At 36.0% G+C, this 72,089-nt stretch overlaps 1 protein-coding gene across 7 annotated transcripts; it reads left to right on the plus strand.

Moving 5' to 3' along the window:
• The first annotated feature begins 22,036 nt into the window (after positions 1–22,036).
• Positions 22,037–50,769, plus strand: MUM1L1 (MUM1 like 1). 7 transcript variants are annotated; one of them, XM_025372519.1, is made up of 5 exons: positions 22,037–22,156; positions 24,715–24,842; positions 30,686–30,821; positions 45,805–45,990; positions 47,042–50,769. In XM_025372519.1, exon 5 carries the CDS (start codon positions 47,255–47,257, stop codon positions 49,334–49,336), a length of 2,082 nt encoding a protein of 693 aa, XP_025228304.1. In that variant the 5' UTR covers positions 22,037–22,156; positions 24,715–24,842; positions 30,686–30,821; positions 45,805–45,990; positions 47,042–47,254; the 3' UTR covers positions 49,337–50,769. The 7 variants fall into 7 exon arrangements, with proteins under 7 accessions (XP_025228304.1, XP_025228303.1, XP_025228308.1 ...); XM_025372518.1 differs by lacking the exon at positions 30,686–30,821; XM_025372523.1 differs by lacking the exon at positions 30,686–30,821 and having other exon boundaries at positions 22,037–22,097; positions 45,810–45,990.
• Positions 50,770–72,089: the final 21,320 nt, after the last annotated feature.

Consider the following 72,089-nt stretch of genomic DNA (forward strand, 5'->3'; position numbering starts at 1 on the left):
CTATACAACAAACCCCTATGACACAAGTTTACCAAACCGGCACATGTATCCCTGAACTTAAAATAAAAGTTAATACAATAATAAAAAAAAAGACAAATTCATCAGCAAATGGAAATAGACTAATATGTATTGAGCACCCTGTAAATACCAGGAATTTTACATCCATTAGTTTGTTTGAACCTAAACATAACATTTGGGAGCTTATTATCACATTCATTTTGCAGAGGAGGAAACTGAAGGCTGAGAGTGTTAGTAAATCTTCCAAGTTTATAAATGAATAAATGTTAGCACTTGCATTCAAACTCAGGTGGAACTGACTTCACAGTCATGGCTTTTCCCCACAGAACTGTGCTGCCTTAAGATCATTTATGTTTTATAATGGTGATTGTATATGAAAACATAACATTAATTTTTTACTTACCAAATATTTAGTTGGTAAATAAAATGTGACCAGCAAAAAACCTAAACAAACTTACAAGCAAAAACTAAACAACCCATTAAAAAGTGGGCAAAAGACATGAACACTTTCAAAAGAAGACAGACATGCAGCCAACAAGCCTATAAAGAAAAGCTCAACATCTCCAGTCATTAGAGAAATGCACATCAAAACCATGAGACACCATCTCACACAAGTCAGCATGGCTATTGTTAAAAAGTCAAAAAATAACAGATGCTGGCACAGTTTTGGAGAAAAAGAAATTATACACTGCTGATGGGAGCATAAATTAGTTCAACCATTGTGGAAAGTAATATAATTATTCTTCAAGGAGCTAAAAACAGAATTGCCATTCAACCCAGCAATCTCACTTTTGGGTACATAACCAAAGGAATATAAATCATTCTGTCATAAAGACACATGCACATGTATGTTGATTACAGCACTATTCATACTAGCAAAGACATAGAATCAATCTAAATGCCCATTAATGGTAGACTGGATAAAGAAAATGTGGTACATATGCACCGTGCAATACTATGCAGACATCAAAAAATCATGTCCTTTGCAGGAACATGGATGGAGCTAGAGGACAATTACTAAGGATAATGGAGGTTATTATCCTTAGTAAACTAATGAAGGAACAGAAAACCAAGGAACACATGTTCTCGCTTGTAAGTGGGTGCTAAATGATGAGAACACATGGACACATAGCGGGGAACAACAAACACCAGGACCTACCAGAAAGTGAAGGTTGAGAGGGGGGAGAAAATCAAGAAAAATAGCTAATGGATACTAGGCTTAATACCTGGGTGATGAAATAATTGGTACAACAAACCTCTATGACACAAGTTTACCTATATGACAAACGTACACATGTATCCCTAAACTTAAAAGTTAAAAAAAAAAAAAGAAAATAAAGGCTGTGTATTTTAAATTTCAATAAAATAGGGTTAAATGATACAAGAAAAAGAAATATCTAAGCCAAGCTGGATAATTTAATCAAACATTTAATGAAGAATTAAAACCAATATTACACAATATTTTCTCAAAAAAGAAAAGGAGGAAAATACGTTCTAGTTGGTTTTATATAACTAGTATTACCCTACTATAAAAACTAAACACAGTAGACACAGAAAACACAAACCAATATTTCTCATGAACTTAGGTGCAAAAATTCTCAATACAATATTAGCAAACTGAATCCAACAATACGTTAAAAAGCTTCATTAAAAATGATCAAGTGGAATTTATTCAAATTATACAGGGCTCATTCAACATTTGAAAATTAATCAATATAATTTACCATATCAATAAACAAAAGAAGAAAAATCATATGATTATATCAATCAATGCAAAAATGCATTTGATAAAACCCATCTTAATAAATTCAGCAAATTGTAATACAAGGAAATTACTCTAATTTGATAAAGAGATCTATAAAAAAAACTTATAACTAACATCATATTTGGTGGTGAAAGACAATGCTTTTGCTCCAAGATTAGGGACAAGCCAAGGGTGTCTGTTCTCACCATTCTTATTCAACATAGTATTGGAAATTCTAGCCACTGCAATGAAGTAAGGAAAAGATACAAAAGACATACATATTGCAAAGGAAGAAATAAAACTGGCCTTGTTTGCGGATAGCATAATTATCTAAGTAGAAATTTCCAATTAGTCTACTAAAACTCCTAGAACTAATCAGTGAGTTTGGCAATGTTTCAAGATAAAAGATCAACATGCAAAACATAATAATATTTCTACATGCTAACAACAAACATGCAGAGACCAAAAATTTTAAAAGCCAACATCATTTACAACCCCTCCAAAGTAAATGAAATATAAAAATATATAGGTATGTATTTAACAGAACATGTGTAGATTCCGTATGCTGAGGATTACAAAATGCTGTTTAAAGAAATCAAAGAAGACTTGAAAGCTTAGAAAGTATTGGAAATTTGTGTTCATGGATTGAAAGTCTCAATAAAGATATCAGTTATCCCAAAATGGATCTTAGATTTAATTGATTTCCTATCAAAATCCCAGCATGTTTTTGCAGGCATAGACAAGCTTATTTTTAAATTTGTATGGAAAGGCAAGGAAACTAAAGTAGCTGAATTACTCTGCTGACATTAGTGCTTAATATACAGCACAGTAATCAAAACAATCAAAATGTGGTATTTGCAATGACATAGACACAAAGATCAATGGGACAGAATGGAGAACCCAGAAATAGTCCCAAACAAATATGCTCAATCAAGTTTTGATAAGCAAAAGCAATTTAAGTGGAGAAGGATAATCTTTTTCAACAAAGGGTCCTGGAGCTATTGGACATCCATAGGCAAAGAAGCAAAATCCACCTTAAACTTCACACCTTATATAAAAATTAACTCAAAGTGCATCATGATCTTAAGTCTGACATGTAAATCTATACAACTTTTAGGAAAAAATCTTCAGTATTTAGCGCTAAGCAATTGTTAGACTTGAAACCAATGCCACTATCCATGAAAACAAAGAACAAAAAATTCGAACTTGTCAAAATTAAACACTTTGATTCTGACAAAGACATGTTAAGAGGGTGAAAGAGGCCGGGCGCGGTGGCTCAAGCCTGTAATCCCAGCACTTTGGGAGGCCGAGATGGGCGGATCACGAGGTCAGGAGATCGAGACCATGCTGGCTAACACGGTGAAACCCCGTCTCTAATAAGAAATACAAAAAATTAGCCGGGCGAGGTGGCGGGCGCCTGTGGTCCCAGCTACTCGGGAGGCTGAGGCGGGAGAATGGCGTGAACCCGGGAGGCGGAGCTTGCAGTGAGCTGAGATCCGGCCACTGCACTCCAGCCTGGGCGACAGAGCGAGACTCCGTCTCAAAAAAAATAAATAAATAAATAAAAATAAAAAAATTAAAAAAAAAAAGAGGGTGAAAGAATAAACTATATACTACAAGAATATATTTGCACACACCCATATGATAGTGGACTAATATTTAGAATATATTAAGGACTCTCAAAGTTTAATAGTAACAAACAAGCAATCCAATTAGAAAATAAGCAGGTATTTCACTGAATAGGATTTGAAATGGCAAATAAGCATATGAAAATATTGATCACTGGAGAAATGCAAATTAAAACCACAATGTGATATCATTATCTGTATATCAGAATGGCTAATTTTTTTAAGCAATAGTAGCAAATGCTGGTGAGGATGCAGAGAAACTAGATATATTGCTACCAGGAATGTAAAATGGTATTGCCACTCTGGAAAAGTTTGGCAGTTTTTATAACACTAAATATTCAACTAACATAACCCGTCAATTATACTCCTGGGAATTTGTCTCAGAGAAGACTTATATTAACAAAATCATCTGTACATGCTTTATAGCACCTTTACTTAACGAATTAACATGCCAAATATATAACATACCAAAAATTGAAAATAACCCAGATACCCATCAATGGGCAAATGTTTAACAAATGTAGCATACCCCCACTATGAAATATTACTTGCCAATAAAAAAGAAATAACTATTGATATACACAAAATCTTGGATGAATCTCCAGGGAACTGTACTGACTGAAAAAGAAGCCAATCCTAAAATATTATAAACTGTATAATTCCATTTACATAACATTCTTGAAATGACCAAATTAGGAAAAATTGAGAACAATTTCATGATTGCCCATGGTCAGGGAGTCGGGAATGGGATGGGAGAGCAAGTTAGGCATAGCTATAAAAGGGACATCATGAGGGATCTTTGTACTGATGGAACTGATATCTATTTTGGCGGTATCAAATGTCAATATCATGATTGCAATATTGTACTATATTTTTGTAAGATGTTGCCATTTGGAAAACTGGGTAGCGGGTGCATAAGATTTCTTACAACTGCAGGTGAACCTACCATTATCTTGAAATCAATAAGTTTACTTAGAAAAAGTATGTGACAACTTACATTTTGGATAAGAATTGAATAATAGTGACTTGCTGTACCCTTTCTCCTGAAACACTTATAAAAACTGAAAAAATATGAATAAATGCTTTTTAAGACATCAATCCTTGAGATATAGGAAATAAATTATGTGAGCCCTAAGATTACTCCAACTTACAGTCTGGAAAGTTTTCAGGCCTGTATGGCAGGCAGGTACCCAAGTAGATCCTAGTAATCTCCCCGAGTCAAGAAGACAGTATCAGATGTGAAAGGCTAGAGTTGGGAGAGCAGAGTTTTGGGGAAGAGCTAATTGCAAAGAGACAATTCCACACATCTGCCATAGTCTTATTATAATCTTTAGCTGAGTAATGATCAGCAAGTGTGTGTGAGCATGTTCCCCCTGGCAGAAGAAAGAATCACATAGGCCCAGGCACAGTGGCTCATGCCTGTAATTCCAGCACTTTGGATATGGAGGTGGGCAGATCACTTGAGCCCATGAGCTTGAGACCAGCCTGGGAAACATGGTGAAACTCTGCCTCTAAAAAGAAAAAAAAAAGGAAAGAGAAAGAAAAAAAGAAAAGAAAAATTACTCAGCCTTGGTGGTGTGCGCCTGTAGTCCCAGCTATTCAGGAGATTGAGGCTGGAGGATCGCTTGAGCCCGGGAAGTTGAGGCTGTAGTGAGCCATGATCTCGTGACTGTAGTCCAGACTGGAAAACAGAGTAAGACAAAAAAAAAAAAGAAGGAGGGAAAGAAGGAAGGAAGGAAGGAAGGAAGGAAGGAAGGAAGGAAGGAAGGAAGGAAGGAAAAAAAAGAAAGAAAGAAAGGAGGGAGGGAGGGAGGGAGGGAAGGAGGAAGGAAAGAAGGAAGGAAGGAAGGAAGGAAGGAAGGAAGGAAGGAAGGAAGGGAGGGAGGGAGGGAGGGAGGGAGGGAGGGAGGGAGGGAAGGAAAATATCTGTTCCCACAGCTCAAACAGAACAAGGAATATTTCTGTTCCCATGAGTTAGAGTGGGAAACCTCATAATTTACAGGCATCCAGTAAGAATACTCAGAAAGTTTTGCAAGTGTAGGGCAAGTTAGTTCTAGATTAAAGCCTGCTTTGGTTTCAATTTTAAAGAAGAGTTTAAAAATAGGATCTGAGAGGATCAAACTCTTTTAAAAAAACCATAACCACATTTCAGAACAAACCACAAGAATATTTATAGCAATTCAATATTGAGCACCTAAAAAGGTCACTTTAAGTCGAGAAAGAGAGACCTAAGTGACCCTGTTAGCATGCTTAGTATGTGATGCTCTGTACCAACTTGGGACTGTGAAGAGTCCCTACCAAGAAGGAAGCTTTCGCCAGATGCAGCCTCTCAACCTTGTACTTCTCAGCCTCTAGAACTGCAAGAAATAAATTTCTTTCCTTTATAAATTATCCAGTTTCAGCTATTCTGTTGTAAGTTCTGGAAAATGGATTAAGATGTGCCAAAAACTAGAGAAACAATTGGATCTGTCAAGGATACCCATGGATGATATAAAAAGGTCCAAATCCAACTTCAGTAGAAGAAAACTACAGTTTGTGGGATTGAAGATACATTAGATTGGATTAACAGCAGATTATGAAGTACAGATAAAAAGATTAGTGACCTTGACAGCAGAGCAATAGAACTATCTATCCAAAATGATCAAAGAGAGAAAAAAAGAAGAAAAGAATGATTAATAGATTGAGGGAAAATTTAGCAAGTTATGTCATAATCAAATTGCTCAAAACTAGTGATGAAGTAAATTTCAAAAGCAAGAAAACAAAGCACATTGTGTGCAGAGTACCAAGGAAAGATGATCTCCAATTTCTCATTGGAAACAATGCAAGTTAAATGACATTGTAACTACATCTTTAAGAAAAAATTAACCTGAATACCTAACTCAGTGAAAATAGCTTTCAAAATGAAATGGGAAATACATAGGCTTTCAGACATATAAAGCTGAAAGTGGTTGTCGCCATCAAAATTCTGCTACAAGATAGGTTACAGGAAGTCCTTCAGGGAAACAGAATATGATTTCAGATAAAATCTGGCTACACAAAGTAACGTAAGTGTACTGGAGATGGTAACCACATGAATAAATCAAACAGATTTTTTCTTAAATGTCTTCAAAATTGAATGTTTTGAAGATGTTTAAATGCTATCAAGATATTGTGGAATTTAAAGCATATGTATAAGTAAAATGTATGACAACAATAGCACCAAGTTTGGGAGTGGAGAAATAAAAGTATACCATGGAAAGATTCTTAAGGCATGAAATTATATGACATAACTTGAAGATACACTGTCATAAGTTAAAGACATATTTAAAATGGAATCATGAAACATAGCCAATTAATTCAAAAGAAGGCAGAACAAGAGGAAAAGAGGAACAAAGAGAAGATGGGGCAAATAGAAAACAATTAGCAAAATATACAATCATGTCATTGGCAAACAGAGACAATTTCTCCTTCCTCTCTTCCTCCTTGAATACCCTTCATTTCTTTCTCTTGCCTGATTGCCCTGGCCAGAACTTCCAATACCATGTTGAATAGGAGTGGTGAGAGAGGGCATCCTTTCGTCTCAGTGCAAAAACTCCTTAAGCTGATAAGCAACTTCAGCAAAGTCTCAGGATACAAAATCAATGTGCAAAAATCACAAGCATTCCCATACACCAACAATAGACAAGCAGAGAGCCAAATCATGAGTGAACTCCTATTCACAATTGCTACAAAGACAATAAAATACCTAGGAGTACAACTTACAAGGGACATGAAGAACCTCTTCAAATAGAACTGCAAACCACTGCTAAGGGAAATAAAAGAGGACACAAACAAATGGAAAAACATTCCCTGCTCATGGATAGGAAGAATCAATATTGTGAAAATGGTCATATTGCCCAAAGTAATTTATAGATTCAGTGCTATTCCCAGGAAGCTACTATTGACTTTCTTCACAGAATTAGAAAAAAAAAACTACTTTAAATTTCATATGAAACCAATAAATAAATAAATAAATAAATAAGAGCCCATTTAGCCAAGACAATTCTAAGCAAAAAAGAACAAAACTGTAGGTATCACGCTACCTGACTTCAAATTATACTACAAGACTACAGTAACCAAAACAGCATGGTGTTGGTACCAAAACAGATATATAGGCCAATGGAACAGAACAGAGACCTCAGAAATAACACCACACATCTTCAACCATCTGATCTTCAGCAAACCGGACAAAAACAAGCAATGGAGAAAGGACTCCCTATTTAATAAATGGGGCTGGGATAACTGGATAGCCATATACAGAAAACAGAAAGTGGACCCCCTCCTTACACCTTATACAAAAGGTAACTCAAGATGGATTAATGACTTAAATGTAAAACCCAAAACCATAACAATCCTAGAAGAAAACCTAGGCAATACCATTCAGGGCATAGGCGTGGGCAAATAATTCATGACTAAAACACCAAAAGCAATTGCAACAAAAGCCAAAATTGACAAATGGGTTCTAATCAAATTAAACAGCTTCTGCACAGCAAAAGAAACTATCATCAGAGTGAACAGGCAACTTACAGAATGGGAGAAAATTTTTGCAAGCTGCCCATCTGACAAAGATCTAATATCCAGAATCTACAAGGAACTTACACAAATTTACAAGAAAAAAAACAAACAACCTGATCAAAAAGTGAGCAAGGGATACGAACAGACACTTCTCAAAAGAAGACATTTATGTGGCCAAGAAACATAAGAAAAAAAGCTCAACATCACTGGTCATTAAAGAAATGCAAATCAAAACCACAATGAGATACCATACCATGCCAGTCAGGATAGTGGTTATTAAAAAGGCAGAAAACAACTGATGCTGGCAAGGCTGTGGAAAACCAGGAACACTTTTACACTGTTGGTGGGAGTGTAAATTAGTTCAACCATTTTGGAAGACAGTGTGGTGATTCCTCAAGGATTTAGAACCAGAAATACCATTTGACCCAGCAATCCCATTACTGGGTATATACCCAAAGGATTATAAATCATTTTACTATAAAGACACAGGCACATATATGTTTATTGCAGCACTATTCACAATAGCAAAGACTTGGAACCAATCCAAATGCCCATCAATGATAGACTGGATAAAGAAAATGTGGCACATATACACCATGGAATACTATCCTACCATAAAAAAGAATGAGTTCATGTCCTTTGTAGGGACATGGATGAAGCTGGAAGCCATAATTCTCAGCAAACTAACACAGGAACAGAAAACCAAACACCGCATGTTCTCACTCATAAGTGGGAGTTGAACAATGAGAACACATGGACACAGGAAGGGAAATATCACACACCAGGGCCTGTCACGGTGTGGGGGCAAGGGGAGGGAGAGCATTAGGACAAATACCTAATGCATGTGGGGCTTAAAACCTAGATGACAGGTTGATAGGTTCATCAAACCACCATGGCACATGTATACCTATGTAACAAACCTACACGTTCTGCACATGTATCCCATAGGTTAAAATAAAACAAACAAACAATAGCAAGATGGTCAGTTTTAACCCAATCACATCAACAACCATATCTAATATAAGCAGTCTAAACAACCCAAATGTAAGGTTGGGTAAAAAAGCAAGACTAAACTATAGGCTGATCGAAAGAAACCCACTGCAGTCATTAAGACACACCAAAAAGTAAAAGTGAAAGGATGGAAACAATATACCATGATAACAGTAATCAAAAGGAAGCTGGAATGACTATATTGATATACAACAATACAGATTTTAGAGACATAATTAGTGTTTAAGTATCAGGACACTCAATTTTTAAGGTCTCAATTCCACTTAAATTGATCACTAGACTGACAACAATTCCAATCAATATCCCAGCAGTCTCTCTGTAGAAATTAACTAGGAGATTCTAAAATTCACATGAAAATGCAAAGAAAGTTGAACAGCCAAAACAACTTTGATAAGGAACAAAGTTGGAGAACACACTTTCTGATGTCTTGCAAAGGTATATTAATCAAAATAGTGTAGTGCTATTGTAAAAATAAACAGTAGAGCAATGAAATAGAAGAGAGTTCAGAAATACATTACACATACAAGAACAATTGATATGATATTTTACAAAGATGCAAAGGCAATCCAGAGGAAGAAACATTCTTTTCAACAAGTGACACAGGAACAATTGAATATACACATAAAAATCTCACATTGTGTTCAAAAAATTAAAATAAATCATAGACCTAAATGTGAAATATAAAACCACAAAACATTGAAAACAAAAAGAAGAAAAACCTTGATGGCTTTCAGTTAGGCAGAGACTTCTTATATATGACGGCATAGCATAATCCTTAAGAGAATAAAATAATAAATCAGACTTCATCAAAATTTAAAAGTTGTGCTCTTTGAAGAGCTATACGATGATGAAAAGACTTCATAAACTGCAAGAAAAATTTTTAAAATAATATATCTGATAAAGGACTTCTATACAGAATGTATACAGAACTCTCAAAATTAAATAACAAGAAAACAAATGACCAAATAAAAATAGGGAAAATATCTGAATTGACACTTCACTCAGTAAGATAAATGAATGGCAAATAAGAACATGAAAGTTGTTTAACATCATAATAAGGAAGCAACTGCACACTTAATAGACCAGTTAAAAATTGTGTATACCTAGTGTTGGTGAAAATGTGGAGAACTGAACTCTCATATATTTTTGATGGGAATGTAAAATGATGCAGTCACTTTGGAACAGCTTGGCAGTTTCTTAAAATGTTAAGCATACATCTACTATATGATCCAGTCATTCCACCATTAGGTATTTATGCAAAAGAAAAAATATGACTGCACAAAGGCTGTTACATGAATTTTGTAGCAGCTTTATTTGTAACAGCCCCAAACTGGAAACAACCAAAATGCCCATTAATAGGTGAGTCGCTAAAAAAACTGTTGTGTGCAAATTCAATGGACTACTAATCAGCAATAATAAGGAATAAAGTATTGACACATATAACAAGAAGAATGAATCTCAAAATAATTATTCTGAGTAAAAGAAGTTGATAAAGAACGTGGCTCACTGCACAAGTGTGTGTATATAAAATTCTAGAAAAACAAATCTATAGTGACAGAAAGCAGATTAGTGGTTGACTAGGGATAGGGACTGAGTGGGGGGGTGATTAAAAAGAGGTGCAAGGAAAAGGCGTTATGCTAATTGTGGTGACAGTTTAACAATTTGTACATATGTCAAAACATATTAAGTTATGTAATTTAAATACAGGTGGTTTATTTTAGGTCAATTATACATCAGTAAAGCAGTTTAAAGAAAAAGCAGGTTATTAAACAGTAAGTAAGGTATCTTAGTCCTTTCCTGCTGCTATAGCAGAAACTCCTTAGACTGGGTAATTGATAAATAATATAAATATTTCCCACAGTTCTGGAGGCTAGGAAGCCCAAGATCAAGGTGCCAGCAGACTCACTGTCTGATGAGGGCTTGCACCTTCTTGCTGCATCTTCATATGGCAGAAGGGGCAAAAGGGAGAAACACTGTGTCCTCACATGGCAGAAGATGTGGAAGGGCCAGGCAGTTTACTGAAGCCTCTTCTTTAAGGGCATCAATCCCATTCACAAGGGCAGAGAACTTCTGACTTAATCTCTTCCCTAAATGCCCCACCTCTTAATACCATCACCTTAGGGTTTAGGTTCCAACATATGAATTCTGGAGGAACATACTTTCAAACCATAGTAGACAGCCTATCCACAAGATTTTACGATATGTTGTTTCTAAAAACTATGAAGTTGCTATATATGTAGTGATATAGAAATGTCATGTTATGTTTTTAAAAAGGCAAAATGCAGAATGGAATGTATCATCATATGGCCCCATTTTCAAAGCAGAATACTTGTTTTTGAACAATGTGTAAAAGAAATCTAGAAAATATATGCCAATAGTTAATAGAACATATCTGGATAAGCAGGCAGAGACCAGGGGTGATGGAGATACAGGATTATATCAACATCTATATTATAACATTCTCCTGGTTCGATTTTTCTTAAAAAATTTATATTAGTTTTGCTACCAGAAAAATGAGATATTTTAGAAATATAAAGAATGTCTTGTTCAAAATAATCTTTACATGATTAAAATAATACTTTTGATACAAAAATATTTAAATAAATCATTGAACTTAAAAACCATAGTATAAAATAATAATCACATATATGTGTGAAAATTTATTAAGGATAAAAACCACAAATATTAGCAGTGGGCATCTCTGGTGTGTTATACTGTCTTCCTTATATATCTTGTATTTTTGCATTTTTATATTTTCTATGAGCATATATAATTATTTTACAGAGAAATATTGACAAAAAAGACATTATAATCCTATTGTATCTGATTCTCTCAGTTCTTTTTCCGTTCTTCTGTATTATGTGATGGAAGCTCATAGACTACTTCGCCCAGACTCCCTTGCTACCTTGATATCTGTTAGATTATGTAAATGGGAGAAACTGGTAAGAGATTGAGAAGGTGGAAGAAGGAGAGAAGCCATTGTTCTTTTTTCTCTCTCTCTTTTTTTTTTTTTTTTGCAATATAAGTTTCCTATAACTGCAGTAGTAGGAGTGGGGAGGTAGACTCCTCAGCAGGATTGTGGGTTCCCCAGTAGAAATGTAGTCTCCTGGGTTCCTGCTCAGGCAGAATGGTCCTGGCTGTGGTGTCACAGATGGTCTGGCAGCCTACGCAGCAGTGTGCTCCTAGCTCTGGCTCTGAAAGAGGCAGTGGGAGTTCTAGCAGGCTTGGAAGCACAACACTTGTTAACTTTGATCCCTATAGCTTCATGGCACTCATGGGCTTTGGCTCTGATGACAAAAGTGGCAGGTGACTTTGAGCTTGTGGGCTTCTGTAACATCAGTGTTGCTGTGACACACGAGTACAAATATACTCACAACTTAAAATAAATGAACAATAATAAGAATATATTGGTCTTAGGGTGTTATGATAGTACTCTTATAGTTCTTTTTTAACATATATTCCATGTATGAGATCTCCTCTGTATGATCCCCACTCTTTTTATTCTCATATCTCTACTGCATCTTTATTGACAAGATTCTTTTTCTGATATAAAACTTTTTTTTTTCTGATTCTCCTTTTCTGTCTTGGACTTAATCCAGTATCTTCAAGTATTGCCCACTCAAAACAAGTGTTTAAACCTCTTTGGAGTTTTAGGAGGAAAAGATGAGGGTACCAAAGTTGATAACAGTAATCCTAAAACAAAGGAGCCATATTAAAAGCCTCATGTTAGTAGAGAACCAGAAATTTAAAACATGTCAATATCCCAAGGATTTTCCAAGGATATTAATAATTTATGATAGATTTCTAGTGTATATTTATGTAAAATCATGCACTGAATAACGATGGTTTGGTCGACGACAAACAACATATGCAACAGTGGTCCCATAGATTATAATGGAGCTAAAAAGTTCCCATGGCTGAGTGAAGTCCACAGTAGCTGTAGTAGCATTATTCATCTGCTTGTGGTGATGCTGGTGAAAACAAACCTACTGCACTGCCAGTTGTATAAAAGCACAATTTAACACATACAATTATGTGCAGTACATAATATTTGATAATAATAATTATGACTATGCTATTCATTTATGCATTTACTATACATTTTATTGTTATTTTAGAGTGTATTTCTTCAACTTATTAAAAAAGTTAACTGTAAAACAGCCTCAGGTAGTTCCTACAGGAGGTATTCCAGAAGAAGGCTTGTTATCATAGGAGATGACAGCTCCATGCCTGTTATTGCCCCTGAAGACCTTCCAGTGAAACAAGTTGTGGAGCTGGATGACAGTGAAATTGATGATCTTGACCCTGTATAGGCCTAGGCTAATGTGCGTGTGTTTTAGTTATTTTTAAAAGGTTTTAAAAGTAAAAAAAAAAAAAAAAAAAGTTGTAAAAATAGGAAAGAGCTTATAGAATCAGGATATAAAAGAAGAAAGTATTTTTATACAACTATACAATGTGTTTGTGTTTTAAGCTAAATGTTATTACAAAATAATCAGAAGTTAAAAAATTTAAAAGTTTATAAAGTAAAACAGTTACAGTAAGCTAAGTTTAATTTATTACTGAAGAAAAATAATTTTAGTTTAGTTTAAGTTTCCAGTGTTTATAAAATCTACAGTAGTGTACAGTAATGTCCTAGACCTTCACAGTCACTCACCACTCACTCACTGACTCGCCAAGAGCAACTTCCAGTCCTGAAAGCACCATTCATGGTATATGCCCTATATAGGTATACCACATTTTGTCTTTTATACTTTATTTAAAAGTACTTTTTATATGTTTAGTTATGTTTACATACACAAATACTTACCATTGTGTTACAACTGCCTATAGGATACAGTAACATGTTGTACAGGTTTATAGCATAGGAGTATGTTAGGCTATACCATCTAGGTTTGTGTAAGTACACTTTATAATGTTCACACAACTAAGAAATTGCCTAATGATGCATTTCTCAGGATGTATTCCTGTCATTGAGCAATGCATGACTGTACATCAACAGACCATGTATATCTTCAGATGCTCCACGATTCATTTGAATTTCTTTTTCCCTTTCTCCCATTCTTGCTGTGTCTTCATTAGTTGCTTGCTCCATGCCTAGGTAGGGTTAGTAGTACTAAAGACTTTTAATTATTGTAATTTCGCTTATATGGCTTTATATATGGCAGTGTTAGTTTTCCCTACTTACACTTATTTTTCAAAAGTTTCCTGGAAATTCCAACATGTTTTTATTTCAGGTGAACTACAGTATTGTTTTGATTACTTCTATCAATGCTAGAGTTAGATATTAAAATTATTCACATTTTATAGATGAGGAAACTGAGGTGCACAGAAATTAAGAAACTTGAGATGACATGACAAGTGGTAGAGCTGGGAAATAAATTCATATCTATCAGACTGCCTGTAATATTGATAAATCAAAAATGTAACCATCTGGGTATAGGCATCCCTGACAATTTATTAAAGCTAAACAGCTCAACTTGTGAACAGTCTCCAAATATCCTCACTAGAAAATGATAATGACCTTCACGCAGAGTAGATACAGGAATAATTCTGGTCCAGATGGCCCTTCTTTTATGGATCCCCTAGAGAATAAGATGACTCTTTCTTGCTTTAGAATCACCAAGATTGATCGCAGAAGGTCCTGCTCTTTGCTTGTCAATCCCAAGAAGAGTTGTGTCTCACTGAAGCTCTGTCTCTCTAACATGTGATCTCAGAGTGTGGCAAGAGCTAGGACTGTTTGTTTGTAATTATGTGTACACTGTGATGATGCAGTTGTCAGGTCTTCAGAAACCTTAGCAGTTTGTTTTAAAATCTTAGTATAATATTAACCTAAGCAGTCTAACTCATATTATTATTAGCCATTGGCAATGTGCAGGTTTTACATATTGACTCAGAAACACAAAAATTCCCAAATATGGCAAACCCAAACTTACATTCCTGTGGGTCATGTGTCAGCAGATTCTTTGTGGGAGCTCATCTCTCTTCACTGGGAGCTCATCTCTCTTCACTGGAGCACTGTAAGCACTTCTTCCCTCTCCACCCTGTTCCCACACATTTTCCAGGAGATTTCTCAGGCTCCTTTGGCTCTAGCAGTCATTGACTAGTTTGCCTTTCTCAGTATCCAGAAGCTCAACTCCAGTACATTTTTTTCTTGCTCTTGTGCTTAAGGTGGCCAGACACTCAGCCAGTAGAATTTGTGGGGTTTTTTTGGGTTTTTTTGTTTTTTTTTTGACGGAATCTCGCTCTGTCGCTCAAACTGGAGTGCAGTGGCGCCATCTCGGCCCACTGCAACCTCCCCTTCCCGGGTTCAAGCAATTCTTCTGCCTCAGCCTCCTGAGTAGCTGGGACTACAGGTGCGCACCACCACGCCTGGCTAATTTTTGTATTTTTAGTAGAGACCAGGTTTCGCCATATTGGCCAGGCTGGTCTTTAACTCCTGACCTCGTGATCGCCCGCCTTGGCCTCCTAAAGTGCTGGGATTACAGGCGTGAGCTACCGCAGCCGGCTGGCATTCTTACATATTGTTTGTTCATAGCCAGTGTTAGATAGGTGAAAGTCTATGCCTTCGGAATTGTTATATACTTTGTATATCACCTGATACAAATTTGCTTTGGACAAATTTATTTCTACCATGTGTCAAATTTTGTTAATTTACCAGCAAGGGAACCAGCAAAACAACAGAAACATGTAAAAGAGAGCATGCCAGGTGAGAAAGGGCTTTGAAATCGAACGATTAAAAATTTGGAAACTAAGAATGCTTACATAAACAAGTAGGTTTTCATAATAATGAAGAAAGTGTCCTTTCATAAAGTCTTAAAAGACTTAATGTCCTTTCCAGTTGTTACAAAGGAAGCTTGTGGCAGTACAGTTCATGCTGACCATTAGTCAGAAAATAAAAAGCACCTTCAGTACATGCTATCAGTCAGAAAACAAACAAAAAACATTTGTATTTAAGCAGCAAACGTTCAGAATTTATCTTCTTGAGATTAAAAGTTTTCATCCTCCAGCAACAGTGTAGAATAGGGACATCTAACAAGAAGGCATGAAATCAAGTCAATAGAAATAGGAAGCAGAGCACCAAAATGCAAGTTATTGCCAGTGATTTTCTTTCAATCTGAAAATAAATACGTAGAATATATAGTTTGCCCATTTCTTAGCTTGGCAATCTCTTTTTTTGGTATCCTCTCCCAAAAGACAATAATCATTCACATTTTAACATATTGCTTGATTAAATGTTTGTTATAATTTTTTAATATAGTGAAACTTAGTCTTACTTTATACACTGTTGTTAGAACCATGATTATCAGCAAGGTTTGTACTTATTATATTAATCATTTAACTCAGTTTCCAACATCTTGGAGCAATTTCCAAATTAAATAACCAAGTAAATCAATCTTAATGGTAACAAATTAATTTGTCAATTCACCTTGGCTTTTAGAATATTTTATTTATATATCTTGATATATTTACATATCTTGATATATTTACATAAGTGCATTATGTGTTACTGAACATACCCACACCTCCTTGTTATATTGTTGCCAGCCCTTTCATGGTGAGAAACTATGAAGCCCTGATAACTGTTTCTCTGAAGATTGTGAAAAAATCCAAAGCTCTATTTTAAAAAGTCCCAGTTACTCCAGAAATGTTCTTTACCAATTTTATGAACTTACTTTCCCCAAAGTTAGAGAATAAAGATCAAGAAATTTACCTTAAAGAGTGAGATATTTCTGGTAGGCTGTGATGTGGAGAGTTAAAATATGAAAGGAAGAGGAGGAGGAGGAGAAAGAGAAGGAAAAGGAGAGGGAGAAAGAAAAAGAAAAGACTATGGCATAAAACCGTCAGAATAGAGAATACCTATAAACACAGTATCTAAAACATCCCTATGAAAATAATCATAATTAGATTTTTCCCTCCTTTCATTCAGCCCTCCCCTAGTCTCATGTAACAAATTCTTGTTCCATTTGTTTTGGAATCATGGTCTACCTCCTGAAGTCCCCTGCTTCTGGGCTGACATACTCTGGGAAATTTTGAATTTTGGGTCCTTTGTACAGTGCATTTCATTGTGGCTCTAAGGCTAACTTTCTTAGACCTGTATTTCATAATACCCAATCTTTGACCTGTAGTTTGTGACACATGCCCTTGTGACTGTCACAATGAAAGATGCAAGACTGACAGGTTTGGGTTAATTTAGTAGAGTGATTGAATATATCAGATAGAAGAGCATGGATTTCCCTATATGGTATAATACATATATGGACCTAACCATGACCTTTTCTTGAGAACTTAAGTAATAATTATCATAAGTAAGTGTAAGTCAGTCGGTCTATGTTTTATGGACTGTGATTGACAAATCTATAGGGCTTTATAAATCTTCCTATAAAATGTGGACCACAATTATCACTAAAAAGCAAGGAATAAGAACCTAGGAATGAAATCTTATAATGTACATCAATTTGTAAAATGTTATTGTGTCAGCATGTACACATGAATAAGAGCATGCTTATATCTATCTGAAAAAGATACAGTGAAACATTTATATCAATAGCCCTTTACCTATACAAAATTAATCTAGGAGAGGCTGATTTTCTTTTTTTTGATTTGGCAGTTTTTCCAAAATGTGTGTGTAAAAAAAGATAGTAGCTCTTCTAACACTGTAAATCTACTTCTAAAATAGCATGCCAAATATACCTAAGTATATTTTCATTCCTTATTTTATTAGGTGAGGGAGTATGCCTTTTGTGTTATTTTCTAGCCATCTGAAAACTGCCAAAGATGATTTGGGTGTATAAGACAATGGGACAATTTAGGGTTAAAGACAATTTAGGGTTAGGCCAGGCATGGTGGTTCATGCCTCTAATCCCAGAACTTTGGGAGGCTGAGGAGGGAGGATTGCCTGAGGCCAGGAGTCTCAGACCAGCCTGGTTGACATAGTGAGACCCCATCTCTACAAAAAATAAATTGATAATTGATTAATCAATTTAGGATAAAATTTGGGGGAAGAAAATAGCTAAAGAGACTACTAGAGGAAATCAGCTGCTTAATTAAAATTAGAAAATAGACACCTAACAGCAAGAAACAGTTTTATCCATGGATACCTCATTAACTATAGTGACAATGCAATATTTAAAATAAACATAGCAGCAAGAAGCACGACGATTAATAAAAATTTAGCTTTTCCTGAAATTAACAGTCTGTGAGCACAAGAGGTAGCACAAAAGGGTACGAATAACCTTGTGTGGATTGAAAGTGTACATGAAGGTGAGGCATATTAAACCTTTCGCCATCATGATAGAATATGTGAAATATAAATAATAGGTATATACCGGGCATGATGGCTCAAGTCTGTAATCCCAGCACTTTGGGAGGCCAAGGCAGGTGACTCACTAGAGGTTGGGAGTTAGAGACGAGCCTGGTCAACATGGCGAAACCCCGTCTCTACTGAAAATACAAAACACCGGGCATGATGGTGCATGCCTATAATCCCAGCTACTCGGGAGGCTGAGGACTTGAGCCAGGGAGGCGGAGGTTGCAGTGTGCTGAGAAAGCACCATTGCACTCCAGCCTGAGTGACAGAGGGAAACTCTGTCTCAATAAATAAATAAATAAAATGATAATAATAAGTTTATATAACCTCATTGTGAGGTCAGATTACATATTCTAAAATCATTATTCATTTTAGTTATTTAATCCTCTTTATTGTTCCTAAACTACTCTTATTTAAATTAATGTACCATCATATTGTATATTTAAACACAGACCCAAATACACACACATGAATACATATCATAGAAAGGTGTAAATATGAGCTTTAAAATACAATTAACCTCTTAACATATTAGTAGAGGATACATATACAATATTGATTTTACTATTTTATTTTGAGCTTTATACGAATACTTTTATACCTAAGAATCTAAATAAAAATTGTTAATTGGAATTTGGTACGTTTGGTGCTTTGTGTTTATGAATTCTGATTTTCTTAGGAATTGTCCAGATATCCAAAAAAATTTATTCATTATTTTCAAGGTCTCAAAGTCAATTACAGAACTAAGAAATTAAATTTAGGTTGACATTAAAGAAAAATACAATCACTGTTGGTATTAGAATTTTGGTTTCATGCAAGCCAGGCTTAGTACCTATGTGATAGGTTGACAGGTGCAGCAAACCACCATGGCACATGTTTACCTATGTAACAAACCTGCACATCCTGCACATGTACCCTTGAACTTAAAACAAAGAATTTTGGCTTTACAATATTACAGTGAAAACACTTACAGAGTCCAAATAGAATTACTGTATACCCACATATTTTGTGGCTTTACCTGAAGTTTGAGAGAACCAATAGTTTTGCAAAGACATGGCTTACTATAATTCAGTTTCTCATTATTACCTTAAACATTTAATGGGAGTAACGTTAGCTTACCTGAGCAGTGAAAACAGTACACAGAAAATTTAGCAAGTTCAGCTTAATTAGTCTTTTTATGAGAAAATAATCCCAAACCATGCAAATGACTTGGGAAAGGACAAGTGGGAAGCCTATGTGGGATGTGAGTGCCATAAAGCAGAGATGTCCACATATATTTTTATCACCACTATAAAAAAAAAAAATTGACATCTCCCAATTGTTCGACATTTTTATAAAATATATAATACATTACAGTATTTATCTGCATTTAACATATTTACAAGTAGAAGCTTATAAAAGAAATCAAAATGAAAGAAATTGAATTTTAAACATTTACTTTCTATGTCCCACTGCATCATCTGGGTACCCATAGGTCTCTGTGGAGACCATTTCTCTATTACCAATTTAGATATTCCAGTCTGCTACTTAAAGCACTAAATAGTTCTCTCTTAAACTCTATAATGCTCAACTTTAGGCAAATCGTGCCAAAACAGTTCCCAAAATATGAGTTCCAACTTACATTTCTGTAAAAAGTGTATGAACCTTCCAATTGCTCCTTATCCTTACCAATATTTGGTATTTTCACTATTTTATATTTTGGTATGTTTATGTTCTACAACCATTGTTTTTTTAGAGCACTTTTTAATACCAAAGAAAATAAAACTAATGTCAACAATAATAAAAAAGCAACTCTTTAGAGTAGAGTCTTTTCATTCTGAATAGCAATATTTCTCAAGGTCTTGTGACTTTATAGAACACAGTTTATCAGTTCTCTGTTCTTGATGTTGCTGTATTTCAATAAACAATTATACTTAGTATTATGTCCTTGTTACACATTAGCAGAATTTGTCCCAAATTTTGCAGAACTTTTCATGAACAGAAGTGGTTTTTATAGAATTGCAATATTAAGAAGCTTTGGGCTTTGAAATTATATCAGAGCTCTTGAGATAACTTGCTATTAGAAATCACATGAATAAACAAGTGGGACTACATCAAACTAAAGTTTCTGCACAACAAAGAAAATAGTCAACAGAATGAAAAGATAACTCATGGAATGGGAGAAGATATTTGCAAACCATGCATCCAATAAGGAGTCAATATCCACAATTAGAAACTTATAAAATTAATACCCACAACAAGAAACTTATAAAATGCAATGTCAAGAAAAAACTAGCAAGTAACCTGATTTTAAAAATGAGAAAAGGACCTGGGTAGTAATTTTTCCAAAGAAAACGTACAAACAGTCAAAAGGTACATGAAAAAACTGTAGTTAATAATACGTAATGTATATTTGAAATTTGCTAAGAAAGTAGATCTAAAGCGTTCTCATCTCACACGAAATGGTAACTATGTGAGGTGATGGATATGTTAATTGGCTTGATTGTGGTAATCATTTCACAGTGTACACATATATCAAATCATCACATTACTCATCTTGAATATATGTAATTTTTGTCAATTGTACAAAGAAATCATATGAGACATTTCAAGACCAAATTAGACAGACATTAATCTGGGAGAGATCAAAATACTTTGTAGGTAAAAGAGCCTCAGGAGGAGGCACTGACCACCAGTTCCTTTTACTTCTATAAGAGCTAATCAAAATTTTCTTACTTGCCCAAAAATGCATTTCTATCCATTTTTGCATTATTATACATTTTGAGGTAATTTCGTGGGTGCAAAAAGTTTACAATTGTCATATATTAAAAACAATGAAGAAAATGTGGTAAAAATAAGTTGAATAGCAGATGAAACCAAAATTGTCAGTTTTATTAAGAGGGGAAGATAAATTGCAGGACTTTGCTTGTGAGAGTGAAATGATGAAGACGCAGAGAGCCCTCAAATTATGCTGCTTTGAGCTTTCTTCACAGTGAAGTAAATATCAGGAGTAGGTAAGGACGTTGGGAATTCTCTGCTTGTATTCTTTGCCCCTTTCTCTACTTTGTTGTTCATTTCTTAATTATTGAAATGTAAGAACTAGCTTGGGTATATTTTTGTTTATGCAATCATATGGGCAATCAAAAGCACTTGAAAAGCACTCCTAAGTTTGCGACTGATTTTTTAATTTGGCCTATGGTGATTTTACTCTTAATACGTTTTTTTTTTTTTTTTTTTTTTTTTTTTTTTGATTTCAGTATAATCACATTTTGTTTGAGGATTTTTCTTTGGAAATGACCTAAGGAAAGAAGTATAAGAAACTTGAATAAAAGGAGAGATATATTATGTCCCAGGTTCAGATTCAAAATTGTAAAGAATTAATTCTACCTAAAATAAAGTATTAATTCACTGTAATCCAAATTAAAATACTTAGCGTATTTGTGTGTGTGTGTGTGTGTGTGTGAAGTTTGGCCAGTAGGTCTTAAATTTCCCAGAAATAAAGTACAAAAGAGGATCAGAAAAAATACATGTAAGGAACATTTTAACCACAACTTTATTGTATGAAAAAAAGATTTGCTGCTGCTTCTTTTTTTTCCCATGAAAACACCTATCCTAGGGGGTTGAATGGAAATTGAACAGACATAGGTTACCATTACACTTTAAAGTACTTTAAGAGGAACATTTCTTCCCTTTAACTGTATTTCGGTTTAAGTTGGTCATTTTTCTGCTAAATGAAGGAAGAACCTCGTGCTTTCCCCATCACGGAGAGGGGGCGGAGCATCCTCTAGGAGCTTGGAAGCAAGCTGCGCCCAGCCTGTCTTCGGGGAGGAGCTGCATTACACACAGGCTTCGGAGGCTTCCGTGGAGAAGCTTGGAGGTAATGGCTGTCGTAAATGCTAGTTATTTTCGGAGAGTTCTCGAAGATTTGGAATAAAGGTGAGAAAAGAAGAGAGTGCTGCTTAGGAATAACGGGAAAGGAGTGTCGTTTTGTGAGAGTCCCTGTTTCTGTGAGGGAATTAATATCTGTGTTTTGTGTTCCTTCAGATTATCTTAAAAGTCCACAGTCGGAGAGGTGGTAATCAACATTACACCTGCGGAAAAATATTCTTAAAGAGGTAGCAAAAGCTAACTTTTTAATAGAGCATTTTGTGTTTCCATCAAAAGGCAGTGGTGGCTGAGATAAATGATGAAACAAAACTTGGGAGATTAATTTTCCTTATTTTGAAAAAGGTTACAATAGTCTTAAATGGAAAATTAAATTGTTGGTTGGGTATGTTGGTTTTTTATATTACTTTGAATGTGTTGATTGTGTTTCTAACAAATCTTACTGTTTTGGTGGAGTATGTTAGTAATTTAAAGTAATGAATAACTGTACAAATTCGAGTATCTCTGAGAATTAGTAGTTTGGTTATTAGTCAAGGGATACACAATAACTTAATATAATAGCTTTTTAAATAATGTGCAAAATATGATCTTTGTATTTCTACTTATCTGTCAAGAGAATTGTACATTCCTATTTGTACTGCAATAGAAAAAATCTAAAAGATCATAACAATAACAGACATACCTTAATATAATAAAACACAACAAACAGTATACTTAGTAATAAAGGATGCCTGATAAAAAAGGATGTTAGGGGAAAAAGGAGGAAATTTCCCACTTCTTTCTTCCACATTTTACTTAGCATGTAGTTCCTATGTCAGCATAGAAACTGAGATGAGAACTTAAAATCATGGGGGAAAAGCTACTTTCCCCAAAATAGTGTAAACTCATATAAACAGGGAAAGGTGTTCAAATATGTGGCTAAATAAATGTAATTTCAAATAGTATATTCAAACATGTATGTGATGAGGAAAAAAATTAAAAGGATTAGACTCAAATGTACGCCGTGAACAACTCAGTTTGAGTACTGATGGTGTGTATTTTCATCTTTAGATTTTTATGTACTTTTAGATTCTTTTGGAAATGATAGTGGAGCTGAAAAGGGAATAATCACTTTTGTTACAGACACTTGAGCGAATAGCTACACACACATTCCATTGTCTTTAGCTGCAGTAGGATTTTTCTGTGGGTCTGAGAAGGCTCATTACCTGATTGTTTGTGCTTTTCTTGCAATTCAACTATTGAGGCTATAGTCCAGACTCTGATTCAAGCAGAACATATTTATCTTTATACTCCTGAGGAATAATTCATAAAATGTTTTAAACATATTGTGATATAGTCATACAGTATAGTATAGTATAGTATATCTATAATGTTGAATACTATGCAGCTGTAAAAGGAATGAGCTAACTCTAAATGCAATGATTAGAATAAATGTCCAAGGTGGTTTCTAAAAATAAGCAAATTGAAGAATGGCCTGTATCATGTACTCCTATTTGTTTACCAAAAACAAAATGTGCATGCATTAGTACAGCGTATGCAATAAAAATCTGTAAATATACATACCACTTTATTAATTGGAGATATAAGTGTTCTTGTATCTCCACACATATCTCCAATTAATAGAATATTTTAACCTTCTATCTGTTACATTTCCCCATTTTAAAAATTTCATTTTGAAAAGAGCAAGCCTGAATAATTTTCATCAAGAGAAAAACAAAATTTTAGAAATGTGGAAAGAATTTTGTAAAGCAATTCACAAAAAGATGATATGGAAAATAATTATTGATATGGAAAGATGTTCAAATATATTACTGGAGGAATAAAGGGTCTAGTTTCAAAAAGCTTCCACATTGATAAGTATCTACAGAAAAAAATCTAGACATATACAGAGGAAACCGTTACATTTTGACCATTGTTGTGGAGATTTCCTTTCTTCTTTGGAAATCCAAAAGATGTAGAAATATATATACAATATGCATGAGATATATTATAATGAAAAATATTAAAACGAGAACATTATGATCCCACTTTTGTATAACACATGCACAGAACTCTTCAACTGAGAATGAAAAATTCCAGAAGCCTGAGTGTCTGCAGTTCTAGTTCTGGTCACAAGATGGTGCTTGCCAGGTTTCCTAAGCTTTGTCCAGGCAAATATTTTTATGAAGTGGACAAAGCAGTGAAATGTGTTTTGTATTAGCCGACTATGAGACAGCATGTAGAGTGTGATTGAAATTCCATTCAAAATATTGTAAATATCTAGAAGAAAAATCCCCACCAATAACTGACATAAAGACTCACACAGAAATCATAAAAAATGCTGCTACATAGAGTCTGGCCCATAGTAGAAACAAGTCAATTGTTCTTTCCCTTCTCTCTTTTCTCCACCTCATAATTTTCCTGAAGGATATTATTTTAGCATGAATGAAATAACATAACTGACCCAGAGAGCATTTCATATTGTAATAACATGAAGGAAAACAGATGGCATCTACATTGCAGATGAGATTTCACCTCATTCCTGTGTTTTGGAATAACATGCTTGTTAGAGTTTAGGTAGGGAAATTTATTTACACCTTTTCCATTTCGTTGGTTTGATTCCCTGCCAGCTGAGCCCCAGAAGGACAGTTCAACCACAGAAGTGCTGAGCCAGGTAAAGACCCTGCTGGACAAGCAGTTGGAGTGAGACTCAAGACAGCTGGACCACAGGACCAGACCCACCAGGATCCACGTGACAGTGGGTAAGACTCTTCCCATTTCACAAAACATTTCACGGTATAAACATGTTGAGAACTTGGAGAACAATGTATTTTGCTTCCTGCTCTACAGCCATCATAGCATTTTAAATTAAAAGCCACATTTCATGTAAGGATCATGATAGGTTGAGAATTTGGGGTATACTTCATTTTGTTTCCTGTTCTACAGCTATCATGTTTGTAATTAAGTCATAACTTCTAATTTTCGGAAAGAATCTTATATATTATACCACTATGAAGAAATCATGCAAGAGGCTATTCAGGTGTCTCCCTGAGGACTGACTCTGTAGTCCTTGACAACTATGTTAGGTTGTCATACCATAAACTAGATAACATAGTTTTAAAGGTTTCTTAGAACCTGCTTAAGGTCTCACGACCTTCTTGAATCACCTGTACAGTCATGCATGGCTTAACGACAGGGACATATTCTGAGAAATGCTTCAACAGGCGATTTTATCTGAGAACATTACAGAGTGTACTTGCATGAACTTAGATGGTATAGCCTACTACACACTTAGGCTATATGGTATAGCCTATTGTTTCTATACCACAACCCTGTGTACCATGTTACTGTACTGAATACTGTAGGCAGTTGCAACACAATAGTATTTGTATATCCAAACGTATCTAAATATAGAAAAGTTACAGTAAAAATATGACATAAAAGACAAAAAACAGCATACCTGTATAGGGGAATTACCATGAATGGAGCTTGCAGGACTGGAAGTTATTTTGGGTGAGTCAGTGAGTGAGTGGTGAGTGAAAGTGAAGGCCTAGAACATTATGTACACTACTGTAGACTTGAACACTTAGGCTACAGTAAATTTATTAAAACAAATTTTCTTTCTTTAATGATAAATTAACCTTAGCTTATGGTAACATTTTACTTTATAAATGCTTAAATTTTTAAATCTTTTAACACTTTTGTAATAATACCTTAAAACACTAACACATTGTACAGCAGTAAAAAAAAAATAAAATAACTTATTTCTTCATATCCTTGTTCTATAAGCTTATTTTCTGTTTTTGAAAATTTTTTATTTTTTTTTTTGTTTTCAAACTTTTTTTTGTTAAACACCAACACACACATTAGCCTAGGCCTACGCAGGGTCAAGATCATCAACATCACTGTCTTCCATTTACACATCTCGTCCCACTGGAAGGTCTTCAGGGACAGTAACACTCATGGTGATGTTGTCTCCTAGAATAACAATGCCCTTTTCTGGAATACCCCCTGAAAGACCTGCTCTTTGGCTATTTGACAGTTAACACTTTTTTTTCTAAGTAGAAGGAATATACTAAAATAAGATTAAAAAGTATAGTATAGGAAGTACATAAACCAATAGCAATCATTTATTATCATTATCAAGTATTAGGTACATCATATAATTGTATGTGCTATACTTTTATGCCACTATCAGTGTAGTAGGTTGTTTACACCAGCATCACCACAAACAGGCGAGTCATGAGTTGTGCTTCAGTGTTACAATGGCTGTGACCGACATCACTAGGCAACGGGAATTTTGCAGCTTTAGTATAATCTTACAGGAACATCGTCATATATGCAGTTTGTCATTGACTGAAATGTCACTATGCACCACATGACTATATTCTCTTAATATTTTGTAGTGGTTTGACAAACTTAATTCTTTCCCAGCAACCGTCACAAATCTGTGCCTCGTAACGTTGTGCTCTCAGTGAGATTGTTGATGCTGAGCCTCATTGTGTCCGTGAGCTCTCCTTTGGTTACCTTGGATAAACAGGGCAGTAGTGGCAGCTTAGAAAAGATTAGAACCCAGCATTCACTTATGATAACTCAGAGGGTTGCAAAAGGTCAAATTATCCAAGAACAAAAACAATGTCCCTGATACCACCAAAGCTCTTCCCACACAATTCCCTTTTTATTACACAACAGAGAAAATAACGATGGGATATTGCGTTTGTGTTATACTTCTCTTTTTTGTACCCCCCCAAATATATTCCACATATCTAAAACCACCTATCTGATACCCATTATTCATTCTTCTGACTTGTATCTTGTCTATATTCTGATCGTCTACCTTCGTCCTACTTACGAAAGTAAATTTTTTATGTGATCTCGTTTCTTCTTTGCCATGTTTTAATGCAATCCAATTATCACCCATTGAAAATACTTTATTCAAGCTACTTTGTGAAGGTTCAGGGGGATAAAAGAGGCTACAACAGACCAGAAACGTTTACTATCCCCAGAGCAATAGAATGAGCCTTCTTAAAAAACAAAAACAGAAACAAAAACAAACAAAAAACGGCTTTTCTAGACAAGTAGGTAGCTAAAACTCTTTTTATTATTATATTTTTAAATATATTAGTGGCTTAATATTTAATATTTGGACAATCTAGGTTAATATAGAGATACAGGTGACCCATGCATCCTTGCTGACTATGCTATCTAGGATATGGGAGATGACAACCTAGCATTGTTGTCAAGGATTGGAAAGTTTTCTCTCCACTGAGCTAATAAAGGTTTCAAACCCACACTGTCTGATTTTTTGGCTGGCTGTCTGAAAACTTAAGAAACATAACCCTGTCATAATGCCTTGGTGATAAACTCTTAAAAGCTAAACACTGGGTCCTGCCAACAGAAATCCGTATCTGACCAAAGAACTCTGTGTCATTTTAAATTTGGTTACCAGGAAAATTTTAACCCAGGCTGACCCTTCTGTTATGAGTCTCTGAAAGAATGATGGCTTCTTTCTTTAGAGTCCCCAACGCAGACAGTTTTCTTTTTTTCCATTTCATCATTACAGGAAGAGATGTGTCAAATGCAGCTCTGTGTCTCTAACCTAAATAGCGAGAATGTGGCAGGAGATGTGTTTACCCACTCACTGTGATAATAAATGGGGCTATGAGGGCCTCACCAACTTTACCTAGTTTTATGATTTTTTATAACATTATCTTAAGAGACCTAAACCTCAGAATCATTATCTATTAGCAATGTGTAGGTTTTAATGCTTCCTGGGAAATAACACCTGAACGTTAAAGGCAATAAAAGTCTAAATTTAAAGCTTAATTTTGTGAGTATGTTGCGAATAAAAAAGTCCAGCAAAAGAGGATAAAAATGCAACTTTCCCATACTGAATTGGCAGCTGCAAACCGCAAAGCACAGGAGCAAGGAATTGCCAATTGTTAATGAGGGTAGAATGAAAATGGCACTTCTCTGTATAACGAATGATTTTCAACCCCTATCCAGGAATCACCGTATCTGAAAGGGAAGTTGCTGCCAGGCCCTATAACACATAAGATACTTCTCATAACTGATCTAAGGCCAAGTGAATGCTATCATGCAGATACGGTCAGTGCAAAAGCATAGTGCAGGCCGGGAGTGGTGGCTCACACCTTGTAATCGTAGCATTTTGGGAGGCTGAGGCAGACAGATCACCTGAAGTCAAGAGTTTGAGACTGGCCTGGCCAACATGGCAAAACCCCATCTCTACTAAAAGTACAAAAATTAGCTGGGTGTGGTGGCACATGCCTGTAATCTCAGCTACTCAGGAGGCTGAGGCAGGAGACTCACTTGAACCCAGGAGGCAGAGTGAGCCAAGATTGTGCCACTGCACCACAGTCTGAGTGAAAGAGCAAGACTGTCAAAAAAAAAAAAAAGAAAGAAAGAAAGAAAGAAAATAAAAGAAAAAAGGCATAGTACATGAAAATACATTTTAATTTGTGTGGGAATGTAGATGGATGTAAGAGATAGAAAGAGGTCAAGGATAGTAAGTATGGTAGTTGCCGAAGATGGTTGTAGTTCACCAATATGTTCACAGAGACGTGAGACTAAGCAATACTCACGCTGGGGTTATTTCTTTTATTAATTAATTAATTAATTAATTAGAGACAGAGTCTCGCTCTGTCACCCAGGCTGGAGTGCAGTGGCGCGACCTTGGCTCACTGCAAACTCGGCCTCCCGGGTTCATGCCATTCTCCTGCCTCAGCCTCCTGAGTAGCTGGGACTACAGGCACCCTCCACCGCGCCTGGCTAATTTTTTGTATTTTTAGTAGAGACGGGGTTTCATCGTGGTCTCGGTCTCCAAACCTCGTGATCTGCCCCCGTCGGCCTCCCAAAGTGCTGGGATTACAGGCGTGAGCCCCCGCACCCGACCACGCTGGAGTTATATTCACCAATTTCCTCACAGTTCGAAAGTGAGTGACATCATCTTTGGTTCTACCAAAGAGACAGGATTCCAAGCCCAGGAGGGAGTGAATAATGGTGGAGAGAGGGCATACCTCCTGTTTTGGAGTTAGACTTTGGCTCTGATTTTGTCTCACCCTCTTCCTAGTTTTGTGACCATGGTCATTAGCAAGAGTGCCCATTTCCTTGTTTCCTGGATCTCTATTAGTTGTATCATTTATTTGCTTCTTTGTCAGTCAATTTAGGTAGAAAAATGCCATCTTATTGCTGTTTTCTATTTGCATCTCTTTGATTATTAGGGAAGGTGAATATCTTTTTATGTATTAGTTTTCATCTTTATTTTGAATATTTGGGTTTTGAGGAGTCCCGATATATAGCACCTCCCTTTCTCCACTGAACAAACTGGATAGACAGATATAAAACAAACAGAGTTGCAGATGGAAGCTAAAATGTCAACATTAGTACAAGGGGAAGAGGAAGTTGCAGGGTATTGATTATTGTGAGAATCAAATGGGCTTATTTATTAATTATTACTTTATTTTATTTTATTTTATTTGAGATGGAGTCTCATTCTGTTGCACAGGCTATAGTGCAGTGGCACGATCTCAGCTCACTGCAACCTCTGCCTCCTGGGTTCAAGTCTTTCTCCCACCTCAGCCCTCTGATTAGCTGGGATTACAGGCACCCACCACCACGCCTGGCTAATTTTTGTATTTTTAGTAGAGTTGGGGTTTCACCATGTTGGCCAGGCTGGTCTCGAACTGCTGGCCTTAAATAATCTGCCACCTAGGTCTTCCAAAGTGCTGGGATTACAGGCGTGATAACAGAACTCCAAATTTAAGCAAACCTACCCAAATAACCTAGAGGTTTGTAGCTGTACAGGAAAGGACAGAGATTCCTGTGGTGGCACCATATGAGCTTGCTCTCAAGGAAGTAAATATTAGGAGTGGGGAAAAATTATTCTCTCAGAACATTGTGAATGGTCTATTTATGTCTTTTGCCCATTTTTACTGTAATTTATTTCTTATTAATATGTAAGAGCTACTTTAGCAATATTTTTGCATTGAAAACAGTTTTTTTCAAGTTTGTTCTATATTTTCAAATTTGGCTTATTGTGTTTTTACCAATAAGAATTTTTTTGTCTCCAATTTCAGGATATTCAGATACATACATATCTCTTTAAGGATTTTGTTGATGTTTTATATTTAGAAATGACTTTAGTTGAAAAAACGATGAAACTTTCTGAAAGATGAATGAGAAGACCTGAATAAAAAGGGAGACATACATCATGAGCCAGGGCCAGGAGAATTAAAATTTCAGGGAATTGTTTATCCCCAAAATAATGTATTAATTCATTGCAGTACAAATAAGAATGTAGAGGGGTTTTTTAATAGAGCTTGACCAGTTGGATCTTGAAATCGTTTTTAGAAATAAGTTGCCAAAATAGGCAAGAAAAATATGTAAAAGATGTTCTTTACTGAGTCTTTATGATAAAGGCATTTCTACCTTTTTTTTACCGCAGAAAATCACCCACTCTTGTAGTTTGAATGTAAATTACACAGACACATGTTGCCATTCCGCTTTCAATTGCTTTAAAAATGATAATCTTTTCGCTTTAAGGGAATTTCAGTTTAACTTGGTGATTCTCCACCCTTTGAGGGAAAGGCCCCCTGCTATTCCCATCACTGGGGGTGGGGCGGAGCCTCGTCGGAGCCGCTCCGAAGGGAGCTGTACCAGGCCGGTATTGGGGGAGGGGCAGCATTTCAAGAGGCTGCAGCTGACAAGAAGCTTCAAGGTAATGGCTGTCTCAAAGCCAGTTATTTTCTGGGAATTTCTTCGGGCCTTGGTGTTAAAGTAAAAGAAAGAAGAAAAAAAAGAAATAGAGATTGTTGCCTGACAGAGGTGGGAATGGAATATGGTTTTGTTTGAACTGCTGTTATTGGAACGGAATTAATCCTCTGGAATTTTTGTTTCGCCCGATGTTTTTAAAGTCCTCCGTGTGGGAGTGGGCGATCAGATTACAGCTTCTAAATTAAGACTTCGGTAAGACGTGCTATTCCTGTTAATTTTTTACGTGGCATTACATATTTCTACCTTTGTTACAGATTTTATTATATTTTGACTTAAACGCATTATTCTACGCAAAAAAAAAATGATAGAAAAATGTAAACACACAAAGAGAATGACATATAGGGACACAAATATAAATGTACGTGAACATGGAAAGGGATTCAGATATGCCGTCGAGTGATAACACTTGTAAAGATGTGTATTAGTTTTCCTTAGGAAGGGAACTAAACTCCCGAGTTAAAGTCAGCATCTCTGAGTGTTCATCTCTGAGTGTTCAGATTATGGAAGTTTTTTTAAAATCTATTTTTCACTAGTTTCAGCATTTTTAGAGTTGTTTTTATTCGTGCTGATTTTTATAATAAGAGCAAAATAAAGCCAAAAGAGTTTACCCATTTTGTTTCAAATGCGTGGACACACATAGACACCGCGGACACGCTCCCATACTCCCTTGTCTTTTGCCAATAGTGGAATTTTTCCTGGACCTGATCAAGTGGGTAGCCTGGTTGCTGTGTCAACTACAGCCCTGCATGTGTCCTCCCTGCAGCCCGTCCTTTCAGTCCACAGGTACAGCCATGGTCAGCAAGAGCCACTTTTCTATATCATCTAAGTTTAAGAGTGAGAAACGGATAGGATTTGGTTTATTTCTATGAACAGTTTTAAAAGTATTATGTACTATGGTGCATCCATACAATGGCATGTTATATAGCTGACAAATGAAAGTATGAACTTGTAGTGACTTGAAAAGATTTCTGAGAAGTAAAAAGAGCAAACTGCAGAATGGTAAGCACCATATTATGTCATTTAAACATAAAAGACTACATTAATATATGTGTAACCAAATCAGAAAAAATATAAACCAGCCTGCTAATGGAATTATTTGTTCAGTTGAAGAGATAGGGCAGGCTTTACTATCACTATTTAAAAAAAAATTCTTAATACATATTTAGTCTTTTTTTTAAAACAAAATCGGAAAAAAGATTGAGGTAAAATGTTGCAAAGTTGGGGGAAAATTGCATTTGAAGTGATTCACTAAAAAAATCACATTGAAAATACTTTTAGTATGCAAAAATATTTAAACCATGAGCTTAAGCAGGACAAAAAGCTGATTTGAAATCATATGCATTCATATGTTTATGTAAAGAAAAAATATGGAAAGATATACAGGAAATAATATCTTTCCAGAATTATACTTTCTTTTTATATATCTTACTCATATTTTCCATTTTCAGTAACCATGCAATTATATTTCTACAATCCGACCATTGTAGGTGAAGAGATTCAGATTCCGTTTTTTACGTAATGCATAACAAAACTAAATTTGAGCATGGTATATTCTAGAAGCCTGAGAAAGCTGCTTGCTGGCAGGATGTAGTTCCCACCGTTCTCCCACAAGGATGTTGTAGTAACAGTTCTGTTTCTCATCACAAGATGGCGCTTGCAAGATATCCTAAATTTTCTCCAGACAACTATTTTTATGAAGTGAGCAAACAAAACAATGAAATGTATTTTATTATCAGACTGTGAGACAGCACGTAGAGTGTGATTCAAATTCCACTCAAAAAATTGTATATGTCTAGAAGAAAAGCCTCACTCAAGAACTGATGTGAGGGGACTTAAACAGAAATCTTAAAAAATGCTGCTACATAATCTGCCCCATAGTAGACACAAGTCAATTGTCCTTTCCCTTCTCTCCTTTTTCCACCTTGTAATTTTCCTGAATGATATTATCTTAGCATGAGCCAAATAACATAACTGACAAAGAGAGCATTTCATATTATAAGAACATGAAGTGAAAATAGATGGCATCTACATCACAGATGAGATTTCACCTCATTCCTGTGTTTTGGAATGACATACCTGTTAAAGTTTAGGCAGGGAAATTTATTTACACCTTTTCCATTCCATTGGTTTGATTCTCTGCCTGCCTTTATCAGAGATGCACTTGTCATGGGAAATCTGCGTGTGATGCCAGGTGAGCCTCAGAAAAACAGTGGAACCACAAAAGTGGCAAGCAGGGTAAGGGCCCTGTCAGACAAGCAGTTGGAGTAAGAATTAAGATAGCTGAATCTCAGTGCCAGACACACTACTATCTATGTGACAGTGGGTAAGGCTTTTCCAATTTCACAAAGCATTTCATGGTAAAAACATTCTAAGTTGAGAATGTGGGATACAACTGATTTCACTCTGGCTCAGTAGCCATAACATTTTAAATTAAAAACTACAGATTCTAATGTTGGGAAAGAATTATGTATGCTAAACTCCTGTAGGAAAAGTATGCAACCAGTCATAATGATGTCTAATTATGGAAGACTTGGATGTCCCAGCCATCTGCCTGACTCTCAAGAAATCCTTAAAAACAATCCTTTCCAATGGGTGGCCATGGCAACCATTCTGAGTCTCTGACTTCTAAGCTTATTCTCTTAATAAGGTCGTTGTTGTCTGGATTAGTCCAGGGGGCGCAGACCCCCAGTATCTGTGTCTGGCTGCATTGGGTATACAGGGCAGCACTGTTAGCTTAGAAGAGTCGAAAGAGGATTCCTCTAGAATAAGCCTTAAGAGTCTCCAAAGTACAAAAATATTCATTAATAGGAATAGTGTCCCCAACATATTCCCCAGCTTTCCCTGGACATCTCCCACCACCCTCTCATACACACATACATCCATTCCTTAGATGTAATAACTATAATAAGGGCTACAAGCTGGGGCATTATAGAACTACTCTTCTTTTCTTAGATTTTTAAATATTTTCCCCCAACCACAATATGTTTATTTGTCTTGTGCCCAGTATTTATTCATCTTTTGTCTTCTCCATTTCCATTGTCCATCTTCCTACTCTTTTGAGAGAAGAAATCCATTTGCTTATTCTTTTTTCTTTGCCTTTCCTTTAAATGTATACCCTCTAGTATTGCCTATTTGAAATTACTTATTCAAGCTTCCTTGTCAGTTTTCAGGGAGGCATGAACAAGCCACAGAAGAAGAAAACTATTTAGTAGCCCTAAGGCAATAGAGGCCTCTAAAACCACTGCTTTTCTGGTTAAACCAGACAAACACAGACTAGTGACGTAAGAATTTTTGTTAGATGATTGAAAGTTCACTGATTGATTTCTAACCTGTATCCAGATAATAATTCAGATCTATGGTTTATTTGAAACTTTTTTCTTGTCCCCTTTTTTTATATGTCCATATCTACCTCTTGCTTCACACTTAAATTGTCATTGAACTTTAAAAAATTATTCTAAAATATTTTGATATTTGGTAGCACTAGTTGTCCCTCCAGTCTGCTAGTAAAGTCAGAACTCGGTCCTAAACCCATGTCTCTATATCTGTTTGTGAATTTGTAATACGTAAGAACTTTGCCATAATACTTGCCTGAGGAACTCTGAGGTTTAGACACTGAATCTTTAACAGTGTGTCATATCTCCTTACTAAAGAACTGATAAGTACCTTTATTTAGAGTGGTGGTGTGTCCAGAGTTGGTTCCTTCTGATGGGTTCTTGGTCTCACTGACTTCAAGAATGAAGCTGCGGACCTTCCTGGTGAGTGTTACAGCTCTTAAAGGTGGCATGGACCCAAAGAGTGAGCAGCAGCGATTTATTGTGAAGAGTGAAAGAACAAAGCTTCCACAGCATGGAAGGGGACCTGAGCAGGTTGCCGCTGCTGGCTGGGGTGGCCAGCTTTTATTCCCTTATTTGTCCCCGCCCATGTCCTGCTGATTGGTCCATTTTACAGAGTGCTGATTGGTGTGTTTACAATCCTTTAACTAGACACAGAGTGCTGATTGGTGCATTTTTACAGAGTGCTGATTGGTGCATTTACAATCCTTTAGCTAGACACAGAGCGCTGATTGGGGCATTTTTATAGAGTGCTGATTGGTGCATTTACAATCCTCTAGCTAGACACAGAGCATTGATTGGTGCGTTTACAGTGCTCTAGCTAGAAAGAAAAGTTATCCAAGTCCCCACTTGAACCAGGAAGTCCAGCTGGCTTCATCTCTCAGTGGCAGGAATAATTTTTGTTCTGTCCTGGCTCTTTTTCTATGGGTATCTCAGAGAATGGTGGAGTTAAGAGAGGACTCCTTTTTACTTTAAATTCCCCAGGGCAAACCCCAGATGGATTTTCCTTCTTGCTTGTTTATGCCAGGAAGAACACTGCAGTTTAGTCTGTTTACTGGAATATGCAGCGTGTAGTAGAGCTTTGTTTGTCTATGCACTGTAATGATGGGATTGTGAGGCCCTCATCAAACTTGTTTCCATTTTATTCCTTTAAAAAATGTTTCCCTTTCCATCATCCTGTCTTGACTCCTAATAGTTTTATTTATTAGCATGTGTAAGTTTTGCCTGGGAATATCTACACATTACCTGGGAAGTATAAAATCTCCAGTGTGGCAGGTTTATCCCTTTATCCCTCTAAGTCACTAGCTGGTAATTTTTCTTTTTATTCATATACATTTTACCAGGGATTATGGAGTCTCTTTCACCCTGGCAGTGAATCACTATATCTGGCTTACCATTTTCTAAACTTGGGATGCTCATTATTACTAAGGTTTTCCTGATGTTCTTCCTCTTCAGGTGGGCTGATATTCAGCCAGTTGACATTAATAAGATTGAACTCTTTTTTTACAGTGAGATTCAGTTGTTACTTGTCTGTGCTTCTGCCTTGGGGAGGTCATTGAATATTTTGATTATCTATGAAATGTCTAAGATTCCTTGCTTTACCAATGTCCGTGGCCTCCTCATTGTCTTTGGGAGTGTTCTAACTGGACTGTTTATGCTTGTTGTATGGGCCTTATGCACTAAAATAATGACTTTTATTTATTCTATAACCACTCTGTTTCCCTGTCATATGTTACTCAGCTTCTGCTTTTAACTGGGTACATATTCTTAACTAGATCATTATCTCCAGATTGTAGCATTTTGTTTTCTACTTCTTTCTTCCTCCCTATTTCCTTCCTTCCTTCCTTCCTCTCTTTCCACTCATATGGTTTAATGGCATGTGAGAACTTCAGTGTGGTTAGAGGCTCTGCCAGTGGGGATAAATTTCATGTACTGTATAATGCTGATTTCATCTGGTTTCTTGACATATGTCCTGTGCTAACTAACTCTCAATGAAAGAGATAATTAGTGAAGACATGTATTTTTAAAAAGTTATATAACTGCATCAAAAGTCACATGTTGTAGATGCCCCCCATGCTTTAAAGCAATTCAGAAATAGAAGTTAATAAAAATTAATAAAATAGATCAAAATAATTTACATTTTTAACATATTATTTCTGCACTACAGAGGGTATTTTTACACATATCTTGTGGAACCCACAGTCTTCTTTGGCAATCATTGATTCAAAGTACAAATCAAAATCCCTATATGTATCCAGATTACTCTCACAGAAAAATACAAATGTCTTATATTGTCATATTCTGATTGGATGACTTTTTAAGACTCGGGTTTAAAGAGGTATAGTTTACATAGAGTTAAAGTCACTCTTTTAGATGTACGGTTTGATAAGCTTTGAGAAACATATACCATCATGTAACTACCAATACAGACAATCTGTATAACCTTTCCTTTACTCCAAAATGTTCCCTCCTGCCCCATTGTAGTCAATCCCTATCTCTGTCAGTTCCTGACAACCACTGATTTGATTTCTGTCCCTATAGTTTTTAGTTTTCCAGAATGTCATACAAACGGAACCATAAAGTATATAGCCTTTTACATCTGGCTTCTTTGACTTAGCATATTTTTAAAATATTCACCAATGTTGTTGCATATATCAGTAGTTTATTTCTTAATGTAGCCGAGAGGTATTCTATCATATGGATGTTCTGCAATTTGAGTATCCACTCACCAGTAGATTTGTAGTTTTTGGCAATTATGATTAAAGTTGTTAAACATTCTACAATAGGTCTTTGTGTGTACACAAGTTTTCATGTCTCTTGAGTAAATACTTAGGAGTGGGATTTCTTGTTTTTATGATAGGTGTGTGCTTAACTACATTAGAAATTGTCAAATTGTTTTCTAAAGTAACTGTGACATTTTAGATTTCCACCAGCAGTGTATGAGAGTTCCAGTTGCTACACATCATTGCTAGAAGTCCATACTGTCAGGATTTTATTTTATTTTTAATATTAGCTATTCTTATAAAGGTGTTAGTGGTGTCTCATTGTGGTTTTACTTGCATATCCTCAATTACTAATGGTGTTGAGCATATATTCATGTGTTCACTTGCCATTCATATGTCTTTTCTGATGACGTGTCTATTTAAATTGTCTATTTTTATTTGGTTATTCAATAATAATCTTATTTTTGAATTTTGAGTTCTTTATATATTCTGGATAAAAGTCTTTCATTACATAGGTGTTTTGCAAGTATTGTCTCCCACTCTGGGTTTCCTTTTCATTTTATTTTTTGAAAAGAAGTTGTTTTCAAGTTCAATTTATTAATTTTTTATGGTCCATACTTTTTAAATCCTAATAAATCTTTGCCTAGACCAAAATGTTAAAGATTTTCTACTTTTTTTACAAGTTATAATTTTTGATTTTATATTCAGGTCACTAACCCATTTTGAGTAATTTTGTATATCTTCTTAGCTGAGGGGAAAAGAAGAATATTTTGGCATATGATGTCCAGTTGTTCCAGTACCATTTGTTGAAAAGACTACCATTTCTTCATTTAATTACCTTTGTCCAAAATCTGTTGGTCATATTTGATGGCCTGTTTGGATTCTATTGATCTATAGGTCAGTCCTATGTCAATAACAAACTCTCTTAATTACCATAGTCTTGAAATCAGGTAGTATGAATCTTCTAACTTTTGTATTTTTTTCTCAAAATTTGTCTGGCTGTTGTGGTTCCTTTGCTTTTTCCACATACATTTTGGAGTTCACTTCTCAATTTCTATGAAAAACCTACTGGGATTTTTATTGAGATTGCAATAATTCTACAGGAATGTTGGGGAGATACAACATCCTAAAAATCAGTATTTCAATTATTCTGTCAAAGAATGTGGTATATTTTTCTATTTATTTAGGTCTTATTTAATTTATGTCATCAGTGTGTTGAAGTCTTCAGCGTACAAATCTTGTACATAGTTATCCTCCCTTAGTATTTCCCAGTTTTTGATGATATTACAAATGGTACTTTTTAAAACTTGAAATTCCAAATTGTATTGTATAGAAATAAAATAAATTATTTTATATTGACTTTATGTCTGGCATTATTGTTAAACTTATTTATTAGGTTTCATAGTTTCGTAGCTTTTTTTTTGGTATATCTATTGGGATTTTCTACATAGATCATCTTGTCTGTAAATGCAATTTTACTTCTTCCCTTCCAATCCATATGCAATTTATTTATTTTTCAGGCCTTATTGTATTGGCTAGGATCACCAATGTAATGCTGAATAAAAGCAGTGGAAGCAAACATCCTTGCTTTGTTTCTGATTTTAGGGAAAAAGCATTCTGTGTTTCACTATATGTTAATCATGGGTTTTTAATTTTATTTATTTATTTTTTTGTAGATGCCTTTAATCAGGTTGAGGAAGATCCATTAAACTCTTACTATGCTAAATGTCTTTTATCATTATTTGTAGAATGTTGTTCATGCTTTTTCTGTAAAAATTGAGATTTTTTTTCTCCATTTGAATCTGTTGATATGGTGAATAATATTGATTGATTGATTTGCAAATGTTGAACCATCCATACGTTCCCAGGATAAACTCCATTTGGTCATAATGTATTATTCTTTTTCTTTATCATCAGCTTTGATTAATAGCATTTCGTTAAGGACTTCTGTGTCTATGTTTATGAGAGATATTGATCTGAAGTTTTCTTTATTTGTTATTTTCTAGTTTGGGTATCAGGTTAATGCTGGTATTATAAAATATGTTGGAGAGTTTTTCCTCCTTTCCTCACTCAATTGTCATCTGGCTTGCATAACTTATATTATTTTTGCTTCAGTTGGAGCCTGGAGTGCTACAGGATTTTTTTCAATGATTCTCCACTCTAAATTTTCAGTAGTCTCTTCATACTTGTGCCACCAGCGGAGGGTCTCTCTTCTTACTCTTGTTCACATGACAGCAGCTCACTGCCGTTATTATCAGGTGCTAGGCTCATGGTGAGGTAGGAACTACTGTCTGTTGTCCTGTCTAGCCACAGTCTTAGCGGGGCTCTATGAACATGGACCTTTAGGGTAAGCCTTTCTCAGCATTCTTTCCTCTCCCCATGGCAGCTAACCTCTGATTTGTATATGTGGTTGGTCTTTGGTCAGATATATCTTCTTGCCTCTTTCTCAGCAATAGGTGAACACTGCTTTTCATTCATGTAAGAACTGGGTTACAGAGGGTTTCCTCCAGGGCAGGGGTTTTTCCCTTCTACTTCTCCCGGAGCAGCAATGGATCTCTGCCTTTGTCCTGGAAATTAGGGAGTTTCCTATCTCTCCCTCCCAGGCAAGTAAGTTTTGCTTCTACCCCTCTACCAGAAGCAAGAGATTTTTGCCTGGGTTCAGGAGAGGGTTTGCTGCTTCTCCTCTAGTGTCTTAAGGCTTTGCTTCTCATGACAGAAGGGTTTTGTGGGGTTGTATGTCTGTCCCCCAGCAACAGCTGATTACCTTCTGCATACCAGAACCAGTGACGTGGACTCTTTTAGGTCTCCTCCTTTGTCCCGAGTAATTTTTCTGAGCTTCTGGTTAAAGACTGTGAAAAAGAACTTGGTAGTAAGTGTGTAAGTGTCTGGGGTTCCAGATATTCCAAACTGACAAAGCTAACCCATGCTTTACTTTTAAAAGTTCATTAAAATTTCAGCTTGTATGACAGTCACTTCTGTCTCCATGCTTGGACAAAGGTTCATATGTTTTGTCTTTCTTTAAAGGGGCTGGTCACCCTTTGGAATTCACTTTAACTCAGTTCCCTGATAGGCTCAAGGAAAGTTATGATTTTGTAGGTTGTCTAGACATTTATCATTATTAAGTTATGAATGACTTTCTCTTACACCTTTTTATATCCTAAGTGGAAGTGCAATTGGTGCTTTTGAAAAAAATATGTGTATGGGTGTTATTTGGGGATTTTTTGTTATTAAGTATGCTTTAGGAAGAAGCAGATGCTTTCTAAGGCATACTTGCAAAGACTTGCTTTTTATATAATGGTTATTACTACAGTTTTTCATTTAAATTTTTATTATTTGAATTGCTATACATTAAAATTATACTTTAAAGTATGATACACTATACTTGACCATTTTTTGTATCCAGTTCTCTGGATTTTAACATTTATAAAGATTCATATAACCACCACCACAGTCAAAAAAGTTTCATCACCCTCACAACTTCCTTGGCCTGTCCTTTTATAACCACACCCTTCCCCACCTGTAACACCTGGCAACACTGATCTTTTCACCACAGCTATACTTTTGTCTTTTTGAAAATGTCATATAAATGAAATCATAAGGTATTATAAACACACCCTAGGTGACCCACCCCTTATATATTCCCCACGGTAAGAAAACACTTTTAGCTTTTATCATTGTTGTCATTATTAATAATAATACTAATGTTGTTATACAGAGTGAGTTCGTTATGGCCCTCTCTTCCAGGAAATAACCATCTAATTATTAAATAAGATCATATGTCGAGTGCTTGAGAACATTGCCTGGCATATAGAAAACTTGTATAGGTATTAGATATCATTATATCTGTAATGATATCTATCTTTATCATAAAAATATTAATAGTACAATATTAGCATTTGCTATTATTGGTTATCATTTTTCTCCACCTCCTTCTACAAATTGGTGAAATAGAAAATATTATTCATGGAATTAATCTTTTCCTTTGCATTTCATTTTGAAAATGGTGCCATAGTATAGCATTTCCTGAATTATGTGCAATCTAGAAAATATCCAAAATAAAGCAAAAAAAAATTTTAACATAATTATCATACTCTGTATGCAGTTGTTTTTTTCCAAACATGTGAAATGAAGACAGAATGAAAAATATTACATTATAAAATATATAGTAAAATAAATCTCATCATTTAAATAAAGCCATATATATATTGACCTGATAATCCTCTTTAGATTATATATTAATACCTCAAAAGCATTGAAAGAATTAATTGTATAATAAGAATTATATTATTTTCTGTTTTTTTTTTTTTTTTTTTTGAGACAGAGTCTCGCTCTGTCGCCCATGCTGGAGTGCAGTGGCCTGATCTCGGCTCACTGCAAGCTCCACCTCCCGGGTTCACGCCATTCTCCTGCCTCAGCCTCCCGAGTAGCTGGGACTACAGGCGCCCGCCACCACGCTCGACTAATTTTTTTTTTTTTTTTTGTATTTTTAGTAGAGATGGGGTTTCACCGTCTTAGCCAGAATGGTCTCCATCTCCTGACCTCGTGCTCCACCCGTCTCAGCCTCCCAAAGTGCTGGGATTACAGGCATGAGCCACCGTGCCCAGCCTTTTCATTGTAATTTTTGTAAGATCAACTATTTTGTTCTCGTACTAGAAAAAAAGACTGGAAAACAGAGAGACTTTGGTAAGATACAAGTTTAATGTTCCACTAACTTAAAGAGATTGGAATGAGGTGATCCCATTATTGAGTGGTTTAGGGTCACACGTCCCTAGTGAGTTGCATCCTTTTCTGAAGTCACTTTGTGGTCCAGAAAGGTTGCCTGAACTCTCTCTATCATGATCAAATTCTGGGAAGCAAGAGAAAGGGGGGAAGTGGAAAAAAAAATGCCCAAGCTGGCTATTTATCCCCCTTTAGAGATGCCTTCTCTAGAATCTTCTCAGCAAATTTCTGCTTGCGTTCTTTGGCAAGAAATTCCATCACATGACCATGGCTTGCAGTGAGGGAGTCTGGAAAAGACAATATTTTAGGAGATTAAACTGCCACCTTCAATACAACTAGTGTTCTGCTAATGAGGAAGAATGCAAAGAGTGGATCCTGGGTGAGCAACTAGAAGCTTCTGTCTCATTCATTACAAATATGATATACGATTGAAAAAAAAAAAAAAAAAGCATTAAACCAGTAACAGAAGTCTATAAAAGATTGGAAGGGAAAATTTCCTATGGCAGAGAGAACACTACATGTTTGTCAACCTCTGTCTCATTTTTCTCCTGGAGTCACCGGGAGATTACCTTCCCCAGCCTCTATGCCTGTTAGGGCTCCATGCCTAAATTCTGGTTAGTGGACTGTTAACTAGCAGTGATGTTTGCCAGACCTGACCACTAAAACCTTCCATATGGCTCTCCATCTTCCCTCTTGTTTAGGCTGTTAGCTAGATGTAAAGAATGCAATGAAGGTCTTTAGGACCCAAGTAGATGGTAGAGCCACAGGATGGAAGAAGACTGGATCTCTTAATGACTGCTTAGAACAGAGAAACTTGCCCCTATTTGGCCCCGTGATGCCTTACATTGAACCTTGACATCAGCAAAATGAACTTTTGGGGGATTGAACCTCTGAGATTTAAGGGTTGTTTATAGCACAAAGCATTGTATACTCTTAATTATTAGAGTCCCCAGTAATACACCAGCCTAGAGATGGCTTTCATTGATTTATTGATATTTTTATTTTAATATTAATGCTTATATAAAGGTAAATGTTAAAATTGTAATTATATATATATATGAGTAATACTACATATTATATGATACAGAGGCCAAATAAAATGCTTTATTCCCCAAATTATCACTAGTGATAATTAAAATTGACTTTCTGAGTTAAATCAGAAATCTATACTTAAATTTCACATAGAATTTTGATGAACAGAATGTGCAAAATATATTTCAGACCTGTAAATAAAAACGTAAATCTAAAAAAATTAATTCCCCTCACATTGAATCACCCAAGTAAAAACAACAAAACTTAAGAAACAGAATTGTCGATTATTGATGAGGACATATGAAATGAGTGCTTTCCTGGTAAGCCAATGATTTTAACATCTAGCAAGAAATAATCACATATGTGAAGAGATCTCTGAAACTTTCCTGAAGAGTTTAAGAGAAGAACTGAATAAAAGTAGAGACATACCATGTCCTGGAAAGAGAAAGATAAAAAAAAAGAATTATAAAGAGATAAAGTCTCCCTCAAATAATGTACAGTTTTTGTGTAATCCAAATCAATATCCTTAGCGGTCCATTTTAATGGAGCTTGACCGGCTGGATTTAAAATTCACCTATGAGGTTAAGATGCCAGAGATGGCAAGAAAAAAATATGTAAGGAATATTAGTACCTGGGTTTTGATTATATGATAAAGTGATTTGCTGCCTCTTTTCTTCAAGAAATCACACACCCTAAGGGTTTGAATAGAAATTAAGCACACTTGTTGACATTTCACTCAAAAGTTTTTTAAAAAGGAACATTCCTGCAGTTCAACACTTCAGCGGTTTCTCTTGGCAATTCCCCCTCCCCTGATTCAGGGAGGGGCTTTCTGTTCTTCATAGAGCCAGGGGGCGGACCCTTCTCTGAGCCTCTAGGAAAGGAGCTGTGCCTGGCCAGTCTTGGGGGAGGAGCTGCATTTCACCAGACTGCAGCTGACAAGAAGCTTCAAGGTAATGGCTGTCTTAAAGCTATTTATTTTCTAGTGACTTCTCAGGATCTTAGAGTAAAGATGAGAAAAATAGGAGTGGCAGTCTTGCATTGGTGGGAAAGGTGTGTGGTTTTGAGAAGTGCTGGCATTTTCAAGGAGTTAATCCTCTGGAATTTTTGTATCTTCCAATGCTTTACAAGTCCACAGTGGGAGAAGGGGTGATCAGATTACAGCCTCTAAATTAAGGCTTCAGTGCAGCATGACTTTTCCTGCTAATTTATTGAGTTGGCATTACCTGTTTATATTGTTAGACACTCCGTTATTGTTTGAATGTTTAGGCATTTATTAATTTGCACAGAAAAATAACTTAGAAGTATTTGACAACATGGGGGGAAATACACCTATAAGTTGATTGATACATAAAAAGACTGTATGTGTCACATGTTCATGAGCATAGAAAAGGGATCAAATATGTAGTTGAGTGAAGATACTTTCACATAATATATGCATGTATATATGTGATTTTTAAAATCTGGGAGAAAATAATCTCTCATGTTAACAGCATTTCTGTGTGACCAGGTCACCATTGCAATATTATTTTTTAACCTATTTCAGCATCTTTAGAGTAGATTACTCAGTGATTATTTTTATAATCATGAAAGAAAAATGAAGCTGAAGCAGCATACCCATTTTGTTTCAAGTACATAAACACACATAGACACACAAATACATGCTCCCATATCCCCCCATCTTCTGCCAATAGTGGAAATTTTCCAGGACCTGATCAAGTGGGTAGTGTAGTTGCTGTGTCAACTACAGTCCTGCATGTGTCCTCCCTGCAGTTTATTCTTTCAGATCACAGATACCAGCGTGGTCAGGAAGAGCCATTTTTCTGTATCATCTAAGTTTAAGAGTGAGAAACAGAGGATTTGGTTTATTTCTATACACAGTTTTCAAAATATGTGGCATGGTACATCTATACAATGAAATACTATGCATTTGGCAAATGTCTGAGAAACAGTATAAGGTGAAAAAAATTATATAATAGCACATACTATATGTTCTCACTTAAGAAAAAATATGTATGTTAGTATACCTATGTATGTTACTACAACCAAATCAGGAAAAACATATCTATGAAAGTTTTAACAGGATTACTTGTATAGTTGTAGAGACAGGGCTGGCTTTACCATTTTCTACTCTTTAAAATTATTTATATATATTTATTTGGGGTTTGTTAAATCTTCAGGGAAATATTGAGATAAAATGCTACAGGCTTGGGGGAAAACCTCATTTAAAGTAATTTATATCAAATTATGTGGAAAATCTTGAGGTGAAAGATGTTCAAGCTATGCTCTTGAGTGGGATCTGAGGCTGGTTTCAAATTTTCAAATGAGATACATTTATCTTTATATGTAAAAATGTTCTAGAAATACATATAGAAAATATTCCTAGCAGTTATTTGTCTAGGGTTGTACTTTATTTTGCATATATCTTTCTGCATCTTCTCAATTTTTAATAAGCTTCTGGATGTTTTCATAATCAGAAACACTGTAGTTGAAGACATTATGATCTGGTTAGAATCCCACACAACAAAACCTTAAATTTAACGTAGAAAATTCTAGAAGCCTGAGAAGACTCCTGGCTAACTGGATGTAGTCCTTATGGAATAAGGATGGAAACTACATCTGATAGTGAGTGAAGTTCCCTTCAACTCATGAGTAATTCTGGTTGTCATCATAAGAGGGCACTTGACAGATTTTCTAAATTTTCTCCAGCCAACCATTGTTATGAAGTAGACAAACAAAGCAATGAATCTATTTTGTATTAGTAAACTATGAGACAGCATGTAATTGCAATTCCACTGAAAAAAAACTGTATGTGTAAAGAAGAAAACTTCCACATGATAACTGATGTGAGTATTCAAACAAAATTTACATGCTGACTCATACCACTCCACCATACTTTTCTTCAGAGATGATTTCAACATAAACTAAATAGCATAAATTTTTCCCAGAGAGCATTTCAAATTATAAAAATCAGAAGGAAAATAAACATGGCATCTACATCACAGATGAAATTTTGCCTCATTCCTATGTTTTAGAATTACATACCTGTTAGAGTTTAGGTAGGGAAAATTCTTGACACCTTTCCCATTTCGTTGGTTTTATTCCCTGCCTTCCTTTTGAACAGCATAGGTTAATATCAGAGATGCACATGACCTGGGCAATCTGCATGTGATACCAGCCAAGCCCCAGGAAGACAGTACAGCCACAGAAGTGCTGAGTCTGGTGAAGGCCCTTCTGGACAAGCAGTTGGAGTGAGAATCAAGACAACTGGACCACAGGACCAGACCCACCAGGATCCACGTGACAGTGGGTAAGACTCTTCCAATGTCACAAAACATTTCACGGTAGAAACATGTTGAGAACTTGGAGAAAAATGTATTTTGCCTCCTGCTCTACAGCCATCCTAGCATTTTAAATTAAAAGTCATATTTCCTGTTAGAATCATGTTAGGTTGATAATTTGGGGTACAATTCATTTTGCTCCCTGTTCTGCATCCATGACACTTTATAATTAAAAGTCGTAACTTCTAGTTTGGAGAAGAATCTCACTTTTTAAACCTTTATGAAGAAATCACCCAAGAGGCTATTCAGGTGTCTTCCTGAGGTTCAGGCCAATGGCCTGACTCTCCAATCCTTTGTAATGATCCTATCCAACAAGTTGTCATAGCAGTAATTCTGACTCTCTGCCTTCTAAAATTATGCTTTTAGAAGAGTCATTGTATTTTTGTCTGGGTCCAGGAGATACAGACCCTGTTGTCTTTGTCTGCCTGCTCTGGGTGAACAGTGGAGCACTTGCAGCTTAAAAAACATAAAGCTGTGTTTTCAACTAGAACACTGCTCCTCAAAGAGTTATTTTTAAACATGTAGCATTAGAAGCACTTAAGAACTTTTTAGAGATACAAACTTTTGAGCACAAGCCAAACCTTCTGAATAAAACTCTCACGATGGGGCCTAGAAATATAAGTCCTCCAGATGATTCTGACACATGTTAAGTTTGGAGACCCATTGCTATAGGTATGACATTAGGGACACAAAAGAACCAAAGTATGTACTTACATAAATAGAGTTCCTGACATCCCATCACAAGCTCTCCCACCTCTCCTTCCATGTACATGCATTCCTTTCTTAGTAAGCATGTTCAATAATGAGGGCAAATTCTTGAATTTGAGGTATTATAAAACGACTTTTCTGGTTTTTGCCCACCCCCGCCCCTGCAATCTTATATTATGCTGCCTCCTCTGTCTCATGCCCCACTGAGCATTGTTTTTTAATCTACTCTCCACTTGTAATTACTCACCTCCTGTTTTGGCAAAATAATTGTATTTGCTGATACTTTTCTTCTTTTCCTTTTCCCTATTTCAGTATCTTCCGGTATTGTCCCATTCAAACAACGTTTTCAAGCTTCCTTGGAAAATTGAGGTGGAAAACAGGCCACACAAACTGTAAACCCTTTGTAGTCATAAGACGAAAGAGGCTTTGTTAAGAGTATTGTTTTGGGTAGAACTTGCATTAGCAGTTACAAAGACAGCCACCTCAACTTTCGTAATAACCCCTGGCACACAAATATAAAACATAATGGAGTCTGAGTATGTCCTATGCCACTGGAAAGACCAGTTATGGCCAGCAAAAGTTTTGTCCAGATCTGAAACTTCATCAAACAGTAAGAGGAAAATGGGATTTTCTCTAGAAGTTCAAATACTCTCACTAGATGAAAAAATTAAAATGGACAGCACAGAAACAGAAATCCTAAATAAATCTCAAATTGAAGCCATTGCTGCCTCATTAGGACTACAGTCAGAGGACAGTGCTCTGCCTACAGAGGAAACTGCCTATGGAAGATCACTAAAAGTGGCACTGGATATTCTGAATGAGAGAACAAATTTGAGTCAAGCAAGCACTTCAGATGAAGAGGAGATCACTATGCTGCCTCAAAATGTACCACAAAAACAGTCTGATTCGCCCCCTCATAAAAAATACCGGAAGGATGAAGCCGACTTACCAGAGTGTCTTCAGGAAAGTGAAAACTCAGCATGCTTATTAGCATCTTCAGAGAGTGATGATTCCCTGTATGATGATAAATCACAAGTGCACACAATGGCCAATACTATTCCAAGTGAAGTGGAAACAAAGTCATTACAAAACTCTAGCTGGTGTGAGACTTTCCATTCACTTTCAGAAGATAATGATGAAAAAGAGAACAAGAATAAGATTGATATCTCAGCAGTTATGTCTGTGCATTCTGCAGTAAAAGAGGAAAGTGCATATGTTAAAGATGAAAAGTTTGCTCCACCCTTGTCATCAGATATCCTCACTATGCCCAAAACTTTGAAAGAAGAGAGCCAGGATACATGCCCAGAGACCCTGGCTGTTCCTTCTGAATGCTCTGCTTTCTCAGAGAATATTGAAGATCCTGGAGAGGGTCCCTCAAATCCATGCTTAGATACCAGTCAGAATCAACCTTCTGTGGAATCAGAGATGGGGGCTGCAGCATGCCCTGGGAGTTGTTCAAGGGAATGCCAGGTTTCATTTAGTGCCTCTAACCCTGTCTGGGATTATTCACGTGTTATGAATAGTGAAAGAAATTTTCAGAGACTGGATTTTGAAGAACTTGAGGAAGACGGTCAAGCCTCTGACAAGTCATTGCTTCCAAGTCGCATTAATCTTTCTCTATTAGATGATGATGAGGAAGACGAAGAACTTCCACGCTTCATTTTACATTATGAGACACGTCCATTTGAAACAGGAATGATAGTCTGGTTTAAATATCAGAAATACCCATTTTGGCCAGCAGTGATAAAAAGTATCAGACGAAAAGAGAGGAAAGCAAGTGTGCTTTTTATTGAGGCAAACATGAATTCTGAAAAGAAGGGCATTAGAGTAAATTTTAGAAGATTAAAGAAATTTGATTGTAAAGAGAAACAAATGCTAGTGGACAAAGCCAGGGAGGATTATAGTGAGAGTATTGACTGGTGCATCTCACTAATTTGTGACTACAGAGTTAGAATAGGTTGTGGTTCTTTCACAGGCTCTTTGCTTGAATATTATGCTGCTGATATTAGTTACCCAGTTAGGAAAGAAATAAAACAGGATACTTTCAGGAACAAATTTCCAAAGCTGCATAATGAAGATGCCAGGGAACCAATGGCTGTGACTTCCCAGACCAAGAAAATGTCCTTCCAAAAAATTCTCCCTGACCGGATGAAGGCTGCTCGGGACCGAGCCAACAAGAACCTGGTGGACTTCATTGTGAATGCGAAGGGAGCAGAGAACCATCTTCTGGCCATTGTAAATGGCACTAAAGGATCCAGATGGCTGAAATCATTTTTGAATGCAAATAGGTTCACACCCTGTATTGAAACATACTTTGAGGATGAAGATCAGTTGGATGAAGTGGTGAAATATTTACAAGAAGTCTACAATCAAATAGATAAAATAATGCCAACTTGGATAAAAGATGACAAAATTAAATTTATCCTAGAAGTTCTTCTGCCAGAAGCAATTATTTGTTCAATTTCTGCTGTTGATGGGTTAGATTACAAGGCAGCTGAAGCAAAGTATCTAAAAGGACCATGTCTAGGCTACAGGGAAAGAGAATTATTTGATGCAAAAATAATATATGAAAAGAGACGAAAACCACCAACAAATGAAGCTCACTAAATGTGCTGAAAGTTGAAACCATGACAGGGAGCTCTCATAGATACTAGTTGAAAAAAATCTCTGAACAATTCTCTCTTAATACATATTTTCTGCAAATGGGAGAATGGATAATGTGTTCACTTCTTTTTTGAGATATCTAGGATCTGTGGTTATAATTACATCTTTATTTCCTTTTCTTGCGCTTCTTCAAAGTTAATTTTGTCAACATGTTTCAGCAGTTCTACTTTCCCATACATTTTTAGAAAGCATAATTCCTAAATGATTCAGAAGGGAAAGTACCATTTTGTTTTATGACACTTTAGAATCTATGCTGTATTGTTAAATATATTGTGCACAATTATGTTAATGTTAAAATTGCACTGGTGTTAGATATTAACCAAGATGATTGGAAAAAAGTCTAAAAGATACATCATTTCTATATTCCTTGCTTAATTTTTATAAAATATTGGGTTTTCCCTCACATAGTTGAATTATTTTTCTTGCCATGCCTATTTATTTTTGCAAAAAAATTATCTGATGTATAGAACCAAAGATAGATTTGCTTTGCTATATATTATAACTACACTTGCTTTTGCAATAAAACAACTTGTAATTCAAAAATGAAGATTATCTGCATGTAGTATTTATGTGTGTGAATAACATCTTGGCATGCAGAAAATAATTTTGGCTGCTTTTAACAGAATTGTTCATTCTACACTTCCCTGAAATTCCATTTTTGGGAGTGTCTGTCCTTCAATGGCTGAATAGTTCCTTAAATCAGTCAAGCTCCTGGCTATCTTCATAACTAACAGTGAGTGGGTCTTCTTAATATAGGTGTCTGACCACATGCGGAAGGCAGCTAGACTTATTGTATTTACAGCCTGGCCACTCTAGACATATGAATCCAGGCTGACTGCTTAAGTGCCCATCTCGTTTGATATAAACTGTAGAAAAGGCAAGCACTTTGTTCTGAGTCTTTTATCTCCAAATACATAGTTGTCTCAAACCAAGCAAGCTTTATCAAAATGGCTTATTTGTAGAATAGTTTCAATGATATAAATGCCAACTGGCAAGTCATTCCAAACTGCTTGAAGGAGTAGATGGACCAGAATCTGAGAATTTGGAAATAGGTCACAGAAAAAGCCTCCATTTGGCTAAGTATGACAATTGTCTGAGTATGGTTAAATATACACAATTAAAAGTCTGAAGCCAACGAGTTGTTTATTCTAACTTGAAATATATTTTTGTGAGAAAAAATGTTAGAAAAGTTAGTTTATTTAAAAAACTTGCTGTGAAAGGAAATTCTAAGGGCTTAACATGAAGCTGTCTGCATTTTTACCTGTTAGACAATGGTCGCCCTTGGGCTCTTGTTATACATTCACATGGCTACGCATTTATGTAAAGTTTGCAAAAATTTGGTGTTTTGATTTACAATAAAACTATTATATTATTCACCTTGGATTTTTACATCATCCTACTTGAAACCGTGCAGCTACATAAGTGGTGTTTCTCCAGATTTAACACACACACACACACACACACAAAATGTATATATATGATTTGTTTGGAATTTTTGGTTCTTGTAGTTGCCATCATCTTAACACTTGCTATAAGTTGTCATTCTAAATAAGTATTCCCTTTCATGTTGATTTTGTATTACTTTAATAGAAAGCCTACTGAATTTTATAAGCCGCATGTCCCACAAAACCTCTCTGGACCCTGACTAAAAAAGACCAAGACTTCTTAGACATACAGCCTTTATCAATCCACATAACTTCCTCATTGCCCTAAGAAGTAATTTACAACAAACCATCATCACACTGTATGTGGATTTTATACCCTGGATAAAACACACTTATTTGCTCTATAATTGTATTAGTCCATTTTCACACTGCTGATAAAGATACACCAGAGACTGGGCATTTTACAAAAGAAAGAGGTTTAATGGACTTATAGTTGCACATGGCTGGGTGGGGGCCTCACAATCATGGCAGAAAGCAAGGAGGAGTAAATCACATCTTACATGGATGGCAGCAGGCAAAGAGAGAGAGAATTTATGCAGGGGAGTTCCTCTTTATAAAACAATCAGAATTCATGAGACTTATTCACTATCATAAGAACAGCATGGGAAAGACATCCCCCCATGATTCAATTATTTCCCATTGGGTCCCTCCCATAAAACATGGGAATTCAAGATGAGATTTGTGTTGGGACAAAGCCAATCCATATCATTCCACCCCTGGCCCATCCCAAATCTCATGTCCTCACATTGCAAAACCAATCATGCCTTCCCAACAGTCCTCCAAAGTCTTAACTCATTTCAGCAATAAACTCAGAAGTCCACAGTCCAATGTCTCATCTGAGACAAAGCAAGTTCCTTCTGTGTACGAGCCTGTAAAATCAAAAGCAAGTTAGTTACTTCCTAGATACAATGTGGGTATAGGCATTGAGTAAATACAGCCATCCCAAATGGGAGAATTTGGCCAAAACAAAGGGGCTATGAGCCCCATGCAAGTTTGAAATCCAGCAGGGCAGTCAAATCCTAAGTCTCCAAAATGATCTCCTCCGACTCCATGCCTCATACCCAGGTCATGCTGATGCAAGAGGTTTGTTCCCATGGTCTTGGGCAGCTTCACTCTTGCAGCTTTGCAGGGTATAACCTCCCTCCTGGCTGTTTTTATGGGCTGGCATTGAGTGTCTGCGGCTTTTCGAGGTGCACGGTGCAAGCTGTTGGTGGATCTACCATTCTGGGGTCTGGAGTATGGTGGCCCTCTTCTCACAGCTCTATTAGGTGGTGCCCCAGTAGGGACTCTGTGTTGGGGCTTCAACCCCACATTTCCCTTCTGCACTGTCCTAGCAGAAGTTCTCCATGAGAGCCCCACACCTGCAGCAAACTTCTGCCTGGGCATTCAGGCATTTCCATACATCCTCTGAAACCTAGGCAATGGGTCCCAAACCCCAATTCTTGACTTCTGTGCACTGGCAGGCCCAACACCACATGGAAGCTGCCAAGGCTTGAGGTTTGCACCCTCTGAAGCCATGGCCCAAGTGCTACATTGACCCCTTGCAGCATAGCTGGAGTGGCACATAGGGCACCAGCACTGCACACTGCACAGGGATCCTGGGCTGCACACAGCATGGAGATCCTGAGCCTGGCCCCTGAAACCACTTTTTTCTCCTAAGCCTTTGAGCCTGTGATGGGAGGGGCTGCTGTGAAGACCTCTGACATGTCCTGGAGACATTGTCCCCATTGTCTTGGGGATTAACATTCTGCTCCTCATTACTTATGCAAATTTCTGCAACTGGCTTGGATTTCTCCTCAGAAAATGGAGGGGTTTTTTTCTATCACATTGTCTGGCTGCAAATTTTATGAACTTTTATGCTCTGCTTCCCTTATAAAACTGAATGCCTTCAATAGCACCCAAGTCACCTCTTGAATGCTTTGCTGGTTAGAAATTTCTTCCACCAGATACCCTAAATCATCCCTCTTAAGTTCAAGGTTCCACAAATCTCTGGGCCTGGAGCAAATTGCCACCAGTCTCTTTGCTAAAACATAACAAGAGTCACCTTTGCTCCATTTCCAAACAAGTTTCTTATCTCCATCTGAGACCACAGCCTGAATTTCATTGTTCATATCATTATCATCATTTTGGTCAAAACCACTCAACAAGTCTAGGGAGTTTCAAATATTTCCACATTTTCCTGTCTTCTTATGAGCCCTCCAAACTGTTCCAACATCTGCGTGTTACCCAGTTCCAAAGTTGCTTCCACATTTTCAGGTATCTACAGCACACCCCACTCTACTGGTGCCAATTTACTGTATTAGTCTGTTTTCACAATGCTGATAAAGACATCCCAGAGACTGGGCAATTTACAAAAGAAAGAGATTTAATGGACTTCCCATTCCACATGGCTGTGGGAGACCTCACAATCATGGCGGAAGGCAAAGAGGAGCAAGTCACATCTTACATGGATGGCATCAGGCAAAGAGAGAACTCGTGTGGGGGAGTTCCTCTTTATAAAATGATCAGATCTCATGAGACTGCACTATCACAAGAACAACATGGAAAAGACTTCCCCCCATGATTCAGTTATCTCCCACTGGGTCCCTCCCACAACACATGGGAATTAAAAATGAGATTTGGGTGGGGACACAGCCAAACCATATCAATAATGTTGTGTCCCTCTGATTTCAATATAATACCCACCTTTAGTTCTCTCAGTGGAGCTATCTCTGTCTCCTGGTTCTAATATTTGTGTTATTACCTCATTCATTCATTCATAGCATTGTGAGTCAAGAGAGCAAGTGATATGTGGCTAAAGCTCCACTTCAAGGGTATATTTCAGGTGCCATAGAAAGGAAATATTACTTCTGTGACCCAGATGAAAATCTAATTTATAAGATGAGTAGGATGCACTACATCATCATAGTGAGAAATTTTGATTAACTTTGTGCACAGACTGCCTGTACTTGAAAACCAGAGCCCAAGTTTCCTCACATTTGTGAGTTCCCAAGTGTCTGTTTTGTTTGTGGTAAAGATTGGACACCTGATCCCTCTTAAGATGTCATTTATTTTGGGGCATATTGAAGTTAAGGGAGGAATGCCTCAAACATGCATCCATTCTCCTCTTTGAATGAATCACTGAATGGCATCTGAGATGTGAAAATGGATGAATTTGGCTTCCAACACACTGTGGACTCAGATCCCTTCCAGCCTGAGTAGCTGTTAAGGCAACTCTAAGATTGCCCTAAGCTGGATCTCTAATGTAGGTTTGTGTGTCTGATTGGAGAGCCTGACTTCTTATCCACCCTAACCCACTGGGTTAAGGAAACCTTCATCTTTTCTAGTCATAAGGCAGACTGCTGAATATCAGGCCCAGCTTCTAATCTGGCCCAGGTCTACAGAGCTGCAAGAACACCACATACATAATGCTTACAGATTTAGATAGATCGATTGATATATAGATGATAGATAGATAGATAGATAGATAGATAGATAGATAGATAGATACATAGATAGATAGATAGATAGATAGATAGATAGATAGATAGATAGATACATAGATACATAGATACATAGATACATAGAAATAGAGATATCCTGATAAGGAAAGAATAAAACCATGAATCTGGTAATAGCCAAGTGTAAGAATCAACCCCCTCAACCCACAGCCTAGCAGAAGCAGCCCCCTTAAACCCATGCTATTGGAGAGCAGCCTCCCTGTTCCTGGAGACAAGCCAATAACGTCATCTAAGACACCTACCTCAAAAGAAATAGCTTGTGTTAATATCCAGCACTGATATTTTTAATTGCTTCCAACCCATGACAAAAGTAACATGTTACACAGCACAAGGAGCAAAATATAATCTCTAAACAGGTGGAAAACACCTTATATTTAGAAGGAAATACAGGAACTGGCTAATATGCATTAGCATCAACTAGGATAATATATGTTAGAACGGATTTTGAGATTGTAAAACTAGCAAGGAAAGGCAGCAGAATATGCAATCATAGGGGAGAACTTATTGGCATGGGATCACACACCTATGATTCAGAGTTCACTGACTTGGAGCTGGCCTAATACACTGCTAGGGTGTCATCTTTAAGCCTTAACCATGACAGCCCACTTAAACTTTCTTACCAGAGTACTGAGGAATTGGTGAGAAGGTGAAATGAAGTGGCAGTATTAGAAGTGACTTATTGAGTGAGACAAGAGGACCTATCTCTGAACTACTTTCCCTAAGAGGGCAGAGAAGATATTCCGATAAGGAATGTGTTGATGAGGAGGAATACTGACATTTTTTAGAAGCTTGATGTTGGCTCTCCTCTGCAAACCATGGTTGGAAGTAAACTATGCTGCAATGGAGATTATAAGATTCTAAAATGGATAGTAGGGCTCAGGTGACAGCATAAAACCTCAGGGGCATGGTAGGTATCATTACCATAATGGAAAGCAAGGTCAGAGTGGAGTCTGGCTAACTTGACTGACAGAAATGTCAGAAGCTGTGACAATGCCTTATAGATAGTAGTATTCCAGGGCTAGATGTACAGACAGCTGGCTGTACAACTTCTTTCATACAAAAATAAAAGATGTGACTTTAGGAGGCTGAGGCGGGCGATCACAAGGTCAGGAGATCGAGACCATCTCAATTGTCCTGCTACTCAAGCCATATGACTCAGCACAACTGATAATGCTTAAGGTATCTATGGTGGTTAAGGATGAAGTATCTAGCCATTATACAGGTGCTATAACACAGAATTCTGAGGTTCTGAAGAAAACCCATATCTCCTGTAACGACTTGCCATTTAAAAACATACCCTCATATGCTATTAAGGCACAATAGAAATAGAGTGCCTAATCAAGAGATAGCAAGTGACATGAGCGGCCCATCATAAGTTGTACATTTAGATTCACCAAGTGATAAGGTCTGACAGGGTAAACAGCAATCCACCCCATGATGGAAATGCCATATATGAGATCCAGATGAGAAGGTATCAATAAATCAGCAGATTACACAAAACCGCCATGACATTGACCATTGTTGCAACAATGCCCCCCTCAAAACACTTCTATGATCATGGATTAGGAGGTTATCTATGACCAACTGACAGAAGAGGAAAATGTCAAGCTGAATGCACAGATGTCAGCATTACAGATAGCTGTAAATGTACTACTCCTACACTTTAGCCTCAGTTGGTGTAGCCCTAAAGATTAGTGTCGAAGGAGAAACTCTTAGTTGGCAAAGCTGTGAACAGTACACCTGCTACTTCACTTTACAAAGGGACTAGTGGCTTGAAGTTGTTTCCTGGACTGTGGAGAACAACTTGGCTGCTGTGTCTGAGTCTTGGAATGAGAAGGGCTGGAAACTGAAAAAAAAAGAAAATCTGGATTAAAGGCACATAGATGGAATTACGGGAATGAAAACAAATCATATGTATCTCTGTGACTCAATATTAATGGCCATGCAAGTGAACTGACTGTAGAGAAGGCACTCAACAACCAAGTGGATCTAATGACTCATGCCATGAATGTCAAACAACTTCTTTCCTCAGTTATCTTATTTCTGGCACATAAATCCATGAATTGTCTTGGTGGCAGGGATTAAGCCTAAGCATGAGCTCAACAGCATTGGTTCGCTCTTGTCAAAGGTGATCAAGCTACTGCCACTGCTCAATGTATATCTTTGCAAGAGCAACATCTGACGCTGTGCCCTCAATTCTATACCTTCCTTCAAAGACACCATCCAGCTACTTGGATCCATGTTGAATGCACTGCACCCATAGTAGTTATTCATCCTAATGAAAGTGGATACCAACTTCTATCCCATAAGATCGAGCATGACCTGCCTGTAGTGATGTCTAAATTAATAGCACATCCTTGTTTGAATTTTCTTCTTTCCTTATTTCGCCACTAATTTTTCTCACTCTGACTTACTAAAACCACTTGCCAAATAAACTATTTGCATGCAAACTCTTGTATCAGGCTCTGTTTTATGGACACTTAGGCAATGATGAAAAACAATAATGATGTGTATATTTTAGAAAATATAAATAGGTACCACTGTATAGTAATATAATAAACATTTTAAACATTCATAAATGAAAGCTATTAAAAGTTAATAAGTTTTCCACTTCTGGATAAGACGAAGTATACACATTTCCACCCCATTCCTGCTACTAAAATCAATAACCTAACTTTTCACCTTAGGAATCTAGAGAAAGTAGAGTAGATTAAATCTAAAATAAGCAGAAGAAGGAAAATAATTATTAGAGCAGAAATCCACAAAACTAAAAACAGGAAAAAATAGAATAAATTAGTAAAACCTAACGGTGTTTCTTTGAAAAGATTAATATATTTGATAAGACATTAGCCAGGGTAACCAAAAACAGGGGAGAGAGAAAGAAAAGTCACAAATTATCAATAACAGAAATAAAACAGGAGACATCACTACTAACCCTATGGTTGTTAAGAATAATAAAATATTATCAACACCATTATCCACACAAATTTAATAATTTAAATGAAATGGACCAAGTCCTCAAATATTTTTAAAGAAAATATCATTTTATTTTATAATATTTCATTGAAATACACTTGATATTTTAATATGGAATTCACGTTTTTTACATGAAAAGCACTGATGTCAGATATTAAGCAACAATAATTTAAAATTTCAATGCATTTTTTCAGAAATATTAATTGAATTTTTTACCTCATTGATATAAACTGTTAGATTTTCTTTTTAAGAAAATTTCTGAAAATTTAAAACAATGGCAGAGAAACTTTCTTATATATTATCCCTAATTTCAACAGTTTTTGCAAGAAAACAACCTGCAATTAAAAGATATAGTTGATGCATTATCTGTATGCAGTCTATATGTGTGTGAATAAAATCTCAGCATGCAATAAATCATTTGGGCAGCCGTCAGCAAGATCGTTCATCCACATTTTCCTGAAATTCCATTTTTGGGAGTATCCATTATTCAACAATTGAATTGTTTCTTAAAACAGACAGCCTTTTTTGGCTGTCTTCCTCACCGACACTGAGGGAGATTCTCTTAATACAGCCATCTACTCCTATGTGGAAGGCAGCTAGCATCATTGTATTCATGAACTGGCTGCTCTTGACCTATGACTCCACGCTGACTTAAGAGTTCCTGTATTCTAATATAAACTGTAGAAAAAGCAAGCACTTTATTTTGAGTCTTTTAGCTCCAAATAGTCATTTGTCCCAAACCAAGCAAGGTTTATCATCTTGCTTATTTGTAGAATAGCTTGAATTGGTTCCAATAATACAAATGTTGACTAGTAAGTCATTCCAAACTGCTAGAAGGAGTATATGGACAAGAATCTAAAATTTTGAAAATAGCTCACAGAAAAAGCCTTCATTTGGGGAAATATGACAATTAATATAGTTAAATACACACAATTAAAAAGTTAAAATCTGAAATGAATTGTTTTTCCTAACTTGAAATAAGATTTTTGTGAGAATAAATGTTAGAAAGTCCAATTTATTTAAAAAACTGAATGTGAAAACAAATGCTAAGGTCTTAACCCAGACCTACCTGCATTTTTACTTCGTAGAATAAGTCAACTGCACCTTATTTGTGATGACATTGACACATATTCTTGTTTTCACAGTAATGACTATTATAGTTGAAGTCTATCCTCCTGGATTTATGGGGGAAATGAGACCTCTTTCATAATTTCCCTTTCACTTTGCAGAAACTCCCTTAATAAAAATTATATTGCATTTCCTGTTTGATGGGACATTACCCACTTACCTGTCACTTAGTAAGTTAATGTTTTAATAGAGAGACAGACATTCATTCAAGATAATTACAAATAAAAATTGTAATACATTATAAACATTTACAATGTTGATTTCAATATGTGATGTAGAAGTTTAAAAATTATTTAATGGAGGCTGGGCACAGTGGGTTACGCCTGTAATCCCAGCACTTTGGGAGGCCGAGGGAGGCAGATCATGAGGTCAGGAGTTCGAGACCAACCTGACCAATACAGTGAAACCTCGTCTCTACTAAAAATACAAAAATTAGTCAGGCGTAGTGGTGCACACTTGCAGTCCCAGCTACTCGGGAGGCAGGAGAATCGCTTGAACCCGGGAGGCAGAGGTTGCAGTGAGCCGAGATCACACCACTGCATTCCAACCTGGGTGACAGAGTGAGACTCCGTCAAAAAAAAAAAAAAAAAAAAAATTATTGGAATCACTGAAATTGTGGAGTAGGGAACTCCAAAGATCTATCAACCCACAGGGGCAATACAAATGCTAGCAAAAACTGTCAGAATCAACATTTTTTGGAACTTTAGAATTGAATCTCACACTGAATTGATTAGGTTTTATCATCAAAACAACTTGGCAATAATGAAGCCAATATTTTGCCCATGTACCCCCCTTTCATCATATATCATTCAATTGCTGCTACGGTCTTTGGCAACAACCATGTACTATGTTCTGGGAACATAATTTGGCATAGGATAATTGTCTTAAACTCTGGAAGTTGCTTCTCCTTTTTTACTCATACCCACGAAGAGCTTTCTAGAATACCACCTTCAGGACTATAGAGATTTTTACTTTTGTTCTGTTCCATCTATAGTGCCTTGAACAGTGCCCGGCACATAAGAGGTACCCAGTAAGTATTTGTTGAAAGAATTGAATGAATGAGTAGTATAGTAGTATAGATGTCAAATCTCTTGAATGCTGCTCTTTCTTGCATGTGGAAAAAAGGTAAAATTCCTGTGATTTCTGAGACCTTAAAAGCACTATCCAATTCCAATAGAACACATCTCAGAACGTAGCTGCTAAAGCAAGCTCAGCACCATCCAAGCATCAGGAAAACTTTTGGCCAAAAGTAAATAGAAAAAAAGATACGGTGCAATACTTTAAGATTTTTTTGGGTTTTAACTTAATTTCACACAAAAGCAGAATAATTTTATTAATTTTTGGAATTTATTTATTGGAAATTCATAAGGAAAAAGAGCTTTTTTTTCCAAATTTGGAGCATCTCCATATTGTTGCCATTTTATTATTGGTCTATCTAAATGTGATCTTATAATCTTAGAACCTCTAACGTACCACAGTGAGAAGCATAGCTGGACATAGGATGGGAAGTAGAACAGGGAGTAAACTTACAGCAAGAGATTGAGACTACAGAGACAGCAAGACTATGCTTGTAAATGGATAGTCTGCTGCTAGAGATGTGGGAAATCTTGCTTCTGAGAGTGTGGAGAAGTGGCTAGATGAAGTTCACAGTCAATTCAGGACTGTAGTGCCAGAAACACAAGGCTCAACAGACAAGTAGGAAAGTTTAAATATGCTGGATAGGAAGAAAAGTTACCTCTAATTAGATCTGGTGACAGGAGGTTGCAGCTACACACTTGGTTTACCAAAAACTTAATTAATGGTTAAGATATGTGTTAAAATAGCAAAAACCTGGTGGAACATTGGAATGAGAGTGGGATGGAGATCCTCCATGTTCCTTACTGCTTGTTTCACTGTTGAAGGAAACTGATTTCAGAGTAACACTCCTAATCTCTCTCCCAACTTTCCTTCCTTAGGAAGAATGATTGAAGTGCTTGGTGAACTTTAGGAGAAAAAATTAAATATGACTGGATTAGACCCTTCTTTTGTTTTTGGCTGTCTGCAAGGAGGATTCATTCTGGTTTTCTCTATGCCATAATTTAAAATGGACCTGTCCTGTGCATCTGAAAGATGGTGAAAGCAGTGATTTTCTAGCAGTGCCAGAGACTGGATAAGTAAATCTGTTTAGTTCAGGGAGCAAGTATTTGCAAGCATTTTGGGTATAGATTATTAGCAATAAAGCCAAAATTTTTATGTCTATCTCTCTGTCACTCAAGTTTTATTTTTTAGTCAATTCTGACCTAGGGAACACAGAAGTATTTAGCAAATCTCTGTTGTATTAATCTCAGAAAGAAAAAAAAAAAGGTAGTTTAAATTTCATGAGTTTTCCAGAAGGGCTTAATATAAATATAAATAATAAGCATGAAGAGAAATGTGAGAAATATAATTTTGTGGATTATTACTTTTTAGAAACTTTGGGGGATATTTCAGACAAAGTTTGAAATATAAAAATCACTCTACCGGACATGAGAGCATATTCCTCTTTCTGTGGGATTTCCCTTGAGAGGCTTTTGTCAGTTCTATTCTTTAATGAGCAAGATGAAGCAATTAGTCTGAGATACTTCTAATCCCAAAGTGTACTTCAAAAGCAATTATCTTCAGATGTATTTACATATCATTTAATATAAATCTGCCGTTGTATTAAAAGGGAACATTCAATTTTATTTGGGATTTTAGGATACAAAGAAGTATTAAATGAGAAGTTTAAAAAAATCTTTCTCTAAATCTGGAAAGTTTGTAGTGAGTTACTGGCACAGACTGACATAAAATAATAAAACATTTTGCTTCTGGATTGAGAGTCCAGCTGAAAAATATGTGGTTGAACTACTTAGTATAATAAAATGTGAGGATTTTGTTTTTAATGCAAGGGAGAGTTTTATGTGGCACATTTGTGATAAACAGAATTCTTCCATTGTATTACTGGGACTGTTCATTGAATAATGGAGAGTATTTTACATATCTTTACTTGCCAGGGTTTCTGTCATGTAATGCCAGCCTTGGTTACTGGCTTCTGGGTATGCGCAACACTGATATTTCATTCTCTTTGGAAAGAAGGCATTGGTTTGTTGGTTGTGTGTGTGTTTGTGAGATAAAAGTAGTGGTAGAAATGTTTTGAAATTAGAATGTCAGTTCTGATTCCAGGTAATATAAAATAAAGACACTTCATTCATCTCTGCCGCTGACTACAACATAAAACTTGAATAGAATGCATGGAGCAGTTATGTAAGGACTCTGAAATGTAAATAGCAGAAGGCAATTTGGGAAAGAACGCCCACATTCAAAGTATCCTGAACTGGCAGCGAGTTTAATGTTTTCTTGTTTTGGCATCCTCCAACTCAAATGTAATGTACTCGGAAACCGAGAAGTGAGCCTTGTGGCACAGAAAATGAGAACTCCAGAGAACGCCATCTAGTTCTGGCTCAAGGAATTGCAAATGCCTAATATTCGAAGAGAGCACAGATAATCTCCCTTTTTCTTTCCTTCTTTGATACATACCTCACACCATATATGAAAAATTTTGACAAAATGCATCACCAAATTAAATGTAAAACCTCAGACTGCACAACATCTAAAAGAAAAGATAGGCCAAAGTTTTCTTAGGTGTAACACTAAAAGCAAGATTCAAAACAGAAAAAATAAACAAACTGGACATGATAAAAATTAAAGCTATCTTCCTCAAGAGATATGGTTAAGAGAATGTAAAGACAAGCTGCAGAGAGAAAATACTTTTCAATCAGGTATCAGATAAAGGACGTATATCCAGAATATATTTTAAAAACCTCAGAACTCAATATGAAGATCAAAACCCTAGCATAAAATAATATCTAAAAATTCAATAATAAGATAAACAACACAACATAAAATGAGAAAATTTTCAACAATCATTTTGTTAAAGAAGATATACACAATAAGTTAGCACATCAAAAGATGCCTAACATCATTAATTACTAAGGAAATGCAAATTAAAACTAAACTAGTTCAACGATTGTGGAAGACAGTGTGGCGATTCCTCAAGGATCCAGAACTAGAAATACCATTTGACCCAGTGATCCCATTACTGGGTATATACCCAAAGAATTATAAATCATGCTGCTATAAAGACACATGCACACGTATGTTTATTGCGGCACTATTCACAATTGCAAAGACTTGGAACCAACCCAAATGTCCCATCAATGATAGACTGGATTAAGAAAATGTGGCACATATACACCATAGGATACTATGCAGCCATAAAAAAGGATGAGTTCATGTCCTTTGTAGGGACATGGATGAAGCTGGAAACCAACATTCTGAGCAAACTATCGCAACGACAGAAGACCAAATACCACATGTTGTCACTCATGGGTGGGAATTTAACAATGAGACCACTTGGACACAGGAAGGAGAACATCACACACCGGGGCCTGTCATGGGGTGTGGGGGGGGGAGGGAGGGATAGCATTAGAAGATATACTTAATGTAAATGACAAGTTAATGGGTGCAGCACACCAACATGGCACATGTATACGTATGTAACAAACCTGCACATTGTGCACATGTACCCTAGAACTTAAAGTATAATAAAAAAGAAAAAGAAAAAGAAATAAAATAAAATAAAAAAATAAAACCACAATGAATTAGCACAGTGCACTTATCAAAATGAGTAAAATTAAAGGATTGACAATGCCAAGTTCTGGTGAGGATATGGAAAAACTAGAACTCTCATACACTGCTGGTGGGAAAAATTTGTGCACAAACGTGTGTAGCAACTTCACTTAAATTAGCCAAATACTGTAAATTGGGAACAACCCAAATGTCTATTAAGAAGTAGATGAATAAAATACAAACTTTGATATAGCTACATGTATCCAGTTAGCTAACTATCATCCATCAATATATCTGATTAATTCAAATGAATTGTTGGTGTATATTACAACATAGGTGAATCTCGAAATAATTATTATGAGTGAAAGAAGCCACACAAAATAAAGTAGCTACTATATGATTATATTAATATGACATCACAGTAAATGCAAAATGTGTAGGTATCTGGGGAAGAAGACAGGAGTTTCAGGGACTAGAAATAGTAAGACAATACAAAGACGAATGAGGAAACTTCTGGGAATGATTGAAATATTCACTATTTTGAGTGTGCTGATAGTTTCATGGGTTTATACCTGTGTCAAAAACTACATTATGTAATTTAAATACATACAGTTTATTGTACGTCAGTTATATCCACTTAAAGCCATTTAATAAAGTAATGAAAAATACATACCATGCAAATACTCAGCAAAAGAATGCTAGAGTGAATATATTAACATCTGAAAACTTAGATTTCAGAACAAAAAAACATTAACAAGTATAAAGACGGACATAACAATAGTAAAGGATAAATTGATCAAGAAGATCTAAAAATCCTAAATGGATATGTGCCTAACAACTAAGCTTTAAAATATATTTAGCAAAAAGCAAAAATTAAATGAGAAATGGAAAATATACAGTTATAGTTGGAGATTTTATTAAGATTATCTTAATTAATAGAATAAAGAGTTTAAGCTTGAAGCAGATCTAGACAAAACTATTAACTAACTGATCTGATTAATACTTATAGAGCACTCCACCCAACAACTTGCATAATAAACATTTTTTCAAGTGCACATGGGTCATTTACCAAGATAGACCCTATTTGTACCACTAAACAAACATCAACAAAATTAAAAAAATTAAAATTGTACAAAGCACCTACTGTGACCAAAACAGAATCAAACTAGAAATACATTATAGAAATATATTTCACAATCCTCATCATTTCAGAATTAAGCGGTACTCATAAATAACTCAATATGTCAAAGGGGAAGACATAAGAGAATTAGAAAATGTATTAAAGGAAAAAAAATGAAACATAACAATTCTTGTTTTTTGAGATGCTTCTAAAGCAATACTTAGAGGGAAATATATAGCATTACATTTTCAGAATAACAAAGAATAAAGATTTCAAATCAATGATCTAAGCTTCCACATTCAGAAACTAGAAAAAGAAGAGCAAATTGTACCTACAGAAAAAAGAGGGATGAAATAGTAAAAGTAAGAGCAGAAGTAAAAGTAAGAACCGAAAAGCAGAGAATCAATAAAGAAAATGAATAAATTCACAAGCTTACTGTTTTAAAAGGTACAAAAAAAAACTATAAGGAAAAAACAAATTACCAATTATAAAATTAAGGGTGTAACATCACTACAGATACTACAGGCATTAAAAATATAATAAGGGAATATTATTTAAAAGTTTATGCTAACAAATTTAACAACATTAATGATATGAACTAATTCCTTTAAAGAAACTACCAAAGATCACTCGAAAAGGAATTTATAGCCTTCATAGTTCTATACTTACTAAAGAAATTATATTCATAGTAAATATCTTTCCAACAATAAAACTACAGATCCCGATATCTTCACTGGGGAATTCTATGAAATATTTATGGTATAAATATTACTAATTCTATAGAAATATTTCTGTAAAACAGAAAAGAAAGTATTAGTTTACATCTTATTTTATGAGAACAGAATTTCATTGAAGACATACAGACAACATTAAAATAAATGAAAACTACAGACCAATAACTCTTACTAATGTAGATGCAAATATCCTTAAGAAAATATCAAGTGCAATTATTTAAAGGATGTATAAAATGATAATATATTATCAAAGATAAGAACTACCCAAGAATCCAAACTTGCTCAAACATTTAAAAATCAATTAATACAATTTACTATACCCATACATATACAAGGGAATATCAACCAATACATAAGAAGCATTTCACAAAATTCAACATCCATTTGTGATAAAATCTTCCAATCTCTTGAAATAAAAAGGGACTTCCTCAAACTTGTAATGGTTACTGATATAAAATGATAGAAGACTGAGTGCTTTTCTCCTAAGTTTGGGAGCTACACAAGGATGTCTGCTCTCACCAAATATATTTAACATAATACTGGTGTTCCCAGATATTGCAATAAGGAAAACAAAAAAAGATTAAAAAACAAAGATTTGAACGGAAGAAATAAAGCTCTCTTTATTTTCTATGTCATGACTCCTTATGCAGACAATGCCAAAGAGCTTATTAAACAGCTATTCTGTCTAATAAATTGAGTTTAGCAAGATTTCAGGATATAAGGAAAATATACAAAAATCAATGATATTTTTATATACCAGCAATAAAAATTGGACATTGAAATGAACAATAAGTAATTTAACAAGTGCATCAAAAGATGAAATACTTAGGCATAAATCTAACAAATTATTTGCAAGACTTCTATGCCAAAAAGTACAAAATCTTGCAGAAAGAAGTCAAAGACCCGAATAAAAAAGAACTATAATGTGTTCACGGATTATAACTCCATGAGAGGAGTTATAATTGGAATTCTAAAAATTTCTAAAATGTCCCAGACTGGATCCATTGATACTTAGATCAAAATTGTTATCAAACACCTGTTGTTATCAAATACCCATTGTTAATCAAAATTCCAATAGGCTTTTTCTCTAGAAATGGGAGTACTGATTCTAGAAGGTTTATGAATTCCATAATTTGAATGTTTGTGCCCTCAAACCTCATGTTGAATTTGATCCCCAATGTTGACAGAGGGGGGCCTAATGGGAAGTGTTCTGGTCATCACGATAGATCCCTCATTAATAGATTAATACTCTCCCTGGGAGAGGGGGTAAGTGAATTATCACTCCTATTAGTTTCTGAGAGAGATGGTTGTTAAAAAGAGCCTGGCACCTCCTTCCCCTCTCTCTTGCGTCCTATCTCACTATGTGCCTTCCATTATGAGTGGAAACAGCCTGAGGTCCTTACCAGATGCAAATGCTCAAACATTAACTTTTCCAGACATCAGAATCATGAGCCAAATAAACCCTTTTCTTTATAAATTACCCAGCCTCAGGTATTCCTTTATAGTAACAGTAAACAAACTAAGAAAATGGAAAAGCAAAGAACGTAGAATAGCCGAAACAATTTTGAAAGTGAACAAACTTGGAGGACTCACTGTATCTGTGATTATATAAAGCTACAATAATCAAGACAATGTGCTATTGGCAAAAATATAGGCACGTAGAACAATGGAACAAAAGAGCGCATCCAGAAATATAACTGTACACATAATGTCAGTCGTTGTTCATCAAAGATACCAAGGCAATTCAAGAAAGAAAAGATAGTCGTTTCAATAAATGGTGCTTGAACATCTTATGTGTGGAAAAGAAGTGACCCTTGACCTATACCTACCTTACATAAAAAATTAACTTGAATTTATGAGTGCAGGGACTTTATGGGAAATCTCTACACTTTCCATTCAATTTTACTTTAAATCTAAAACTGCTCAAAAAAAGTGTGTATATATACATTTATAAAACTTTAAATATTTTAAATTAACTTCAAAGGGATCATAGACCTAAGTATAACAGGAAAACTATAACGTTGCTAGGGGAAGACAAAGGTGTATATCATAGCGAACTTTGTTTAGGTAAAGATTTTAAAAATGGGACACAAAAATCAGGAATGATAAAAAGAAACAAAGTAAATTATATTTCATCAAAGCCAATTATTTTAAGTTTATTTTTTCAATAGGCACAACTGAGAAAATGAAAAGGCAGGACACAAACTGGGATAAACTTTGGCAAAGCGTATGTCCACACACACACACACACACACTCACACACACATAACTCAATTACAAGAAGACAACATCCCAATAGTAGCTTTAGAAAAGATTTGAGTAGACACTTCACTTAAGAAGATATAAAAATTGCAAAAAAGCACATGTTATGGCAGCATAAATGACTTACCACTTTAGTCCTATTAGAATAGTTAAAAATCAAAGAAACTAACAATGGCAAATGATGATGAGGATTCAGAGCAACAGAAACTCATTTATTGCTGGTGGCAGTGTGAAATGGTACATCCAAAGTCACTTTGGAAAGCAGTTTGGCAGTTCTTTAAAGAATAATCATAAACTAAATACTTCTTTGTTTTTAATGTGGTATGTGTGAGTTTTCTAGCACTTCTTAAATCCACTGCTTGATGCCTTTTATCCTTTGTGGAAAGTTCTTGAACACATATCCTACAAATAATGCGTTTTCCAAATTCTCTCTCCCCTCTCCGTTTCACACTCTAATTACATATCTCTTAATTTTTTGTCCTGTAAATCACTCATTAACTCTTCCACATTTTCCAACTTTGTTGTCACTCCATGTTGCTGTTCGGATTATAGCTTACCTCTCTTTCAAATTGCTTTTATACCACTTACTGTGTCTAAGCTGCTATTGAATAAAATCCTTGGGTACATTATTTTAAAAATCATTTTAGGTATTTCATTACAAAAAATTTTCTTCTGGGATAAAGAACTTTCTTTTGGATCAGTTTTAATTTTTTTAGTTCTATCAGACTTTGCTCTCCAAATTTAAAGCTATGTGTTTGATACATAAATTTTCATATCTAAAAATTCTTTGAACCAATATGAGATAGCCCTCAAAGAACTTTCAAGAGTGGTTGGTCTTAAATTGCATTTGGTCGGGTATAATTTATTACTGCTGTGGTGTGTCTATTCACTTATGTTCAATATATCATTTTATATCCCCTAAGAGACTTTATAAAGTAAATTTTTAGGTGCCTATGTAAACACAAATGAATTTTCCATGTAAAATCTTACAATATGATGTGAACAATAATTTTTACTGTCATCATCTATGTCACCTGCTATCCTACATACATAAAAATATTTAACATAAGAAATTGACTCACACCATTATGCATTATGGAGACTGAGAATTCCAAGATCTGCAGTAGGCAAGCTGGAGACCCAGAAAAATGGATGGTATAGTTCTTTTTTTTTTTTTTTTTTTTTTTTTTTTTTTGTGAATTTACTTCGTGGGTATTTTCTTTTCCTTTTTTTTTTTTTTTTTTTATTATACTTTAAGTTCTAGGGTACCTGTGCATAACGTGCAGGTTTGTTACATATGTATACTTGTGCCATGTTGGTGTGCTGCACCCATCAACTCGTCAGCACCCATCAACTCGTCATTTACACATCAGGTATAACTCCCAATGCAATCCCTCCACACGCCCCCCTCCCCGTGATAGGCCCCGGTGCGTGATGTTCCCCTTCCCGAGTCCAAGTGATCTCATTGTTCAGTTCCCACCTATGAGTGAGAACATGCGGTGTTTGGTTTTCTGTTCTTGCGATAGTTTGCTGAGAATGATGGTTTCCAGCTGCATCCATGTCCCTACAAAGGACACAAACTCACCCTTTTAGGGATGCCCTCTCTCACCACTCCTATTCAACATAGTGTTGGAAGTTCTGGCTAGGGCAATCAGGCAAGAGAAAGAAATCAAGGGTATTCAGTTAGGAAAAGAAGAAGTCAAATTGTCCCTGTTTGCAGATGACATGATCAGGTATTTAGAAAACCCCATTGTCTCAGCCCAAAATCTCCTTAAGCTGATAAGCAACTTCAGCAAAGTCTCAGGATACAAAATTAATGTGCAAAAATCACAAGCATTCGTATACACCAGTAACAGACAAACAGAGAGCCAAATCATGAATGAACTTCCATTCACAATTGCTTCAAAGAGAATAAAATACCGAGGAATCCAACTTACAAGGGATGTAAAGGACCTCTTCAAGGAGAACTACAAACCACTGCTCAGTGAAATAAAAGAGGACACAAACAAATGGAAGAACATACCATGCTCATGGATAGGAAGAATCAATATCGTGAAAATGGCCATACTGCCCAAGGTAATTTATAGATTCAATGCCATCCCCATCAAGCTACCAATGAGTTTCTTCACAGAATTGGAAAAAACTGCTTTAAAGTTCATATGGAACCAAAAAAGAGCCCGCATCTCCAAGACAATCCTAAGTCAAAAGAACAAAGCTGGAGGCATCACGCTACCTGACTTCAAACTATACTACAAGGCTACAGTAACCAAAACAGCATGGTACTGGTACCAAAACAGAGATATAGACCAATGGAACAGAACAGAGTCCTCAGAAATAATACCACACATCTACAGCCATCTGATCTTTGACAAACCTGAGAAAAACAAGAAATGGGGAAAGGATTCCTTATTTAATAAATGGTGCTGGGAAAATTGGCTAGCCATAAGTAGAAAGCTGAAACTGGATCCTTTCCTTACTCTTTATACGAAAATTAATTCAAGATGGATTAGAGACTTAAATGTTAGACCTAATACCATAAAAACCCTAGAAGAAAACCTAGGTAATACCATTCAGGACATAGGCATGGGCAAGGACTTCATGTCTAAAACACCAAAAGCAACGGCAGCAAAAGCCAAAATTGACAAATGGGATCTAATTAAACTAAACAACTTCTGCACAGCAAAAGAAACTACCATCAGAGTGAACAGGCAACCTACAGAATGGGAGAAAATTTTTGCAATCTACTCATCAGACAAAGGGCTAATATCCAGAACCTACAAAGAACTCAAACAAATTTACAAGAAAAAACCAAACAACCCCATCAAAAAGTGGGCAAAGGATATGAATAGACATTTCTCAAAAGAGGACATTCATACAGCCAACAGACACATGAAAAAATGCTCATCATCACTGGCCATCAGAGAAATGCAAATCAAAATCACAATGAGATACCATCTCACAACAGTTAGAATGGTAATCATTAAAAAGTCAGGAAACAACAGGTGCTGGAGAGGATGTGGAGAAATAGGAACACTTTTACACTGTTGGTGGGATTGTAAACTAGTTCAACCATTATGGAAAACAGTATGGCGATTCCTCAAGGATCTAGAACTAGAAGTACCATATTGGAATCAACCCAAATGTCCATCAGTGACAGACTGGATTAAGAAAATGTGGCACATATACACAATGGTATAGTTCTAAACTCCCAGTCCCAAGGCTTGAGAACCAGGATAACCAATGGTGTAATTTCCAGCCCCAAGTCCAAGTCTGCAGGCAGAAGACGAGCTTCCTAGCTTGAACACTGTCAAGCAAAGAGAAATAATTTTTATTTACTTAGACTTTTTTTCTAGTCAGTCCTTAATGGATTGGATGAGGACCACCCACATTGGGGAGTGTAATCTGCTTCCCTCAGTCCACAAATTTAAATGTTAATCTCATCCAGAAACACCCTCACTGACACATTCAGAAATAATGTTTAACAAACTATCTAGGGGACCTGTGGCCCAGTCAAGTTGACACATAAAATTAACAAGCACAGGTTCAACCATTTTTCAGCTTGGCACCCATATACATCTCCTTAAACCATACTTAATCTCCAAATAAAGACAACAATTAGGTCATAATTCTCCCTAACAGGATGTACCTATCCTGTGTACAACCAAAAACACACTAACCCCTTCCCCAGAAAAGGAGGTAAAGCCCTTGAGTGATGTTTACTCCTCTCCTTGATACCCCGTAACTTAAATACTATAAAATAAATTTAACAATACTTAAATACTGTTATGTACTGTCAACATATCTTATGTTACACAATAAGGGAATAAGAGAGTTACGAAAATAGATATATACATGCACATATTCATGAAATAAGGAGGAATACTCATATCGATTGCAGTCATTATTTCTGTAACTTGTCACATGGTCATAGCTGGTATTTATAACCCTCTTCTTCTGCTACCCCTTCTGTATTCCCTTTGCCTTTAGCAAGCAGTTCAGCTGGTTGTGGCTCTTTATCTGGTCGGGTGACGAAAACCTGCATTTCTGAAGGGTCTGGGTTCATTAGTAGCCCTGTCTGGATTCAGTTGTTATAGTTTTCTATTCACTTAAATCACAAGGCTTGGTAATACTAAGAGACACCCTAAGGGAGGGGTCCCCAATCCCTGGGCTGTGCACTGGTTCAAAACTGGAAACAGTTTGTGACCTGTTAGGAACCAGGCTGCACAGCAGGTGAGTGGCACTCGAGTGAGCATTAGCACCTGAGCTCCGCCTCCTGTCAGATAAGCCTTGGCATTAGATTCTCATGGAAGTGCGCAAACCCTATTGTGAACTGCTCATGCAAGGGATCTAGGTTGCATGCTCCTTATGAGAATCTAATGCCTGATAATCTGAGGTGGAACAGTTTCATCGCCACCACCCCCAGTCTGCGGAAAAATTGTCTTTCATGAAACTGGTCCCTGGTGCCAAAAAAATGGGGGACTTCTGCACTGAGGGACTTCGTGTATTCCAGACATAGTCTTCCATACCTCTATTGTGAAGTAGAAGTCTAATTTCCTTTTAGTGGTCGGGATCAATCACCCCAGCCAGCACAATAGCTCACTTCTTTGTGTTTTGATTTGGAGACGGGAAGAGTTAGAAGTGGTCAGGTGGCAGTTGTTTTTTCCCGGTTGTATTCAGATATAATTGACAAGTAAACACTATATATATTTAAGGTGGAGAGCATGACATATTGATGTATGTATACATTGTGAAGTAATTATGACAATCAAGCTAATTAACATATTCATCACCTTGCATAGTTATCTTTCTTGTGGTGATAATAATGAAGATCACTCTAAGCAAACTTCAAGTATGCACTATGTTATTATTAATAAGATAGTGATTTCATTTTCTTTGGATATATAT

Source organism: Theropithecus gelada, chromosome X (assembly GCF_003255815.1).
Source record: "Theropithecus gelada isolate Dixy chromosome X, Tgel_1.0, whole genome shotgun sequence".
Classification (NCBI taxonomy): Eukaryota; Metazoa; Chordata; class Mammalia; order Primates; family Cercopithecidae; genus Theropithecus; species Theropithecus gelada.

Coding starts and splice junctions, on each gene's coding strand:
- MUM1L1 (XM_025372519.1), top strand. CDS start 47,255: ATGGAGTCTGAGTATGTCCTATGCCACTGGAAAGACCAGTTATGGCCA.